General features: G+C 44.4%; 1 protein-coding gene across 1 annotated transcript; it reads right to left on the bottom strand.

The window, feature by feature from the left end:
- Window positions 1-37,923: 37,923 nt before the first annotated feature.
- LOC137353156 (serine/threonine-protein kinase MRCK alpha) lies at window positions 37,924-67,631 on the bottom strand. The gene is made up of 13 exons (XM_068019204.1): window positions 67,472-67,631; window positions 62,935-63,026; window positions 59,721-59,804; window positions 52,472-52,567; window positions 51,179-51,327; window positions 49,850-49,943; window positions 47,638-47,838; window positions 46,432-46,692; window positions 45,403-45,469; window positions 44,598-44,731; window positions 43,071-43,150; window positions 40,749-40,825; window positions 37,924-38,078 (listed from the first exon to the last, which is right to left on the bottom strand). The coding sequence occupies exons 1-13, from the start codon at window positions 67,629-67,631 to the stop codon at window positions 37,924-37,926; spliced, it is 1,650 nt and encodes a 549-aa protein (XP_067875305.1).
- Window positions 67,632-72,089: the final 4,458 nt, after the last annotated feature.

Below are 72,089 nucleotides of genomic sequence, written 5' to 3'. Positions count from 1 at the left end.
GGTTAGGGTATTTGGGGTACAGTTTATACTGGGTTTGGGTATTTGGGATACAGTTTATACTGGGTTAGGGTATTTGGGGTACAGTTTATACTGGGTCAGTGTATTTGGGGTACAGTATATACTGGGTTTGGGTATCTGGGATACAGTTTATACTGGGTTAGGGTATTTGGGGTACAGTTTATACTGGGTTATGGTATTTGGGATACAGTATATACTGGGTTTGGGTATTTGGGATACAGTTTATACTGGGTTAGGGTATTTGGGGTACAGTTTATACTGGGTTCGGGTATGTGGGATACAGTATATACTGGGTTTGGGTATTTGGGATACAGTTTATACTGGGTTAGGGTATTTGGGGTACCGTTTATACTGGGTTTGGGTATTTGGGATACAGTTTATACTGGGTCAGTGTATTTGGGGTACAGTATATACTGGGTTTGGGTATTTGGGATACAGTTAATACGGGGTTAGGGTATTTGGGGTACAGTATATACTGGGTTTGGGTATTTGGGATACAGTTTATACTGGGTTAGGGTATTTGGGGGACAGTGTATACTGGGTTTGGGTATTTGGGGTACAGTATATACTGGGTTTGGGTATTTGGGATACGGTTTATACTGGGTCAGTGTTTTTGGGGTACAGTATATACTGGGTTTGGGTATTTGGGATACAGTTTATACTAGGTTAGGGTATTTGGGGTACGGTTTATACTGGGTTAGGGTATTTGGGGTACAGTATATACTGGGTTTGGGTATTTGGGATACAAGTATACTGGGCTAGGGTATTTGGGGTACAGTATATACTGGGTTCAGCTATTTGGGGTACAGTATATACTGGGTTTGGGTATTTGGGATACAGTTTATACTGGGTTAGGGTATTTGGTATATAGTTTATACTGGGTTAGGGTATTTGGGGTACAGTATATACTGGGTTCAGGTATTTGGGGTACAGTATATACTGGGTTTGGGTATTTGGGATACAGTACATACTGGGTTTGGGTATTTGGGGTACAGTTTATACTGGGTCAGTGTATTTGGGGTACAGTATGTACTGGGTTTGGGTATTTGGGATACAGTTTATACTGGGTTAGGGTATTTGGGGTACGGTTTATACTGGGTTAGGGTATTTTTGATACAGTTTATACTGGGTTTGGGTATTTGGGATAGAAGTATACTGGGCTAGGGTATTTGGGGTACAGTATATACTGAGTTCAGCTATTTGGGGTACAGTGTATACTGGGTTTGGGTATTTGGGGTACAGTATATACTGGGTTTGGGTATTTGGGATACGGTTTTTACTGGGTCAGTGTATTTGGGGTGCAGTATATACTGGGTTTGGGTATTTGGGATACAGTTTATACTGGGTTAGGGTATTTGGGGTACGTTTTATACTGGGTTAGGGTATTTGGGGTACAGTATATACTGGGTTTGGGTATTTGGGATACAAGTATACTGGGCTAGCGTATTTGGGTACAGTATATACTGGGTTCAGCTATTTGGGGTACAGTATATACTGGGTTTGGGTATTTGGTATACAGTTTATACTGGGTTAGGGTATTTGGGGGACAGTTTATACTGGGTTTGGGTATTTGGGATACAGTTTATACTGGGTTAGGGTATTTGGGGTACAGTTTATACTGGGTCAGTGTATTTGGGGTACAGTATATACTGGGTTTGGGTATCTGGGATACAGTTTATACTGGGTTAGGGTATTTGGGGTACAGTTTATACTGGGTTATGGTATTTGGGATACAGTATATACTGGGTTTGGGTATTTGGGATACAGTTTATACTGGGTTAGGGTATTTGGGGTACAGTTTATACTGGGTTCGGGTATGTGGGATACAGTATATACTGGGTTTGGGTATTTGGGATACAGTATATACTGGGTTCAGGTATTTGGAGTACAGTATATACTGGGTTTGGGTATTTGGGGAACAGGTTATACTGGGTTAGGGTATTTGCGGTACAGTTTATACTGGGTCAGTGTATTTGGGGTACAGTATATACTGGGTTTGGGTATTTGGGAGACAGTTTATACTGGGTTAGGGTATTTGGGGTACAGTTTATACTGGGTTTGGGTATTTGGGATACAGTTTATACTGGGTTAGGGTATTTGGGGTACAGTTTATACTGGGTCAGTGTATTTGGGGTACAGTATATACTGGGTTTGGGTATCTGGGATACAAGTATACTGGGTTATGGTATTTGGGATACAGTATATACTGGGTTTGGGTATTTGGATACAGTTTATACTGCGTCAGGGTATTTGGGGTACAGTATATACTGGGTTTGGGTATTTGGGATACAGTTTATACTGGGTTAGGGTATTTGGGGTACAGTTTATACTGGGTTAGGGTATGTGGGATACAGTATATACTGGGTTTGTGTATTTGGGGTACAGTATATACTGGGTTTGGGTATTTGGGATACAGTTTATACGGGGTTAGGGTATTTGGGGTACAGTATATACTGGGTTTGGGTATTTGGGATACAGTTTATACTGGGTTAGGGTATTTGGGGTACAGTATATACTGGGTTAGGGTATTTGGGGTACAGTATATACTGGGTTTGGGTATTTGGGATACGGTTTATACTGGGTCAGTGTATTTGGGGTACAGTATGTACTGGGTTTGGGTATTTGGGATACAGTTTATACTGGGTTAGGGTATTTGGGGTACGGTTTATACTGGGTTAGGGTATTTGGGATACAGTTTATACTGGGTTTGGGTATTTGGGATACAAGTATACTGGGCTAGGGTATTTGGGGTACAGTATATACTGGGTTCAGCTATTTGGGGTACAGTATATACTGGGTTTGCGTATTTGGGATACAGTTTATACTGGGTTAGGGTATTTGGTATATAGTTTATACTGGGTTCAGGTATTTGGGGTACAGTATATACTGGGTCAGTGTATTTGGGGTACAGTATATACTGGGTTTGGGTATTTGGGATACAAGTATACTGGGCTAGGGTATTTGGGGTACAGTATATCCTGGGTTCAGCTATTTGGGGGACAGTATATATTGGGTTTGGGTATTTGGGATACAGTTTCTACTGGGTTAGGGTATTTGGGATACAGTTTATACTGGGTTAGGGTATTTGGGGGACAGTATATACTGGGTTCAGGTATTTGGAGTACAGTATATACTGGGTTTGGGTATTTGGGATACAGTATATACTGGGTTTGGGTATTTGGGGTACAGTTTATACTGGGTCAGTGTATTTGGGGTACAGTATATACTGGGTTTGGGTATTTGGGATACAGTTTATACTGGGTTAGGGTATTTGGGGTACAGTTTATATTGGGTTAGGGTATGTGGGATACAGTATATACTGGGTTTGTGTATTTGGGGTACAGTATATACTGGGTTTGGGTATTTGGAATACAGTTTATACGGGGTTAGGGTATTTGGGGTTCAGTATATACTGGGTTTGGGTATTTGGGATACAGTTTATCCTGGGTTAGGGTATTTGGGGTACAGTATATACTGGGTTAGGGTATTTGGGGTACAGTATATACTGGGTTTGGGTATTTGGGATACGGTTTATACTGGGTTAGGGTATTTGGGATACAGTTTATACTGGGTTTGGGTATTTGGGATAGAAGTATACTGGGCTAGGGTATTTGGGGTACAGTATATACTGAGTTCAGCTATTTGGGGTACAGTGTATACTGGGTTTGGGTATTTGGGGTACAGTATATACTGGGTTTGGGTATTTGGGATACGGTTTATACTGGGTCAGTGTATTTGGGGTGCAGTATATGCTGGGTTTGGGTATTTGGGATACAGTTTATACTGGGTTAGGGTATTTGGGGTACGGTTTATACTGGGTTAGGGTATTTGGGGTACAGTATATACTGGGTTTGGGTATTTGGGATACAAGTATACTGGGCTAGGGTATTTGGGGTACAGTATATACTGGGATCAGCTATTTGGGGTACAGTATATACTGGGTTTGGGCATTTGGTATACAGTTTATACTGGGTTAGGGTATTTGGGGTACAGTTTATACTGGGTTTGGGTATTTGGGATACAGTTTATACTGGGTTAGGGTATTTGGGGTACAGTTTATACTGGGTCAGTGTATTTGGGGTACAGTATATACTGGGTTTGGGTATCTGGGATACAGTTTATACTGGGTTAGGGTATTTGGGGTACAGTTTATACTGGGTTATGGTATTTGGGATACAGTATATACTGGGTTTGGGTATTTGGGATACAGTTTATACTGGGTTAGGGTATTTGGGGTACAGTTTATACTGGGTTCGGGTATGTGGGATACAGTATATACTGGGTTTGGGTATTTGGGATACAGTTTATACTGGGTTAGGGTATTTGGGGTACCGTTTATACTGGGATTGGGTATTTGGGATACAGTTTATACTGGGTCAGTGTATTTGGGGTACAGTATATACTGGGTTTGGGTATTTGGGATACAGTTAATACGGGGTTAGGGTATTTGGGGTACAGTATATACTGGGTTTGGGTATTTGGGATACAGTTTATACTGGGTTAGGGTATTTGGGGTACAGTGTATACTGGGTTTGGGTATTTGGGGTACAGTATATACTGGGTTTGGGTATTTGGGATACGGTTTATACTGGGTCAGTGTATTTGGGGTACAGTATATACTGGGTTTGGGTATTTGGGATACAGTTTATACTGGGTTAGGGTATTTGGGGTACGGTTTATACTGGGTTAGGGTATTTGGGGTACAGTATATACTGGGTTTGGGTATTTGGGATACAAGTATACTGGGCTAGGGTATTTGGGGTACAGTATATACTGGGTTCAGCTATTTGGGGTACAGTATATACTGGGTTTGGGTATTTGGGATACAGTTTATACTGGGTTAGGGTATTTGGTATATAGTTTATACTGGGTTAGGGTATTTGGGGGACAGTATATACTGGGTTCAGGTATTTGGGGTACAGTATATACTGGGTTTGGGTATTTGGGATACAGTACATACTGGGTTTGGGTATTTGGGGTACAGTTTATACTGGGTCAGTGTATTTGGGGTACAGTATGTACTGGGTTTGGGTATTTGGGATACAGTTTATACTGGGTTAGAGTATTTGGGGTACGGTTTATACTGGGTTAGGGTATTTTTGATACAGTTTATACTGGGTTTGGGTATTTGGGATAGAAGTATACTGGGCTAGGGTATTTGGGGTACAGTATATACTGAGTTCAGCTATTTGGGGTACAGTGTATACTGGGTTTGGGTATTTGGGGTACAGTATATACTGGGTTTGGGTATTTGGGATACGGTTTTTACTGGGTCAGTGTATTTGGGGTGCAGTATATACTGGGTTTGGGTATTTGGGATACAGTTTATACTGGGTTAGGGTATTTGGGGTACGTTTTATACTGGGTTAGGGTATTTGGGGTACAGTATATACTGGGTTTGGGTATTTGGGATACAAGTATACTGGGCTAGCGTATTTGGGTACAGTATATACTGGGTTCAGCTATTTGGGGTACAGTATATACTGGGTTTGGGTATTTGGTATACAGTTTATACTGGGTTAGGGTATTTGGGGGACAGTTTATACTGGGTTTGGGTATTTGGGATACAGTTTATACTGGGTTAGGGTATTTGGGGTACAGTTTATACTGGGTCAGTGTATTTGGGGTACAGTATATACTGGGTTTGGGTATCTGGGATACAGTTTATACTGGGTTAGGGTATTTGGGGTACAGTTTATACTGGGTTATGGTATTTGGGATACAGTATATACTGGGTTTGGGTATTTGGGATACAGTTTATACTGGGTTAGGGTATTTGGGGTACAGTTTATACTGGGTTCGGGTATGTGGGATACAGTATATACTGGGTTTGGGTATTTGGGATACAGTTTATACTGGGTTAGGGTATTTGGGGTACCGTTTATACTGGGTTTGGGTATTTGGGATACAGTTTATACTGGGTCAGTGTATTTGGGGTACAGTACATACTGGGTTTGGGTATTTGGGATACAGTTTATACGGGGTTAGGGTATTTGGGGTACAGTATCTACTGGGGTTGGGTATTTGGGATACAGTTTATACTGGGTTAGGGTATTTGGGGTACAGTGTATACTGGGTTTGGGTATTTGGGGTACAGTATATACTGGGTTTGGGTATTTGGTATACGGTTTATACTGGGTCAGTGTATTTGGGGTACAGTATATACTGGGTTTGGGTATTTGGGATACAGTTTATACTGGGTTAGGGTATTTGGGGTACGGTTTATACTGGGTTAGGGTATTTGGGGTACAGTATATACCGGGTTTGGGTATTTGGGATACAAGTATACTGGGCTAGGGTATTTGGGGTACAGTATATACTGGGTTCAGCTATTTGGGGTACAGTATATACTGGGTTTGGGTATTTGGGATACAGTTTATACTGGGTTAGGGTATTTGGTATATAGTTTATACTGGGTTAGGGTATTTGGGGGACAGTATATACTGGGTTCAGGTATTTGGGGTACAGTATATACTGGGTTTGGGTATTTGGGATACAGTACATACTGGGTTTGGGTATTTGGGGTACAGTTTATACTGGGTCAGTGTATTTGGGGTACAGTATGTACTGGGTTTGGGTATTTGGGATACAGTTTATACTGGGTTAGAGTATTTGGGGTACGGTTTATACTGGGTTAGGGTATTTTTGATACAGTTTATACTGGGTTTGGGTATTTGGGATAGAAGTATACTGGGCTAGGGTATTTGGGGTACAGTATATACTGAGTTCAGCTATTTGGGGTACAGTGTATACTGGGTTTGGGTATTTGGGGTACAGTATATACTGGGTTTGGGTATTTGGGATACGGTTTTTACTGGGTCAGTGTATTTGGGGTGCAGTATATACTGGGTTTGGGTATTTGGGATACAGTTTATACTGGGTTAGGGTATTTGGGGTACGTTTTATACTGGGTTAGGGTATTTGGGGTACAGTATATACTGGGTTTGGGTATTTGGGATACAAGTATACTGGGCTAGCGTATTTGGGTACAGTATATACTGGGTTCAGCTATTTGGGGTACAGTATATACTGGGTTTGGGTATTTGGTATACAGTTTATACTGGGTTAGGGTATTTGGGGGACAGTTTATACTGGGTTTGGGTATTTGGGATACAGTTTATACTGGGTTAGGGTATTTGGGGTACAGTTTATACTGGGTCAGTGTATTTGGGGTACAGTATATACTGGGTTTGGGTATCTGGGATACAGTTTATACTGGGTTAGGGTATTTGGGGTACAGTTTATACTGGGTTATGGTATTTGGGATACAGTATATACTGGGTTTGGGTATTTGGGATACAGTTTATACTGGGTTAGGGTATTTGGGGTACAGTTTATACTGGGTTCGGGTATGTGGGATACAGTATATACTGGGTTTGGGTATTTGGGATACAGTTTATACTGGGTTAGGGTATTTGGGGTACCGTTTATACTGGGTTTGGGTATTTGGGATACAGTTTATACTGGGTCAGTGTATTTGGGGTACAGTACATACTGGGTTTGGGTATTTGGGATACAGTTTATACGGGGTTAGGGTATTTGGGGTACAGTATCTACTGGGGTTGGGTATTTGGGATACAGTTTATACTGGGTTAGGGTATTTGGGGTACAGTGTATACTGGGTTTGGGTATTTGGGGTACAGTATATACTGGGTTTGGGTATTTGGTATACGGTTTATACTGGGTCAGTGTATTTGGGGTACAGTATATACTGGGTTTGGGTATTTGGGATACAGTTTATACTGGGTTAGGGTATTTGGGGTACGGTTTATACTGGGTTAGGGTATTTGGGGTACAGTATATACTGGGTTTGGGTATTTGGGATACAAGTATACTGGGCTAGGGTATTTGGGGTACAGTATATATTGGGTTCAGCTATTTGGGGTACAGTATATACTGGGTTTGGGTATTTGGGATACAGTTTATACTGGGTTAGGGTATTTGGTATATAGTTTATACTGGGTTAGGGTATTTGGGGGACAGTATATACTGGGTTCAGGTATTTGGGGTACAGTATATACTGGGTTTGGGTATTTGGGATACAGTACATACTGGGTTTGGGTATTTGGGGTACAGTTTATACTGGGTCAGTGTATTTGGGGTACAGTATATACTGGGTTTAGGTATTTGGGATACAGTTTATACTGGGTTAGGGTATTTGGGGTACAGTATATACTGGGCTTGGGTATTTGGGATACAGTATATACTGGGTTTTGGTATGTGGGGTACAGTTTATACTGGGTCAGTGTATTAGGGGTACAGTATCTACTGGGTTTGGGTATTTGGGATACAATTTATACTGGGTTAGGGTATTTGTGGTACAGTATATACTGGGTTACGGTATTTGGGGTACAGTATATACTGGGTTTGGGCATTTGGGATACAGTTTATACTGGGTTAGGGTATTTGGGGTACAGTTTATACTGGATCAGTGTATTTGGGGTACAGTACATACTGGGTTTGGGTATTTGGGATACAGTTTATACTGGGTTTGGGTATTTGGGGTACAGTATATACTGGTTTTGGGTATTTGGGATACAGTAAATACTGGGTTTGGGTATTTGGGGTACAGTATATACTGGGTTAGGGTATTTGGGATACAGTAAATACTGGGCTTGGGTATTTGGGGTACAGTATATACTGGTTTTGGGTATTTGGGGTACAGTATATACTGGGCTTGGGTATTTGGGATACAGTTTCTACTGGGTTAGGGTATTTGGGGTACAGTATATACTGGGTTTGGGTATTTGGGATACAGTTTATACTGGGTTAGGGTATTTGGGGTGCAGTTTATACTGGGTTAGGGTATGTGGGATACAGTATATACTGGGTTACGGTATGTGGGATACAGTATATACTGGGTTACGGTATTTGGGATACAGTTTATCCTGGGTTAGGGTATTTTGGGTACAGTATATACTGGGTTTGGGTATTTGGGATACAGTAAATACTGGGTTAGGGTATTTGGGGTACAGTTTATACTGGGTTACGGTATTTGGGATACAGTATATACTGGGTTTGGGTATTTGGGATACAGTTTATACTGGGTCAGTGTATTTGGGGTACAGTATATACTGGGTTTGGGTATTTGGGATACAGTCTATCCTGGGTTAGGGTATTTGGGGTACAGTTCATACTGGGTTAGGGTATGTGGGATACAGTATATACTGGGTTTGGGTATTTGGGATACAGTTTATACTGGGTTAGGGTATTTGGGGTACAGTTTATACTGGGTTTGGGTATTTGGGATACAGTTTATACTGGGTCAGTGTATTTGGGGTACAGTATATACTGGGTTTGGGTATTTGGGATACAGTTTATACTGGGTTAGCGTATTTGGGGTACAGTATATACTGGGTTTGGGTATTTGGGATACAGTTTATACTGGGTTAGGGTATTTGGGGTACAGTATATACTGGGTTTGGGTATCTGGGATACAGTTTATACTGGGTTAGGGTATTTGGGGTACAGCATATACTGGGTTTGGGTATTTGGGATACAGTTTATACTGGGTTAGGGTATTTGGGGTACAGTTTATACTGGGTTCGGGTATGTGGGACACAGTATATACTGGGTTTGGGTATTTGGGATACAGTTTATACTGGGTGAGGGTATTTGGGGTACCGTTTATACTGGGTTAGGGTATTTGGGGTACAGTATATACTGGGTTTGGGTATTTGAATACAAGTATACTGGGCTAGGGTATTTGGGGTACAGTATATACTGGGTTCAGCTATTTGGGGTACAGTATAGACTGGGTTTGGGTATTTGGGATACAGTTTATACTGGGTTAGGGTATTTGGTATATAGTTTATACTGGTTAGGGTATTTGGGGGACAGTATATACTGGGTTCAGGTATTTGGGGTACAGTATATACTGGGTTTGGGTATTTGGGATACAGTACATACTGGGTTTGGGTATTTGGGGTACAGTTTATACTGGGTCAGTGTATTTGGGGTACAGTATATACTGGGTTTGGGTATTTGGGATACAGTATATCCTGGGTTAGGGTATTTGGGGTACAGTATATACTGGGCTTGGGTATTTGGGATACAGTATATACTGGGTTTTGGTATGTGGGGTACAGTTTATACTGGGTCAGTGTATTTGGGGTACAGTATCTACTGGGTTTGGGTATTTGGGATACAATTTATACTGGGTTAGGGTATTTGTGGTACAGTATATACTGGGTTACGGTATTTGGGGTACAGTATATCCTGGGTTTGGGTATCTGGGATACAGTTTATACTGGGTTAGGGTATTTGGGGTACAGTTTATACTGGGTTATGGTATTTGGGATACAGTATATACTGGGTTGGGGTATTTGGAATACAGTTTATACTGGGTTAGGGTATTTGGGGTACAGTTTATACTGGGTTCGGGAATGTGGGATACAGTATATACTGGGTTTGGGTATTTGGGATACAGTTTATACTGGGTTAGGGTATTTGGGGTACCGTTTATACTGGGTTTGGGTATTTGGGATACAGTTTATACTGGGTCAGTGTATTTGGGGTACAGTATATACTGGGTTTGGGTATTTGGGATACAGCTTATACGGGGTTAGGGTATTTGGGGTACAGTATATACTGGGTTTGGGTATTTGGGATACAGTTTATACTGGGTTAGGGTATTTGGGGTACAGTGTATACTGGGTTTGCGTATTTGGGGTACAGTATATACTGGGTTTGGGTATTTGGGATACGGTTTATACTGGGTTAGGGTATTTGGGGTGCAGTATATACTGGGTCAGTGCATTTGGGGTACAGTATATACTGGATTTGGGTATTTGGGATACAGTTTATACTGGGTTAGGGTATTTGGGGTACAGTATATACTGGGTTTGGGTATTTGGGATACAGTCTATCCTGGGTTAGGGTATTTGGGGTACAGTTCATACTGGGTTAGGGTATGTGGGATACAGTATATACTGGGTTTGGGTATTTGGGATACAGTTTATACTGGGTTAGGGTATTTGGGGTACAGTTTATACTGGGTTTGGGTATTTGGGATACAGTTTATACTGGGTCAGTGTATTTGGGGTACAGTATATACTGGGTTTGGGTATTTGGGATACAGTTTATACTGGGTTAGCGTATTTGGGGTACAGTATATACTGGGTTTGGGTATTTGGGATACAGTTTATACTGGGTTAGGGTATTTGGGGTACAGTATATACTGGGTTTGGGTATCTGGGATACAGTTTATACTGGGTTAGGGTATTTGGGGTACAGTTTATACTGGGTTATGGTATTTGGGATACAGTATATACTGGGTTTGGGTTTTTGGGATACATAGAACATAGAACATAGAAAATACAGCACAGAACAGGCCCTTCGGCCCACGATGTTGTGCCGATCCTTTGTCCTCTGTCAAGGACAATTTAATCTATACCCCATCATTCTCCTTTATCCATATACCTATCTAAAAGCCGTTTGAAAGTCCCTAAAGTTTCTGACTCAACAACTTTGGGATACAGTTTGTACTGGGTCAGGGTATTTGGGGTACAGCATATACTGGGTTTGGGTATTTGGGATACAGTTTATACTGGGTTAGGGTATTTGGGGTACAGTTTATACTGGGTTCGGGTATGTGGGACACAGTATATACTGGGTTTGGGTATTTGGGATACAGTTTATACTGGGTGAGGGTATTTGGGGTACCGTTTATACTGGGTTAGGGTATTTGGGGTACAGTATATACTGGGTTTGGGTATTTGAATACAAGTATACTGGGCTAGGGTATTTGGGGTACAGTATATACTGGGTTCAGCTATTTGGGGTACAGTATAGACTGGGTTTGGGTATTTGGGATACAGTTTATACTGGGTTAGGGTATTTGGTATATAGTTTATACTGGTTAGGGTATTTGGGGGACAGTATATACTGGGTTCAGGTATTTGGGGTACAGTATATACTGGGTTTGGGTATTTGGGATACAGTACATACTGGGTTTGGGTATTTGGGGTACAGTTTATACTGGGTCAGTGTATTTGGGGTACAGTATATACTGGGCTTGGGTATTTGGGATACAGTATATACTGGGTTTTGGTATGTGGGGTACAGTTTATACTGGGTCAGTGTATTTGGGGTACAGTATCTACTGGGTTTGGGTATTTGGGATACAATTTATACTGGGTTAGGGTATTTGTGGTACAGTATATACTGGGTTACGGTATTTGGGGTACAGTATATCCTGGGTTTGGGTATCTGGGATACAGTTTATACTGGGTTAGGGTATTTGGGGTACAGTTTATACTGGGTTATGGTATTTGGGATACAGTATATACTGGGTTGGGGTATTTGGAATACAGTTTATACTGGGTTAGGGTATTTGGGGTACAGTTTATACTGGGTTCGGGAATGTGGGATACAGTATATACTGGGTTTGGGTATTTGGGATACAGTTTATACTGGGTTAGGGTATTTGGGGTACCGTTTATACTGGGTTTGGGTATTTGGGATACAGTTTATACTGGGTCAGTGTATTTGGGGTACAGTATATACTGGGTTTGGGTATTTGGGATACAGCTTATACGGGGTTAGGGTATTTGGGGTACAGTATATACTGGGTTTGGGTATTTGGGATACAGTTTATACTGGGTTAGGGTATTTGGGGTACAGTGTATACTGGGTTTGCGTATTTGGGGTACAGTATATACTGGGTTTGGGTATTTGGGATACGGTTTATACTGGGTTAGGGTATTTGGGGTGCAGTATATACTGGGTCAGTGCATTTGGGGTACAGTATATACTGGATTTGGGTATTTGGGATACAGTTTATACTGGGTTAGGGTATTTGGGGTACAGTATATACTGGGTTTGGGTATTTGGGATACAGTCTATCCTGGGTTAGGGTATTTGGGGTACAGTTCATACTGGGTTAGGGTATGTGGGATACAGTATATACTGGGTTTGGGTATTTGGGATACAGTTTATACTGGGTTAGGGTATTTGGGGTACAGTTTATACTGGGTTTGGGTATTTGGGATACAGTTTATACTGGGTCAGTGTATTTGGGGTACAGTATATACTGGGTTTGGGTATTTGGGATACAGTTTATACTGGGTTAGCGTATTTGGGGTACAGTATATACTGGGTTTGGGTATTTGGGATACAGTTTATACTGGGTTAGGGTATTTGGGGTACAGTATATACTGGGTTTGGGTATCTGGGATACAGTTTATACTGGGTTAGGGTATTTGGGGTACAGTTTATACTGGGTTATGGTATTTGGGATACAGTATATACTGGGTTTGGGTTTTTGGGATACATAGAACATAGAACATAGAAAATACAGCACAGAACAGGCCCTTCGGCCCACGATGTTGTGCCGATCCTTTGTCCTCTGTCAAGGACAATTTAATCTATACCCCATCATTCTCCTTTATCCATATACCTATCTAAAAGCCGTTTGAAAGTCCCTAAAGTTTCTGACTCAACAACTTTGGGATACAGTTTGTACTGGGTCAGGGTATTTGGGGTACAGCATATACTGGGTTTGGGTATTTGGGATACAGTTTATACTGGGTTAGGGTATTTGGGGTACAGTTTATACTGGGTTCGGGTATGTGGGACACAGTATATACTGGGTTTGGGTATTTGGGATACAGTTTATACTGGGTGAGGGTATTTGGGGTACCGTTTATACTGGGTTAGGGTATTTGGGGTACAGTATATACTGGGTTTGGGTATTTGAATACAAGTATACTGGGCTAGGGTATTTGGGGTACAGTATATACTGGGTTCAGCTATTTGGGGTACAGTATAGACTGGGTTTGGGTATTTGGGATACAGTTTATACTGGGTTAGGGTATTTGGTATATAGTTTATACTGGTTAGGGTATTTGGGGGACAGTATATACTGGGTTCAGGTATTTGGGGTACAGTATATACTGGGTTTGGGTATTTGGGATACAGTACATACTGGGTTTGGGTATTTGGGGTACAGTTTATACTGGGTCAGTGTATTTGGGGTACAGTATATACTGGGCTTGGGTATTTGGGATACAGTATATACTGGGTTTTGGTATGTGGGGTACAGTTTATACTGGGTCAGTGTATTTGGGGTACAGTATCTACTGGGTTTGGGTATTTGGGATACAATTTATACTGGGTTAGGGTATTTGTGGTACAGTATATACTGGGTTACGGTATTTGGGGTACAGTATATCCTGGGTTTGGGTATCTGGGATACAGTTTATACTGGGTTAGGGTATTTGGGGTACAGTTTATACTGGGTTATGGTATTTGGGATACAGTATATACTGGGTTGGGGTATTTGGAATACAGTTTATACTGGGTTAGGGTATTTGGGGTACAGTTTATACTGGGTTCGGGAATGTGGGATACAGTATATACTGGGTTTGGGTATTTGGGATACAGTTTATACTGGGTTAGGGTATTTGGGGTACCGTTTATACTGGGTTTGGGTATTTGGGATACAGTTTATACTGGGTCAGTGTATTTGGGGTACAGTATATACTGGGTTTGGGTATTTGGGATACAGCTTATACGGGGTTAGGGTATTTGGGGTACAGTATATACTGGGTTTGGGTATTTGGGATACAGTTTATACTGGGTTAGGGTATTTGGGGTACAGTGTATACTGGGTTTGCGTATTTGGGGTACAGTATATACTGGGTTTGGGTATTTGGGATACGGTTTATACTGGGTTAGGGTATTTGGGGTGCAGTATATACTGGGTCAGTGCATTTGGGGTACAGTATATACTGGATTTGGGTATTTGGGATACAGTTTATACTGGGTTAGGGTATTTGGGGTACAGTAGATACTGGGTTTGGGTATTTGGGATACAGTTTATACTGGGTTAGGGTATTTGGGGTACAGTATATACTGGGTTACGGTATTTGGGGTACAGTATATACTGGGTTTGGGTATTTGGGATACAGTTTATACTGGGTTAGGGTATTTGGGGTACAGTATATACTGGGTTTGGGTATTTGGGATACAGTCTATCCTGGGTTAGGGTATTTGGGGTACAGTTCATACTGGGTTAGGGTATGTGGGATACAGTATATACTGGGTTTGGGTATTTGGGATACAGTTTATACTGGGTTAGGGTATTTGGGGTACAGTTTATACTGGGTTTGGGTATTTGGGATACAGTTTATACTGGGTCAGTGTATTTGGGGTACAGTATATACTGGGTTTGGGTATTTGGGATACAGTTTATACTGGGTTAGCGTATTTGGGGTACAGTATATACTGGGTTTGGGTATTTGGGATACAGTTTATACTGGGTTAGGGTATTTGGGGTACAGTATATACTGGGTTTGGGTATCTGGGATACAGTTTATACTGCGTTAGGGTATTTGGGGTACAGTTTATACTGGGTTATGGTATTTGGGATACAGTATATACTGGGTTTGGGTTTTTGGGATACATAGAACATAGAACATAGAAAATACAGCACAGAACAGGCCCTTCGGCCCACGATGTTGTGCCGATCCTTTGTCCTCTGTCAAGGACAATTTAATCTATACCCCATCATTCTCCTTTATCCATATACCTATCTAAAAGCCGTTTGAAAGTCCCTAAAGTTTCTGACTCAACAACTTTGGGATACAGTTTGTACTGGGTCAGGGTATTTGGGGTACAGCATATACTGGGTTTGGGTATTTGGGATACAGTTTATACTGGGTTAGGGTATTTGGGGTACAGTTTATACTGGGTTCGGGTATGTGGGACACAGTATATACTGGGTTTGGGTATTTGGGATACAGTTTATACTGGGTGAGGGTATTTGGGGTACCGTTTATACTGGGTTAGGGTATTTGGGGTACAGTATATACTGGGTTTGGGTATTTGAATACAAGTATACTGGGCTAGGGTATTTGGGGTACAGTATATACTGGGTTCAGCTATTTGGGGTACAGTATAGACTGGGTTTGGGTATTTGGGATACAGTTTATACTGGGTTAGGGTATTTGGTATATAGTTTATACTGGTTAGGGTATTTGGGGGACAGTATATACTGGGTTCAGGTATTTGGGGTACAGTATATACTGGGTTTGGGTATTTGGGATACAGTACATACTGGGTTTGGGTATTTGGGGTACAGTTTATACTGGGTCAGTGTATTTGGGGTACAGTATATACTGGGTTTGGGTATTTGGGATACAGTTTATCCTGGGTTAGGGTATTTGGGGTACAGTATATACTGGGCTTGGGTATTTGGGATACAGTATATACTGGGTTTTGGTATGTGGGGTACAGTTTATACTGGGTCAGTGTATTTGGGGTACAGTATCTACTGGGTTTGGGTATTTGGGATACAATTTATACTGGGTTAGGGTATTTGTGGTACAGTATATACTGGGTTACGGTATTTGGGGTACAGTATATCCTGGGTTTGGGTATCTGGGATACAGTTTATACTGGGTTAGGGTATTTGGGGTACAGTTTATACTGGGTTATGGTATTTGGGATACAGTATATACTGGGTTGGGGTATTTGGAATACAGTTTATACTGGGTTAGGGTATTTGGGGTACAGTTTATACTGGGTTCGGGAATGTGGGATACAGTATATACTGGGTTTGGGTATTTGGGATACAGTTTATACTGGGTTAGGGTATTTGGGGTACCGTTTATACTGGGTTTGGGTATTTGGGATACAGTTTATACTGGGTCAGTGTATTTGGGGTACAGTATATACTGGGTTTGGGTATTTGGGATACAGCTTATACGGGGTTAGGGTATTTGGGGTACAGTATATACTGGGTTTGGGTATTTGGGATACAGTTTATACTGGGTTAGGGTATTTGGGGTACAGTGTATACTGGGTTTGCGTATTTGGGGTACAGTATATACTGGGTTTGGGTATTTGGGATACGGTTTATACTGGGTTAGGGTATTTGGGGTGCAGTATATACTGGGTCAGTGCATTTGGGGTACAGTATATACTGGATTTGGGTATTTGGGATACAGTTTATACTGGGTTAGGGTATTTGGGGTACAGTATATACTGGGTTTGGGTATTTGGGATACAGTTTATACTGGGTTAGGGTATTTGGGGTACAGTATATACTGGGTTACGGTATTTGGGGTACAGTATATACTGGGTTTGGGTATTTGGGATACAGTTTATACTGGGTTAGGGTATTTGGGGTACAGTATATACTGGGTTTGGGTATTTGGGATACAGTTTATACTGGGTTAGGGTATTTGGGGTACAGTATATACTGGGTTACGGTATTTGGGGTACAGTTTATATTGGGTCAGTGTATTTGGGGTACAGTATATACTGGGTTTGGGTATTTGGGGTACAGTTTATACTGGGTTAGGATATTTGGGGTACAGTATATACTGGGTTACGGTATTTGGGATACAGTATATACTGGGCTTGGGTATTTGGGATACAGTTTATACTGGGTTAGGGTATTTGGGGTGCAGTATATACTGGGTTACGGTATTTAGGATACAGTATATACTGGGTTTGGGTATTTGGGATACAGTTTATACTGGGTTAGGGTGTTTGGGGTACAGTTTATACTGGGTTAGGGTATTTGGGGTACAGTATATACTGGGTTTGGGTATTTGGGATACAGTTTATACTGGGTTAGGGTATTTGGGGTACTGTTTAAACTGGGTCAGTGTATTTGGGGTCCAGTATATACTGGGCTTGGGTATTTGGGATACAGTTTATACTGGGTTAGGGTATTTGGGGTACAATATATACTGGGTTCAGGTATTTGGGGTACAGTATATACTGGGTTTGGGTATTGGGGGTACAGTATATACTGGTTCAGGTATTTGGGGTACAGTATATACTGGGTTAGGGTATTTGGGGTACAATATATGCCGGGTTCTGATATTTGGTGTCCAGTATATACTGGGTACAGGTATTTGGGGTACCGTATATACTGGGTTTGGGTATTGGGGGTACAGTATATACTGTGTTAGGGTATTTGGGGTACAATATATGCCGGGTGCTGGTATTTGGGGTACAGTTTATACTGGGTTCAGGTATTGGGGTACAGTATATACTGGGTTTGGGTATTGGGGGTACAGTATATACTGGTTCAGGTATTTGGGGTACAGTATATCTGGGTTAAGGTATTTGGGGTACAATATATGCCGGGTTCTGGTATTTGGGGTGCAGTATATACTGGGTTATGGTATTTGGGGTACTGTATATACTGGGTTTGGGTATTTGGGGTGCATTATATACTGGGTACAGGTATTTGGGGTACCGTATATACTGGGTTTGGGTATTTGGGGTACAGTATATACTGGGTTAGGGTGTTTGGGGTACAGTTTATACTGGGTTAGGGTATTTGGGGTACAGTATATACTGGGTTTGGGTATTTGGGATACAGTTTATACTGGGTTAGGGTATTTGGGGTACAATATATACTGGGTTCAGGTATTTGGGGTACAGTATATACTGGGTTTGTGTATTGGGGGTACAGTATATACTGGTTCAGGTATTTGGGGTACAGTTTATACTGGGTTTGGGTATTTGGGATACAGTTTATACTGGGTCAGTGCATTTGGGGTACAGTATATACTGGGTTTGGGTATTTGGGATACAGTTTATACTGGGTTAGGGTATTTGGGGTACAGTATATACTGGGTTTGGGTATTTGGGATACAGTTTATACTGGGTTAGGGTATTTGGGGTACAGTATATACTGGGCTTGGGTATTTGAGAAACAGTATATACTGGGTTTGGGTATTTGGGGTACAGTATATACTGGGTTTGGGTATTTGGGATACGGTTTATACTGGGTCAGTGTATTTGGGGTACAGTATATACTGGGTTTGGGTATTTGTGAAACAGTTTATACTGGGTTAGGGTATTTGGGGTACAGTTTATACTGGGGTAGGGTATTTGGGGTACAGTATATACTGGGTTTGGGTATTTGGGATACAAGTATACTGGGTTAGGGTATTTGGGGTACAGTTTATACTGGGTTTGGGTATTTGGGATACAAGTATACTGGGCTAGGGTATTTGGGATACAGTATATACTGGGTTCAGCTATTTGGGGTACAGTATATACTGGGTTTGGGTATTTGGGATACAGTTTATACTGGGTTAGGGTATTTGGGATATAGTTTATCCTGGGTTAGGGTATCTGTGGTACAGTATATACTGGGTTCAGGTATTTGGGGTACAGTATATACTGGGTTTGGGTATTTGGGGTACAGTTTATACTGGGTCAGTGTATTTGGGGTACAGTATATACTGGGTTTGGGTATTTGGGATACAGTTTATACTGGGTTAGGGTATTTGGGGTACAGTATATACTGGGTTACGGTATTTGGGGTACAGTATCTCCTGGGCTTGTGTATTTGGGATACAGTATATACTAGGTTTGGGTATTTGGGGTACAGTTTATACTGGGTCAGTGTATTTGGGGTACAGTATATACTGGGTTAGGGTATTTGGTATATAGTTTATACTGGTTAGGGTATTTGGGGGACAGTATATACTGGGTTCAGGTATTTGGGGTACAGTATATACTGGGTTTGGGTATTTGGGATACAGTACATACTGGGTTTGGGTATTTGGGGTACAGTTTATACTGGGTCAGTGTATTTGGGGTACAGTATATACTGGGTTTGGGTATTTGGGATACAGTTTATACTGGGTTAGGGTATTTGGGGTACAGTATATACTGGGCTTGGGTATTTGGGATACAGTATATACTGGGTTTTGGTATGTGGGGTACAGTTTATACTGGGTCAGTGTATTTGGGGTACAGTATCTACTGGGTTTGGGTATTTGGGATACAATTTATACTGGGTTAGGGTATTTGTGGTACAGTATATACTGGGTTACGGTATTTGGGGTACAGTATATCCTGGGTTTGGGTATCTGGGATACTGTTTATACTGGGTTAGGGTATTTGGGGTACAGTTTATACTGGGTTATGGTATTTGGGATACAGTATATACTGGGTTGGGGTATTTGGAATACAGTTTATACTGGGTTAGGGTATTTGAGGTACAGTTTATACTGGGTTCGGGTATGTGGGATACAGTATATACTGGGTTTGGGTATTTGGGATACAGTTTATACTGGGTTAGGGTATTTGGGGTCCCGTTTATACTGGGTTTGGGTATTTGGGATACAGTTTATACTGGGTCAGTGTATTTGGGGTACAGTATATACTGGGTTTGGGTATTTGGGATACAGCTTATACGGGGTTAGGGTATTTGGGGTACAGTATATACTGGGTTTGGGTATTTGGGATACAGTTTATACTGGGTTAGGGTATTTGGGGTACAGTGTATACTGGGTTTGGGTATTTGGGGTACAGTATATACTGGGTTTGGGTATTTGGGATACGGTTTATACTGGGTTAGGGTATTTGGGGTGCAGTATATACTGGGTCAGTGCATTTGGGGTACAGTATATACTGGGTTTGGGTATTTGGGATACAGTTTATACTGGGTTAGGGTATTTGGGGTACAGTATATACTGGGTTTGGGTATTTGGGATACAGTTTATACTGGGTTAGGGTATTTGGGGTGCAGTATATACTGGGTTAGGGTATTTGGGATACAGTAAATACTGGGTTTGGGTATTTGGGGTACAGTATATACTGGGTTTGGGTATTTGGGATACAGTAAATACTGGGTTTGGGTATTTGGGGTACAGTATATATTGGGCTGGGGTATTTGTGGTACAGTATATACTGGGTTAGGGTATTTGGGATACAGTAAATACTGGGTTTGGGTATTTAGGGTACAGTATGTACTGGGTTAGGGCATTTGGGGTCCAGTATATACTGGGTTAGGGTATTTGAAGTACAGTATATACTGGGTTTGGGTATTTGGGACACAGTTTATACTGGGTTAGGGTATTTGGGATACAGTTTATACTGGGTTGGGGTATTTGGGGTACAGTATATACTGGGTTCAGGTATTTGGGGTACAGTATGTGCTGGGCTTGGGTATTTGGGATACAGTTTATACTGGGTTAGGGTATTTGGGGTACAGTTTATACTGGGTCAGTGTATTTGGGGTACAGTATATACTGGGCTTGGGTATTTGGGATACAATTTATATTGGGTTAGGGTATTTGCGGTACAGTTTATACTGGGTCAGTGTATTTGGGGTACAGTATATACTGGGTTTGGGTATTTGGGATACAGTTTATACTGGGTTAGGGTATTTGGGGTACAGTTTATACTGGGTTACGGTATTTGGGATACAGTATATACTGGGTTTGGTTATTTGGGATACAGTTTATACTGGGTCAGGGTATTTGGGGTGCAGTATATACTGGGTTTGGGTATTTGGGATACAGTATATACTGGGCTTGGGTATTTGGGGTACAGTATATACTGGGTTTGGGTATTTGGGATACGGTTTATACTGGGTCAGTGTATTTGGGGTACAGTATATACTGGGCTTGGGTATTTGGGATACAGTATATACTGGGCTTGGGTATTTGGGGTACAGTATATACTGGGTTTGGGTATTTGGGATACGGTTTATACTGGGTCAGTGTATTTGGGGTACAGTATATACTGGGTTTGGGTATTTGGGATACAGTTTATACTGGGTTAGGGTATTTGGGATATAGTTTATACTGGGTTAGGGTATTTGCGGTACAGTTTGTACTGGGTTAGGGTATTTGGGGTACAGTTTATACTGGGTCAGTGTATTTGGGGTACAGTATATACTGGGCTTGGGTATTTGGGATACAATTTATATTGGGTTAGGGTATTTGCGGTACAGTTTATACTGGGTCAGTGTATTTGGGGTCCAGTATATACTGGGCTTGGGTATTTGGGATACAGTATATACTGGGTTTGGGTATTTGGGGTACAGTTTATACTGGGTTAGGATATTTGGGGTACAGTATATACTGGGTTACGGTATTTGGGATACAGTATATACTGGGCTTGGGTATTTGGGATACAGTTTATACTGGGTTAGGGTATTTGGGGTGCAGTATATACTGGGTTACGGTATTTAGGATACAGTATATACTGGGTTTGGGTATTTGGGATACAGTTTATACTGGGTTAGGGTGTTTGGGGTACAGTTTATACTGGGTTAGGGTATTTGGGGTACAGTATATACTGGGTTTGGGTATTTGGGATACAGTTTATACTGGGTTAGGGTATTTGGGGTACAGTTTAAACTGGGTCAGTGTATTTGGGGTCCAGTATATACTGGGCTTGGGTATTTGGGATACAGTTTATACTGGGTTAGGGTATTTGGGGTACAATATATACTGGGTTCAGGTATTTGGGGTACAGTATATACTGGGTTTGGGTATTGGGGGTACAGTATATACTGGTTCAGGTATTTGGGGTACAGTATATACTGGGTTAGGGTATTTGGGGTACAATATATGCCGGGTTCTGATATTTGGTGTCCAGTATATACTGGGTACAGGTATTTGGGGTACCGTATATACTGGGTTTGGGTATTGGGGGTACAGTATATACTGTGTTAGGGTATTTGGGGTACAATATATGCCGGGTGCTGGTATTTGGGGTACAGTTTATACTGGGTTCAGGTATTGGGGTACAGTATATACTGGGTTTGGGTATTGGGGGTACAGTATATACTGGTTCAGGTATTTGGGGTACAGTATATCTGGGTTAAGGTATTTGGGGTACAATATATGCCGGGTTCTGGTATTTGGGGTGCAGTATATACTGGGTTATGGTATTTGGGGTACTGTATATACTGGGTTAGGGTGTTTGGGGTACAGTTTATACTGGGTTAGGGTATTTGGGGTACAGTATATACTGGGTTTGGGTATTTGGGATACAGTTTATACTGGGTTAGGGTATTTGGGGTACAATATATACTGGGTTCAGGTATTTGGGGTACAGTATATACTGGGTTTGTGTATTGGGGGTACAGTATATACTGGTTCAGGTATTTGGGGTACAGTTTATACTGGGTTTGGGTATTTGGGATACAGTTTATAATGGGTCAGTGCATTTGGGGTACAGTATATACTGGGTTTGGGTATTTGGGATACAGTTTATACTGGGTTAGGGTATTTGGGGTACAGTATATACTGGGTTTGGGTATTTGGGATACAGTTTATACTGGGTTAGGGTATTTGGGGTACAGTATATACTGGGCTTGGGTATTTGAGAAACAGTATATACTGGGTTTGGGTATTTGGGGTACAGTATATACTGGGTTTGGGTATTTGGGATACGGTTTATACTGGGTCAGTGTATTTGGGGTACAGTATATACTGGGTTTGGGTATTTGTGAAACAGTTTATACTGGGTTAGGGTATTTGGGGTACAGTTTATACTGGGGTAGGGTATTTGGGGTACAGTATATACTGGGTTTGGGTATTTGGGATACAAGTATACTGGGTTAGGGTATTTGGGGTACAGTTTATACTGGGTTTGGGTATTTGGGATACAAGTATACTGGGCTAGGGTATTTGGGGTACAGTATATACTGGGTTCAGCTATTTGGGGTACAGTATATACTGGGTTTGGGTATTTGGGATACAGTTTATACTGGGTTAGGGTATTTGTGGTACAGTATATACTGGGTTCAGGTATTTGGGGTACAGTATATACTGGGTTTGGGTATTTTGGGTACAGTTTATACTGGGTCAGTGTATTTGGGGTACAGTATATACTGGGTTTGGGTATTTGGGATACAGTTTATACTGGGTTAGGGTATTTGGGGTACAGTATATACTGGGTTACGGTATTTGGGGTACAGTATCTCCTGGGCTTGTGTATTTGGGATACAGTATATACTAGGTTTGGGTATTTGGGGTACAGTTTATACTGGGTCAGTGTATTTGGGGTACAGTATATACTGGGTTTGGGTATTTGGGATACAGTTTATACTGGGTTAGGGTATTTGGTATATAGTTTATACTGGTTAGGGTATTTGGGGGACAGTATATACTGGGTTCAGGTATTTGGGGTACAGTATATACTGGGTTTGGGTATTTGGGATACAGTACATACTGGGTTTGGGTATTTGGGGTACAGTTTATACTGGGTCAGTGTATTTGGGGTACAGTATATACTGGGTTTGGGTATTTGGGATACAGTTTATACTGGGTTAGGGTATTTGGGGTACAGTATATACTGGGCTTGGGTATTTGGGATACAGTATATACTGGGTTTTGGTATGTGGGGTACAGTTTATACTGGGTCAGTGTATTTGGGGTACAGTATCTACTGGGTTTGGGTATTTGGGATACAATTTATACTGGGTTAGGGTATTTGTGGTACAGTATATACTGGGTTACGGTATTTGGGGTACAGTATATCCTGGGTTTGGGTATCTGGGATACAGTTTATACTGGGTTAGGGTATTTGGGGTACAGTTTATACTGGGTTATGGTATTTGGGATACAGTATATACTGGGTTGGGGTATTTGGAATACAGTTTATACTGGGTTAGGGTATTTGAGGTACAGTTTATACTGGGTTCGGGAATGTGGGATACAGTATATACTGGGTTTGGGTATTTGGGATACAGTTTATACTGGGTTAGGGTATTTGGGGTCCCGTTTATACTGGGTTTGGGTATTTGGGATACAGTTTATACTGGGTCAGTGTATTTGGGGTACAGTATATACTGGGTTTGGGTATTTGTGAAACAGTTTATACTGGGTTAGGGTATTTGGGGTACAGTTTATACTGGGGTAGGGTATTTGGGGTACAGTATATACTGGGTTTGGGTATTTGGGATACAAGTATACTGGGTTAGGGTATTTGGGGTACAGTTTATACTGGGTTTGGGTATTTGGGATACAAGTATACTGGGCTAGGGTATTTGGGGTACAGTATATACTGGGTTCAGCTATTTGGGGTACAGTATATACTGGGTTTGGGTATTTGGGATATAGTTTATCCTGGGTTAGGGTATTTGTGGTACAGTATATACTGGGTTCAGGTATTTGGGATACAGTTTATACTGGGTTAGGGTATTTGGGGTCCCGTTTATACTGGGTTTGGGTATTTGGGATACAGTTTATACTGGGTTAGGGTATTTGGGGTCCCGTTTATACTGGGTTTGGGTATTTGGGATACAGTTTATACTGGGTCAGTGTATTTGGGGTACAGTATATACTGGGTTTGGGTATTTGTGAAACAGTTTATACTGGGTTAGGGTATTTGGGGTACAGTTTATACTGGGGTAGGGTATTTGGGGTACAGTATATACTGGGTTTGGGTATTTGGGATACAAGTATACTGGGTTAGGGTATTTGGGGTACAGTTTATACTGGGTTTGGGTATTTGGGATACAAGTATACTGGGCTAGGGTATTTGGGGTACAGTATATACTGGGTTCAGCTATTTGGGGTACAGTATATACTGGGTTTGGGTATTTGGGATATAGTTTATCCTGGGTTAGGGTATTTGTGGTACAGTATATACTGGGTTCAGGTATTTGGGGTACAGTATATACTGGGTTTGGGTATTTGGGGTACAGTTTATACTGGGTCAGTGTATTTGGGGTACAGTATATACTGGGTTTGGGTATTTGGGATACAGTTTATACTGGGTTAGGGTATTTGGGGTACAGTATATACTGGGTTACGGTATTTGGGGTACAGTATCTCCTGGGCTTGTGTATTTGGGATACAGTATATACTAGGTTTGGGTATTTGGGGTACAGTTTATACTGGGTCAGTGTATTTGGGGTACAGTATATACTGGGTTTGGGTATTTGGGATACAGTTTATACTGGGTTAGGGTATTTGGTATATAATTTATACTGGTTAGGGTATTTGGGGGACAGTATATACTGGGTTCAGGTATTTGGGGTACAGTATATACTGGGTTTGGGTATTTGGGATACAGTACATACTGGGTTTGGGTATTTGGGGTACAGTTTATACTGGGTCAGTGTATTTGGGGTACAGTATATACTGGGTTTGGGTATTTGGGATACAGTTTATACTGGGTTAGGGTATTTGGGGTACAGTATATACTGGGCTTGGGTATTTGGGATACAGTATATACTGGGTTTTGGTATGTGGGGTACAGTTTATACTGGGTCAGTGTATTTGGGGTACAGTATCTACTGGGTTTGGGTATTTGGGATACAATTTATACTGGGTTAGGGTATTTGTGGTACAGTATATACTGGGTTACGGTATTTGGGGTACAGTATATCCTGGGTTTGGGTATCTGGGATACAGTTTATACTGGGTTAGGGTATTTGGGGTACAGTTTATACTGGGTTATGGTATTTGGGATACAGTATATACTGGGTTGGGGTATTTGGAATACAGTTTATACTGGGTTAGGGTATTTGAGGTACAGTTTATACTGGGTTCGGGTATGTGGGATACAGTATATACTGGGTTTGGGTATTTGGGATACAGTTTATACTGGGTTAGGGTATTTGGGGTCCCGTTTATACTGGGTTTGGGTATTTGGGATACAGTTTATACTGGGTCAGTGTATTTGGGGTACAGTATATACTGGGTTTGGGTATTTGGGATACAGCTTATACGGGGTTAGGGTATTTGGGGTACAGTATATACTGGGTTTGGGTATTTGGGATACAGTTTATACTGGGTTAGGGTATTTGGGGTACAGTGTATACTGGGTTTGGGTATTTGGGGTACAGTATATACTGGGTTTGGGTATTTGGGATACGTTTTATACTGGGTTAGGGTATTTGGGGTGCAGTATATACTGGGTCAGTGCATTTGGGGTACAGTATATACTGGGTTTGGGTATTTGGGATACAGTTTATACTGGGTTAGGGTATTTGGGGTACAGTATATACTGGGTTTGGGTATTTGGGATACAGTTTATACTGGGTTAGGGTATTTGGGGTGCAGTATATACTGGGTTAGGGTATTTGGGATACAGTAAATACTGGGTTTGGGTATTTGGGGTACAGTATATACTGGGTTTGGGTATTTGGGATACAGTAAATACTGGGTTTGGGTATTTGGGGTACAGTATATATTGGGCTGGGGTATTTGTGGTACAGTATATACTGGGTTAGGGTATTTGGGATACAGTAAATACTGGGTTTGGGTATTTAGGGTACAGTATGTACTGGGTTAGGGCATTTGGGGTCCAGTATATACTGGGTTAGGGTATTTGAAGTACAGTATATACTGGGTTTGGGTATTTGGGACACAGTTTATACTGGGTTAGGGTATTTGGGATACAGTTTATACTGGGTTGGGGTATTTGGGGTACAGTATATACTGGGTTCAGGTATTTGGGGTACAGTATGTGCTGGGCTTGAGTATTTGGGATACAGTTTATACTGGGTTAGGGTATTTGGGGTACAGTTTATACTGGGTCAGTGTATTTGGGGTACAGTATATACTGGGCTTGGGTATTTGGGATACAATTTATATTGGGTTAGGGTATTTGCGGTACAGTTTATACTGGGTCAGTGTATTTGGGGTACAGTATATACTGGGTTTGGGTATTTGGGATACTGTTTATACTGGGTTAGGGTATTTGGGGTACAGTTTATACTGGGTTACGGTATTTGGGATACAGTATATACTGGGTTTGGTTATTTGGGATACAGTTTATACTGGGTCAGGGTATTTGGGGTGCAGTATATACTGGGTTTGGGTATTTGGGATACAGTATATACTGGGCTTGGGTATTTGGGGTACAGTATATACTGGGTTTGGGTATTTGGGATACGGTTTATACTGGGTCAGTGTATTTGGGGTACAGTACATACTGGGCTTGGGTATTTGGGATACAGTATATACTGGGCTTGGGTATTTGGGGTACAGTATATACTGGGTTTGGGTATTTGGGATACGGTTTATACTGGGTCAGTGTATTTGGGATACAGTTTATACTGGGTTAGGGTATTTGCGGTACAGTTTATACTGGGTCAGTGTATTTGGGGTACAATATATACTGGGTTTGGGTATTTGGTATACAGTTTATACTGGGTTAGGGTATTTGGGGTACAGTTTATACTGGGTTAGGGTATTTGGGGTACAGTTTATACTGGGTCAGTGTATTTGGGGTACAGTATATACTGGGCTTGGGTATTTGGGATACAATTTATATTGGGTTAGGGTATTTGCGGTACAGTTTATACTGGGTCAGTGTATTTGGGGTCCAGTATATACTGGGCTTGGGTATTTGGGATACAGTATATACTGGGTTTGGGTATTTGGGGTACAGTTTATACTGGGTTAGGATATTTGGGGTACAGTATATACTGGGTTACGGTATTTGGGATACAGTATATACTGGGCTTGGGTATTTGGGATACAGTTTATACTGGGTTAGGGTATTTGGGGTGCAGTATATACTGGGTTACGGTATTTAGGATACAGTATATACTGGGTTTGGGTATTTGGGATACAGTTTATACTGGGTTAGGGTGTTTGGGGTACAGTTTATACTGGGTTAGGGTATTTGGGGTACAGTATATACTGGGTTTGGGTATTTGGGATACAGTTTATACTGGGTTAGGGTATTTGGGGTACAGTTTAAACTGGGTCAGTGTATTTGGGGTCCAGTATATACTGGGCTTGGGTATTTGGGATACAGTTTATACTGGGTTAGGGTATTTGGGGTACAATATATACTGGGTTCAGGTATTTGGGGTACAGTATATACTGGGTTTGGGTATTGGGGGTACAGTATATACTGGTTCAGGTATTTGGGGTACAGTATATACTGGGTTAGGGTATTTGGGGTACAATATATGCCGGGTTCTGATATTTGGTGTCCAGTATATACTGGGTACAGGTATTTGGGGTACCGTATATACTGGGTTTGGGTATTGGGGGTACAATATATGCCGGGTGCTGGTATTTGGGGTACAGTTTATACTGGGTTCAGGTATTGGGGTACAGTATATACTGGGTTTGGGTATTGGGGGTACAGTATATACTGGTTCAGGTATTTGGGGTACAGTATATCTGGGTTAAGGTATTTGGGGTACAATATATGCCGGGTTCTGGTATTTGGGGTGCAGTATATACTGGGTTATGGTATTTGGGGTACTGTATATACTGGGTTTGGGTATTTGGGGTGCATTATATACTGGGTACAGGTATTTGGGGTACCGTATATACTGGGTTTGGGTATTTGGGGTACAGTATATACTGGGTTAGGGTGTTTGGGGTACAGTTTATACTGGGTTAGGGTATTTGGGGTACAGTATATACTGGGTTTGGGTATTTGGGATACAGTTTATACTGGGTTAGGGTATTTGGGGTACAATATATACTGGGTTCAGGTATTTGGGGTACAGTATATACTGGGTTTGTGTATTGGGGGTACAGTATATACTGGTTCAGGTATTTGGGGTACAGTTTATACTGGGTTTGGGTATTTGGGATACAGTTTATACTGGGTCAGTGCATTTGGGGTACAGTATATACTGGGTTTGGGTATTTGGGATACAGTTTATACTGGGTTAGGGTATTTGGGGTACAGTATATACTGGGCTTGGGTATTTGAGAAACAGTATATACTGGGTTTGGGTATTTGGGGTACAGTATATACTGGGTTTGGGTATTTGGGATACGGTTTATACTGGGTCAGTGTATTTGGGGTACAGTATATACTGGGTTTGGGTATTTGTGAAACAGTTTATACTGGGTTAGGGTATTTGGGGTACAGTTTATACTGGGGTAGGGTATTTGGGGTACAGTATATACTGGGTTTGGGTATTTGGGATACAAGTATACTGGGTTAGGGTATTTGGGGTACAGTTTATACTGGGTTTGGGTATTTGGGATACAAGTATACTGGGCTAGGGTATTTGGGGTACAGTATATACTGGGTTCAGCTATTTGGGGTACAGTATATACTGGGTTTGGGTATTTGGGATACAGTTTATACTGGGTTAGGGTATTTGGGATATAGTTTATCCTGGGTTAGGGTATTTGTGGTACAGTATATACTGGGTTTGGGTATTTGGGGTACAGTTTATACTGGGTCAGTGTATTTGGGGTACAGTATATACTGGGTTTGGGTATTTGGGATACAGTTTATACTGGGTTAGGGTATTTGGGGTACAGTATATACTGGGTTACGGTATTTGGGGTACAGTATCTCCTGGGCTTGTGTATTTGGGATACAGTATATACTAGGTTTGGGTATTTGGGGTACAGTTTATACTGGGTCAGTGTATTTGGGGTACAGTATATACTGGGTTTGGGTATTTGGGATACAGTTTATACTGGGTCAGTGTATTTGGGGTACAGTATATACTGGGTTTGGGTATTTGGGATACAGTTTATACTGGGTTCGGGTACTTGGCGTACAGTTTATACTGGGTCAGTGTATTTGGGGTCCAGTATATACTGGGTTTCGGTATTTGGGATACAGTTTATACTGGGTTAGGGTATTTGTGGTACAGTATATACTGGGCTTGGGTATTTGGGATACAGTATATACTGGGTTTGGGTATTTGGGGTACAGTTTATACTGGGTTAGGATATTTGGGGTACAGTATATACTGGGTTACGGTATTTGGGATACAGTATATACTGGGCTTGGGTATTTGGGATACAGTTTATACTGGGTTAGGGTATTTGGGGTGCAGTATATACTGGGTTACGGTATTTAGGATACAGTATATACTGGGTTTGGGTATTTGGGATACAGTTTATACTGGGTTAGGGTGTTTAGGGTACAGTTTATACTGGGTTAGGGTATTTGGGGTACAGTATATACTGGGTTTGGGTATTTGGGATACAGTTTATACTGGGTTAGGGTATTTGGGGTACAGTTTAAACTGGGTCAGTGTATTTGGGGTCCAGTATATACTGGGTTTGGGTATTTGGGATACAGTTTATACTGGGTTAGGGTATTTGGGGTACAATATATACTGGGTTCAGGTATTTGGGGTACAGTATATACTGGGTTTGGGTATTGGGGGTACAGTATATACTGGTTCAGGTATTTGGGGTACAGTATATACTGGGTTAGGGTATTTGGGGTACAATATATGCCGGGTTCTGATATTTGGTGTCCAGTATATACTGGGTACAGGTATTTGGGGTACCGTATATACTGGGTTTGGGTATTGGGGGTACAGTATATACTGTGTTAGGGTATTTGGGGTACAATATATGCCGGGTGCTGGTATTTGGGGTACAGTTTATACTGGGTTCAGGTATTGGGGTACAGTATATACTGGGTTTGGGTATTGGGGGTACAGTATATACTGGTTCAGGTATTTGGGGTACAGTATATCTGGTTAAGGTATTTGGGGTACAATATATGCCGGGTTCTGGTATTTGGGGTGCAGTATATACTGGGTTATGGTATTTGGGGTACTGTATATACTGGGTTTGGGTATTTGGGGTGCATTATATACTGGGTACAGGTATTTGGGGTACCGTATATACTGGGTTTGGGTATTTGGGGTACAGTATATACTGGGATCAGGTATTTGGGGTACAGTATATACTGGGCTTGGGTATTTGGGATACAGTATATACTGGGTTTGGGTATTTGGGGTACAGTTTATACTGGGTCAGTGTATTTGGGCTACAGTATATACTGGGTTTGGGTATTTGGGATACAGTTTATACTGGGTTAGGATATTTGGGGTACAGTATATACTGGGCTTGGGTATTTGGGATACAGTTTATACTGGGTTAGGGTGTTTGGGGTACAGTATATACTGGGTTACGGTATTTGGGATACAGTATATACTGGGTTTGGGTATTTGGGATACAGTTTATACTGGGCTTGGGTATTTGGGATACAGTTTATACTGGGTTAGGGTATTTGGGGTACAGTATATACTGGGTTAGGGTGTTTGGGGTACAGTTTATACTGGGTTAGGGTATTTGGGGTACAGTATATACTGGGTTTGGGTATTTGGGATACAGTTTATACTGGGTTAGGGTATTTGGGGTACAATATATACTGGGTTCAGGTATTTGGGGTACAGTATATACTGGGTTTGGGTATTGGGGGTACAGTATATACTGGTTCAGGTATTTGGGGTACAGTTTATACTGGGTTTGGGTATTTGGGATACAGTTTATACTGGGTCAGTGCATTTGGGGTACAGTATATACTGGGTTTGGGTATTTGGGATACAGTTTATACTGGGTTAGGGTATTTGGGGTACAGTATATACTGGGTTTGGGTATTTGGGATACAGTTTATACTGGGTTAGGGTATTTGGGGTACAGTATATACTGGGCTTGGGTATTTGAGAAACAGTATATACTGGGTTTGGGTATTTGGGGTACAGTATATACTGGGTTTGGGTATTTGGGATACGGTTTATACTGGGTCAGTGTATTTGGGGTACAGTATATACTGGGTTTGGGTATTTGGGATACAAGTATACTGGGTTAGGGTATTTGGGGTACAGTTTATACTGGGTTTGGGTATTTGGGATACAAGTATACTGGGCTAGGGTATTTGGGGTACAGTATATACTGGGTTCAGCTATTTGGGGTACAGTATATACTGGGTTTGGGTATTTGGGATGCAGTTTATACTGGGTTAGGGTATTTGGGATATAGTTTATCCTGGGTTAGGGTATTTGTGGTACAGTATATACTGGGTTCAGGTATTTGGGGTACAGTATATACTGGGTTTGGGTATTTGGGGTACAGTCTATCCTGGGTCAGTGTATTTGGGGTACAGTATATACTGGGTTTGGGTATTTGGGATACAGTTTATACTGGGTTAGGGTATTTGGGGTACAGTATATACTGGGTTACGCTATTTGGGGTACAGTATATACTGGGTTTGGGTATTTGTGGTACAGTATATACTGGGCTTGTGTATTTGGGATACAGTATATACTAGGTTTGGGTATTTGGGGTACAGTTTATACTGGGTCAGTGTATTTGGGGTACAGCATATACTGGGTTTGGGTATTTGGGATACAGTTTATACTGGGTCAGTGTATTTGGGGTACAGTATATACTGGGTTTGGGTATTTGGGATACAGTTTATACTGGGTTCGGGTACTTGGCGTACAGTTTATACTGGGTCAGTGTATTTGGGGTCCAGTATATACTGGGTTTGGGTATTTGGGATACAGTTTATACTGGGTTAGGGTATTTGTGGTACAGTATATACTGGGCTTGGGTATTTGGGATACAGTATATACTGGGTTTGGGTATTTGGGGTACAGTTTATACTGGGTTAGGATATTTGGGGTACAGTATATACTGGGTTACGGTATTTGGGATACAGTATATACTGGGCTTGGGTATTTGGGATACAGTTTATACTGGGTTAGGGTATTTGGGGTGCAGTATATACTGGGTTACGGTATTTAGGATACAGTATATACTGGGTTTCGGTATTTGGGATACAGTTTATACTGGGTTAGGGTGTTTGGGGTACAGTTTATACTGGGTTAGGGTATTTGGGGTACAGTATATACTGGGTTTGGGTATTTGGGATACAGTTTATACTGGGTTAGGGTATTTGGGGTACAGTTTAAACTGGGTCAGTGTATTTGGGGTCCAGTATATACTGGGTTTGGGTATTTGGGATACAGTTTATACTGGGTTAGGGTATTTGGGGTACAATATATACTGGGTTCAGGTATTTGGGGTACAGTATATACTGGGTTTGGGTATTGGGGGTACAGTATATACTGGTTCAGGTATTTGGGGTACAGTATATACTGGGTTAGGGTATTTGGGGTACAATATATGCCGGGTTCTGATATTTGGTGTCCAGTATATACTGGGTACAGGTATTTGGGGTACCGTATATACTGGGTTTGGGTATTGGGGGTACAGTATATACTGTGTTAGGGTATTTGGGGTACAATATATGCCGGGTGCTGGTATTTGGGGTACAGTTTATACTGGGTTCAGGTATTGGGGTACAGTATATACTGGGTTTGGGTATTGGGGGTACAGTATATACTGGTTCAGGTATTTGGGGTACAGTATATCTGGGTTAAGGTATTTGGGGTACAATATATGCCGGGTTCAGGTATTGGGGTACAGTATATACTGGGTTTGGGTATTGGGGGTACAGTATATACTGGTTCAGGTATTTGGGGTACAGTATATACTGGGTTATGGTATTTGGGGTACTGTATATACTGGGTTTGGGTATTTGGGGTGCATTATATACTGGGTACAGGTATTTGGGGTACCGTATATACTGGGTTTGGGTATTTGGGGTACAGTATATACTGGGATCAGGTATTTGGGGTACAGTATATACTGGGTTACTGTTTATACACTGTAATAAAAGGGTTTGGATAATTAACACAGTAAAAGGCATACCGTAATACCGTAATAGGAGAGCAAATGGAGTTACTGTAAATACTGTAACAGAAGGACATATCGTGTTACTGTATATACTTTAATAGGAGGACAGATGGAATTACTGTACACACTATAATAGGAGGGCACTTGGATTTACTATATATACTACAACAAGCCACATGGAGTTGCTGTACATACTGTAATAGGAGGACACATGGAATTCCTGGCATACTGTAATAGGAAGGCACTTAAGGTTTGATAATGGATGTGACTTTCCTACCTTGCAGTGTTCATGTTAGCAATCTTTGCTTTAAGAAGCTCATCTTCGACGGTCCCTCGCCCCTTCAGCTCCGCCTCCAATGCTGACTGCAACGTGGATAAGACTGACATGTCCAGTTTGGGTGCACCAGACAATTGCCAAAACAGATCCTAAAGGCACAGAAAGTGTTGGCTGTAACCGTCCTGACTGGAAAGGGTGCAGGCTGCTTCAATGCTGCACCTTGCAGACGTGAGTCTAGAGAACCCCCTCCTCGCCCACCTGCATCATACAATCTATCTAGCTATACTTTCTCTGTCCCTGCAAAATTCTGGAGCTGGTAAAGCTGTCATGGTTATATTCAGTCCCTCCACATGATGGCATGCTGTGTCTCAAAGCAAGATTGCAATTACTCCTGTCATCCTGCAGGCAGCGCTGCAACCTTATTACAACAACAACTGACCAACCATAGCCAACAACAGATTAGATTCACTGGGAATGTAGTCAAGGTCTTGTGTGCACTGTCACACACTTCCTGCTACACTCCTGCATCATTCTTAACAGTAAACAAATTCATTCTAACCTAAAGAAAATAAAGCTTTGCAATTATATAGCATCTGTCACAACCTCAGGACATTCTAATGCCCTTTTCAGCCAATGAAATGCAGGTACTGTTGTATTGTGGCAGTCAATTTGCACACAGCAAGCTCCCACAAACAGCAACGTGATAATGACCAGATCATCTGTTTTGTTGTGATGTTGATAAAGAGATAAATATTGGTCCCAGGACACCGGGGGGAACTCCCCTGCTCTTCTTTAAAACAGTATCACGGAATATTTTACACCCACTGAGAGGGCAAACAGACTCTCAGTTTAATGCTTCATCTGAAAGACAGCATCTCTGACAGTGCAGCACTCCCACAGTACTGCACTGGAGCGTTAGCCTAGATCTTTGTGCTCAAGTCCTGGAGCGGGACTTGAACCCACAACCTACTGACTCAATAACCAAGGTGCATTTGTCCTACTACACCTGATTGGGTCACAGGAACAGGAGGAGGCCAGTCAGCCCTTCGAGCCTGTTCTGTCACTCAGTTCGATTTTTTAAAATTCGTTTCATGGGATGTGGGTGTCACTGGCAAGGCCAGCATTTATTGCCCATCCCTAATTGCCCTTGAGAAGGTGGTGGTGAGCTGCCTTCTTGAACCACTGCAGTCCATCTAGTATAGCTACAGCCACAATGTTGTTAATAAGGGAGTTCCAGGATTTTGACCCAGCGACAGTGAAGGAATGGTGATATAGTTCCAAGTCAGGATGGTGTGTGACTTGGAGGGGAACCTGAAGGTGGTGGTGTTCCCATGCATTTGCTGCCCTCATACTTCTAGGTGGTAGAGGTCATGGGTTTGGAAGGTGCTGTCTCAGGAGCCTTGGTGAGTTGCTGCAGTGCATCTTGTAGATGGTACACACTGCTGCCACTGTGCGTCGGTGGTGGAGTGAATGTTTAAGGTGGTGGATGGGGTACCGATCAAGCGGGCTGCTTTGTCCTGGATGGTGTCAAGCTTCTTGAGTGTTGTTGGAGCTGCACTCATCCAGGCAAGTGGAGAGTATTCCAACAGACTCCTAACTTGTACCTTGTAGATGGTGGACAGGCTTTGGGGAGTCAGGAGGTGATTTACTCGCTGCAGAATTCCCAGCCTCTGACCTGCTCTTGTCGCCACGGTATTTATATGGCTACTCCAGTTCAGTTTCTGGTCAATGGTAACCTCCATGATGTTGATAGTGCGGGATTCAGCGATGGTAATGCCATTGAATGTCAAGGGGAAATGGTTAGATTCTTTCTTGTTTGAGATGGTCATTGCCTGGCACTTGTGTGGCGCAAATGTTACTTGACAATTCACAGCCCAAGATTCTGCCTGATCTGTATCTAAACTCTATTTACATGCCTTAGCTCCATGTTCCTTAGTAATCATCTTAAACACCTCAATTAGGCCATCCCTTAATCCTCGATACCTGAGGGACTGTAGTCTATTCAACCTGTCCTCATAATTTAAGCATTTTAACCCTACTATCATTCTGGTGAATCTGGGTTATTTTGCAGACAGGTGAATTTTCACCTAAGTGTAAAATTTGACATTACAGTATTCCCTCTATTATAGCAACCCCTCAAAATTTATTCCCATTGAAGTCAATGACCGTTCCATAACACTGGTTTTATAGTTGGTTTGGTAAGTTGAAAATCTAACCCAAAGATTTGATAGTGAGGGTTGTCTATCCTTTCAGCTCCCTTTCTTAAAAGTGCCAAGAAATATTCCGATATTGTATTGTCAAAGCCCCAGTTTCTGAATAGGAAAACCAAGATAGTTACCAAACGTTACCGAGAAAAGAGTTAAATTGTCGCTGTTGTACTTAATCAATTTCTGACGTATACTTATTGCAATAAAGCCAGGAAAATATCAATCAAACAATGCCCAGGTTCCCATTCACAGCTCTCCCATTCATGGAAAGATACGGCACAGAATGAGGACACTCTGCCCATCATGCCTGTGCTAGCTCTTTAAAACAGCTTTCCTATTCGACCAACTCCTCTGCTGTTTCCCCATAGCCCATTTCGAGTATTTAACCAATTCCCTTTTGAAAGTTCCTACTGAATCTGCTTCTACCGTCTTCTACTTTCAGGCAGCGTGTTCCAGATTGTAATTGCCTCAGACAATTCCCCTCAACTCCCCTCTGTGTCTTCCAGTTACTGACCCTCCCACTCCTTATTTGCTCTATCAAAAAAACCCTTCATAATTTTGGTTCTTCTATTAAATCTCCCCTTAACTCTCCCTGCTCTAAGGAAAACAATCCCAGCTTCTCCAGTCTCTCCAAATTTATTTCCGAATCCACAGCAGTTACATCTTTTAGGTTTAAAGGGATACACACACATATACACCACCTACATTCCATTTTGCATGATATAACCTACCTATCCTTGAATAATGGTACATCCTCTGATGGGGGGCATCAGTACAAGTGGGTCATTCATTGATAAATAGAAACAGCTGATTGGAATTTCCCCCCCCCCCCCCCCCCCACTCTCCTCACCAACTCTTCAAGCCATTGAGGGACGAATGAATGCTGACAGGCTATTCAACTGTGCAAGGCACAACTGCCAACCACACAACTGGGCAGCCTGGCAGAGGGAAACCTGACTGGCATTTCCCCCCCCACTTCCACCCACCCCTTACCACCACCCGCATCGGGTGGTGTCTTCATTCAATGGGTTCTTATGGGCGGTGGGGGGGAAGGGCACTGCCTGGATATAAAAAGGCGGTGCCAGGATTTTCCCTCACCACGTTACCTCTTCGTTTGAGACTGGCTGCCCGCTTAGGCACGATGGCTGCTCTGCTTCCGCGTTCCGTGTGGTCATGCCCCTCACAGCCTCTGCTGCTTCTCTCTGTCTGAGAAGAGGAATCTTTGTATTATTCTGAGGCTTAAGCTGAATTCTCAAGTGATTGATATGTTCCCCAGGAAGTAACACTGCGTCCTGTCCCCAGACCCCTCCCCTTTCTCTCGGTTTCCTGTGTCACACATCATTATGGCCCCAGTGCCACCCCGCACCCCATCCCCACAGGAACATACCCGCAGCGCCAAAACTTTGCCTGGTTATTAACTAAAACGGAGTGACAACTGTAGCTGAGTGAGTAGCACTCTTACTACTGGGTCAGACGGTTGTGGGTTCAAGTCCTACTCCAGAACTTGACCACAAAGTCAAGGTTGGTGGTCCATGCTTGAGGGGGTGCTGCACTGTCAGAGGTGCTGCTGCTTGGACACGATGTTAAATCCAAGGCCTGCCTCTATCTGCTGGACATAAAGGATCCCACTATTTCAAAGAGCAGCAGAGCCGTCTCCTGGGGTCAACATTTATCCTTCAATTGACATCATAAAACAGATGATCTGGTCATTATCACACTGCTGTTTGTGGGATCTTACTGTGTGTAAATTGGCTGTTCCTACCCTACAACAGTGACTACACTTCAAAAATACTTCACTAGCTGTAAAGTGCTTTGAGGTGGCTGCGAAGGATGCTTTATAAATGTAAGTCTTTTTAAACTGTGGTTACGCAGCCAATTCAGCTTTGCGCACAGCAAGATCCCACAAATAGCAGCAAGATGAACGAGCATTTAAACTAGTAGCGGTGATTGCGAGAGGCATGTTGGCCAGGACCCCAGGAGAACTTGCTGCTCATCTTCAGTGTTTTTTTTTAAATTATTTGTTCATGGGATTTGGGCATCGCTGGCTAGGCCAGCATTTATTGCCCATCCCTAAATGCCCTTGAGAAGGCGGCGAGCTGCCTTCTTGAACCGCCGCATGTGGGGTAGTTACACCCACAGTGCTAGCGGTTTGATACAACTGAGTGGCTTGCTAGGCCATTTCGAAGGCATGTAAGAGTCAACCACATTAATGTGGATTTGGAGTCACATGTAGGCCAGACCAGGTAAGGACAGCAGATTTCCTTCCCTAAAGGACATTAGTGAATCAGATGGGTTTTTACAACAATCGACAATGGTTTTTAATTCCAGATTTGTTAATTGAATTCAAATTCCACCTTCTGCTGGGATTTGAACCCATGCCCCCAGAGCAATACCCTGGGTCTCTGGGTTACTAGTTCAGTGACAATACCATTACGCCACCACCTCCCCAGCTCAATAGGCAGAGCGAGCCTTGGTTTAACATCTGCTCTGTTACGATGTGAGTCTCGTTTGCAGGGCTTGGGTTCTGTTTTCGCTATCAGGATGCGGACCCTCTGTTTGGACCGCTGATAGCGGGTTTGATGCAACTGAACGTGGCTTACGACTCCAATTCAGAGGGCAGTGAAGAGCCATCCATGTTGGCATGGGACTGGAGTCACATATAGGCCCAGGACAGCAGGTGGCCTTCCCTGAGGGGACCTTAGTGAACCAGTTGGTTTAGGACAATCCGACAGTGACTTATTTATTGCAGGCTGAATTCAAACTGGCTATTGCTGGATTTGAAGTCATATTTTCTGGATTACTACTACACTACTTGACCACCTTAGAATAAGAAGCCAAAACGTGTAGACTCAGAGGTGAACTAAACAGACAGGAATACGAACCTATTTTAATACCCGATTCCCGCACATGTAGATGATAAAGAAAATAAGAAATAGGAGCTGGAGTGGGTCATTCAGCTCCTTGAGCCTGCTCCACTGTTCAGTAAGATCGTGTCTGATCTTCTATTTCAACTCCACCTTCCCTCACTATCTCCATATCCCTTAATTCCCTTCTTATCCAAAAATCTATCGATTTGAATAGAGTCAACGACTGAGCATCCACAGCTCTCTGGGGTAGAGAATTCCAAAGATTCACAACCCTCTGGGCGAAGAAATTTCTCCTCATCTCCGTCCAAAATGGCCGATCCCATATCCTGAGAGCTTGACAACTTGTTCTAGAAACGTCATCTCAGGATCTACCCTGGCAGTCCCCTTAAGAATTTTATATGTTTCAACTGGAGCACTTCTCATTCTTCTAAACTCTAGAGAACATAGGCCTAGTCGACTCAATCATGGGACAATCCTCTCATTCCAGGAATCAATTCATTGCACTCCCTCTCGGGCAAGTGTGTCCTTCTTTAAGTAAGGAGACCAAAACTGTCCTCCAGGTGTGGTTTCACCAAGGCCCTATACAACTGTAGTAAGACTTCTTTACTCTTATACTCCAATCCTTTTTGATGATGGTTAGCCTGTGTTCAACATCCAAGAACTTTGAGCTATTTATCTCCCCTCTCATTCTCTTGGGCCGATCTAGCATCTGTGTTTGAGCAGGAAGAGGGGCCTGTAAGTGGGCTTCTGCCAGTGTTTCTCTTATATTGGCTAATAGGTGCTGCTGGAGTCACTTGGTTCCATGTTTTGATCCCTTCCTAACAAGGCACCAATTGATTTCTGTGCAGCACCGCCCAGACAATTAGAGTTGCCAACTCTGCTTGAATGTTTTCCTGGAGGTTTCATCACATGACCTCCACCCTCCAACTGTCCCGCCCCTATGCTCATACCATTGGTCGCCCAACATGTCCATCCTCATGTTCGGCCAATCAGAAAGCAAACAGATTCTTCAGTGCCCAATTGGATGATTCTTGACCATCTGTCAATCAGCCCCCTTTTTCTTCATCTCCAATATTTTTATAACTGACAGAGGTGTTCAAAAAAATAAATAATTCTTCTTCAATCTTCCAATGCTTTTTATTTTCTCCTGGATTGCTCGGAGCTGGGTTCGGGAGCCTCCAGGCCAATCCTGGAGGGTTGGCAACCTTACAAATGGTACAGTTGAGATTGAGAGTCTGGTGGCTGAGGATTGCATACTTGCAATTCAATAGCTCCTCAGCGCTGCCCCTGATGAATTAGGTCCATATTAAAAAGAATACATGCATCTATATAATATTAAAGATCTGGTGTATGGGTGCATTTCCTGTCCAGAACTGTCATTTCCTGTTGTAATAAATTTGGACAAGAGTTTTTGATGTCAACATTTAACGGTGAAATTGCCTATCAGTTATAATGACAATTCCTCATGTAAACAGATGCTGGTCACACTGTAGTTGCAGACAACAACCACAAGACAGCACTGTAGTTCCAGTGTATCCTCTGAGCAGTACCACAGAAGTCTTCTAGTGAGCATTGAGAAATACCAATGGGAAAAGACTATCAGGCCCATCACTGCTTCTCCCATCCGCCAGACTCAACCCCGTCAACCATCTACCCCAAACACCTGTGATGGTGGAAGACGCTGAAATCATTATCCCTTCTGCAGATATTTCTACATTTCCCGCGCAAGAATGCAAGACGTTTTTTTGTGTGGTTCTTGTGAAATCTGAGCCCTGGGTTAGTGCTCAGGGATCAAGTTCCGCTAATTTTGCACCCAGAGCAGCCAAAACCATTTAATGCCCGTGTTTTCCACGATTCAGTTCTCCTGGATCAGGCCCTGTCCACAAAAACTAGTCTCACACTCCGGTCAACAGTGCAAGATTCTGCCAGTTTCTTTGGTTCGGGAAGGCTCTTCAAACTGCGTTCAGTTTGGGAATCCTTTTCAAAAGAAAGTAAAGGAATGATTGCATTTTGTTACCCTGCCCGATTTTTTCATTCGTTTATGAGATGTGGCAAAAACTTGGCAAATGGTGTTCAGTGTGGGAAAGTGAGAGGTCATCTACTTTGGTAGGAAGAATAAACAGGCAGATTATTATTTAGATGGAGAAAGACTACAAAATACTGCAGTACAGAGGGATCTGGATGTTCTTGTGCATGAAACACAAAAGGTTAGCATGCAGGTGCAGCAAGTAATTAGGAAGACAAATGGAATTTTGGCCTTTATTGCCAAGTTTAAAAATAGGGAAGTCTTGTTACAACTGTACAGGGTGTTGGTGAGGCCACACCTGGAGTACTGCGCACAGTTTTGGTCCCCGTATGTAAGGAAGGATATACTAGCATTGGAGGCAGTTCAGAAAAGATTCACTAGGCTGATTCCTGGGATGAAGGGGTTGTCTTATCAAGAACGGCTAAACAGGTTAGGCCTTTATTCATTGGAGTTTAGAAGAATGAGGGGTGATCTTATAGAAACATATAAGATTTTAAGGGGGCTTGACAGGGTAGATGTTGAGAAGATGTTTCCACGAGCGGGGGAATCTCGAACTAGGGGACATAGTTACGGAATAAGGGGGCACACATTTAAAACTGAGATGCGAAGGAATTTCTTCTCTCAGAGGGTGGTGAATCTCTGGAATTCTCTGCTTCAGAGAGTTGTGGAGGCCAGGTCACTAAATGTATTTAAGGAGGAGGTAGATAGATTTTTGAAATCTCGGGGAGTCGAGGGTTAGGCGGAGCAGGCCTGAAAGAGGAGTTGAGGCCTCGGACACATCAGCCATGATCTTATTGAATGGCGGGGCAGGCTTGAGGGGCTGAATGGCCTATCCTGCTCCTATTTCTTATGTGAGCAGCGTTGGCAGGAAGAAAATTAATTGCCCATCCCTATTTGCCCTTGAGAAGGTGGTGGTGAGCTCCCTTCTTGAACCGCTGCAGTCCATGTGGGGTAGGTACACCCACAGTGCTGTTAGGGAGGGAGTTCCAGGATGTTGACCCAGCAGTGAAGGAATGGCGATATAGTTCCAAGTCAGGATGGTGTGTGACTTGGAGGGGAACTTGCAGGTGGTGGTGTTCCCATGCATCTGCTGCCTTTGTCCTTCTAGATGGCAATGGTCACTAGAAGGTGCTGTTGAAGGAGCCTTGGTGCATTGCTGCAGTGCATCTTGTAGATGGTACACACTGCTGCCACTGTGCATCGCTGGTGGAGGGAGTGAATGTTTGTAGATGGGGTGCCGATCAAGCGGGCTGCTTTTTCCTGGATGGTGTCGAACTTCTTGAGTGTGGTTGGAGCCGCACCCATCCAGGCAAGTGGAGAGTCATCACACTCCTGACTTGTGCCTTGTAGATGGTGGACAGGCTGTGGGGAGTCAGGAGGTGAGTTAAGATTGACTGGTTCATGGAAGATTTTACATTTGTGACTATGTAGGGGAAACTTGACCAGCCAGTGCAAATTCAATCCCATTTCCCGATTGTGTCTAAACTCTACCCAAGAATCTCTTACCTGACAGTGGAGAATGCAAATCCTGCAAATGGAAGGTGAGTCCCAGGGAGAGCACAGTGGGAAACGGGCCGTGAGGTCTCCTAGGGGAGTAAACCAAGAGGTAAAACCAATACAGTTATAGGGTAGGTAGAGAGAAGATGTTTCCAATTGCCGGGGGACACCAGACGAAGGGGCCATAAGTATAAGATGGCCACTGATAAATCCGATAGGGAATTCAGGAGAAACTTCTTCACCTAGACAATGGTGGGAATGTAGAACTCGCTACCACAGGGAGTGGTTGAGGTGAATTGTGTCGATGCATTCAAGGGGAAGCTGGATAAACACATGAGGGAGAAAGGAATAGAAGGATATGTTGAAAGGGTGAAAAAGGAGGGGTGGGAGTAGGTTCGTGTAGAGCATGGATCAGTGCGGAATGGTCTGTTACTGTATAATTTGTAATTTGAAGACCGCTTAAACACACCTGAAGGCCGAATGATCAGATTCCACAGAATAAATGGTTCTTAACATTGGATGCTGAAAACCAAGAACTCGTAATGCAATACCTTTGCTGTAATGAAAGCTTTCCTCTTCCTAAATGACAGAGGGAGTGCAGATTTTATTTCTCCGGGAATGCCATTGACTGCAAGCTGCTAAGGATGCCAGGAGATCAGTGTCTCTCGGGATCACTCACTGCTACCAAGTTCGAGCGCCATTCCAGGTATGTGAGCGCAAAAAGCTAGACTGACACTCTAAGTGCAGCACTGGGGGAGTGCCGCACTGTCGGACACGCCGTCTTTTCGACGAGACGTTAAACGGAGGCCCCGCCTGCCCTCTCGGCTGGGCGTTAAAAGATGCCAGGGCCACTATTTAAAAAAAAGCAGGAGAGTTCCCCCCTGATCAATGTCTATCCCTCAATCAACATCACAGAAACAGATTATCTGGTCATTATCACAGTGATGGTTGTGGGATCTTGCTGTGCACACGTTGGCTGCCACTTTTCCAACATTGGTTGCACGTCGAAAAGTACTTCGTTGGCTGTAAGGCACTTTGGGACGTCCTGAGGTGGTGAAAGGGGCTATATAAATGCAAGACTTTCGTTCTTTATTCCTGCAGCACACTAAGACACCTGAAAGACCAGGGCATTTTACTCCGCTTGATGAGGTTCACAGCCTGCAGATTGCTAAGGATGTCTAGAGGCCAGGGTCTGCTGGGCCTCTTGATTTAATTCCTAACCTGCAGATGGTTTAAGGTACCTGGAGTCAGAAGCCTCTTGCTGGTAATGAAGATCATTAGCTGCTGCACTCTAAGGGACTTTGGAGACCAGGCCCCTCTCTTCTCCGATGACGCGGCTTATTAGTCGCAGGTTGCTAGGAGTCCAGGGAGCGTGAGTCTCTTGTGCTCATTGCTAGCTGTCACTGGTTGCTAAGGGTTCTTGAAGGTTACTAGCCTTTTAACTTTAATTGATAAGATTCAGTGGTTGATGGTCGCTAAAGGTTCACGGCCGCAGGTTGCTTGTGTTCTTATGTAACTCAACACCCACACGCTTACCGACGGAATTGCTTTTCCGTTTGTCTCTTTGGGAATCTGCAGAAATCGCTCACTAATCAACTTTTTGCCTCCCAGTACAGTGGCCCTAACATTAAAAGGGGTATTTCCATGTCCTGAGAAGGCTCGAGACTGCACTATTTCCGACACATGTTGTCTGTTAGTTCACTTTCCACTGGGAATGTGGAATTCCAGAGAATTTACAGCACAGGAACAGGCCATTCGGCCCAACTGATCCATGCTGGTGTTAATGCTCTACATGAGTCTCCTCCCACCCTACTTCATCTCACCCTATCAACATATCCTTCTATTCCTTTCTCCCTCATGTGTTTATCCAGCTTCCACTTAAATGTATCTATGCTGTTCATCTCAACCACTCCATATGGTAGCGAGTTCCACATTCTCACCACTCTCTGGGCAAAGGAGTTTCTTCTGAATTCCCTATCGGATTTATTTGTGACTACTTTCAGGGTCCTTTCGAATGCTTCAGCCAATTGAACCTCGTCTTCTTGTGCGTTACAAAATAAGTTTTTTTAAATTATTAATAGTCATTTGTTAGTACAGAACTTGAGTATTGCTGAGAATAGAGACATGTCGAAGTTTTTCATCTTGCACTCATCAGGACAATCTACAAGAATACCAATGTGAGGGAAAACAACAACTTTATACTGTATGAGAAGAGAGTGCTGATTGGTTGGCAAGTGAACTCTGAGTGGTAGAGGAGTTGGGACGTCCTGAGGTGGTGAAAGGTGCTATATAAATGCAAGATTTTCGTTCTTTATTCCTGAAGCTTTCTAAGGCACCTTACTCCTCTTGATGAGGTTCACGGCCTGCAGATTCTGAAGGATGTATGGAGGCCAGAGTCTCCTGGGCCTCTTGATTTGACAACCAATTTAAGATCATCAATAGGGCTCACAGTGCGGTGCATTTGCGTGTACTGGAAGCTACATATATTAATACACAGGCCCTGTTCTTGGCAGACAGAAAGAACATATACACACATTGCGCCTGTTTCAGCTCAACAAAATAAGTGGCAGCCATTCACTGGTTCATTCCTCGGGGCAATGCCTTGGCCAATCAGAGTCAAGCTGCCTGGCTTAAATTTCAAACAAAGCTTGGCAGTTAACTGTCGGTCACCATAAACTGGTGCATTCTCCATGGCAACGCCTCTACCAACCAGAGTTCACTTTCCAACCAATCAGCACTCTCTTCTCAGGCAGTATAAAGCTGTTGTTTTCCCTCACATTGGTATTCTTGTGGATTGTCCTGATGAGTGCAAGATGAAAAGCTTTGACAAGATGTCTCTATTTTCAGCAATACCCAAGTTTTTATGATATAAGTTTATTATATTTACTTTGCATCAAACCCATGCAGTCTCTGGTTTCAAATGGGACGATCAAAAGTATTAACTTTTTCATTTGCGTTGTCCTCAACTTGAGTTTTTTATTAGTTCATTCACAGGATGGGGGCAGTGCTGGTAAGTCCAGAGTCTATGGCCTTGAGGAACCATCTTAAGACAGCAAAGAGGCAACTACATTACAACAGAGCTGGAGGCACATGCAAATACCTCTTCAGGCCTGAAGACTATTAATGAACCAGAGGGGTTTTTAAACAACAATCCAGAAGTTTTATCGTCATTACTGATAATAGCTTTTAAACTCTAAGTTGTATTTCATTAATTGAATTTAAATTCGCCAACTGTCACAGTCAGATTTGAACTTATGTCCCTGGAATTATTAGCCAGTAACATAACTGCTATGCTACTGTATCCCAGCTTGAAACCATCACTGAAAGTAAAGATTAAGTCAACAAAAGGTTTTTGGAGACTAGAATTTGCCTGAATACGCACGGGGTAGCTGAAGTTTTCATTCTCCACATCAAAGTTTGAGGTGTCCATAGGATTGGTCACTATTGGGAGGAAGGGAGGCTCACACTGATCGATAATGTCCCACTCGATGCCGGCGAAGAATGGGTGCTTCTTCAAGTCCTCCACTCCGTTCCGCCCTAGCCGTTCCTCCCTGTGGCAAACCAAGTTCTGGATGAAACCCCTCGCCTCACCCGTCACATCAGACACTGAGTCCGGGAACCGTAAGTTCTCCTGAGGGGGAGGGAGGGGAGTGAAATGAGAAAGTTACTCTCCCCTGACTGGCCCAGAGGCTCATCACCAATCTTTGTGTTGGGCTATGGCTGAGACTGGTTGCGACAGCCCGAAACACTTGGATTGGCAACTTCAGTTCAGCCAATTCCTGGAGGTTTTGTCAAATGACCTCCTGCCTCCAGCACCCTGTCTCCACGCTCCCGCCATTGATAGCCCAACCCTTCCGTCTTCATGGGGCCCCACCTTCTCACAGCCAATTGGAAAGCAAAAAGGCTCTTCGTTGCCCAGCTGGGTGACTTCTGACTGCCAGTCAACAGCCGTCTTTCTCAACGTCAATATATTTACAACCGCGAAACTGAAACATTCAAGCAAAATGGAAGCAAAATTTCATGCCCCAATAATTATTCTCCTGGGTTACTCGTAGCAGTGTCCTGGAGGCTACAGACCAATTCTGGAAGGTTGGCAACCCTTCGAAATACCCCCAGCCCCAGCGCAGGGAGATGCAGAAGGATTTAGATCAGAACTGGGCTAACAGGTGGCAGCTGATGTTTAATGTGGAAATGCAGAAAAATAATTACCACGGGGCATAATAACTAAAAAGGGAGAGCTGGTATTAAACAGTTATCAAGTATTCTTATTCGCAAAAGGAAGAGTTATTGTGGATAAACATAGAAACCTGTCTGCAAACTGTTTAGTTGTAGTATAACAGGCAAATAAAATACTGGGCTAATTTAGTAGAAGGAGTGAATAATATCTGAGGCAGTTGTATTGTTAAGGATATCAGTTAATAACATTGTTCCTGTTATACATGCCACCCTCAGTATAAGGCTCTCAGTTATAACGCTCCCTCTGTTGTACACCCTGCTCCCATTAAAAGGCTCTCTCTGCTCTGGGCTCTGATGTAAATACATTCTGTTGCTCAAAAGTCTGTTCCTTGTCACTAACCCTGTAATTGATAATTTTCCCAAATGTTTCTGCCAGGGTGTCAGCGTAGAAGGGCGTCTGTCCAAAAAGCATCTCATAAGAACAGATCCCAAGTGACCACCAATCACACTCTGTGCCGTACGTTGCTGAGGTGTCTTCCACTGCTTGTAGGATCTCTGGTGAGATGTAGTCGGGGGTGCCCACTGCCACCGCTGACTGTACCTGGAAGGAAATGGCACAGGGTCAGAGATATGCAACGCCAACCCTCCAGATTGCCCTGGAATCTCCAAATATTCAAGATTAACCTCCTGCAAGCAAATCACCCTCAGAGAATCTATTGAGGCGTTAACAAAAAACTCTTTCCATTTATCAGTTATAATAATAGTGGAGGTGGAAAAAAGGCTGTTTGACTGGCGATCACGAATTATCCAATCAAGGCAGTGCCTAGTTATGATGGACGTGATGAGTGGCCAATGGCTGGAGCGTGGGGGCGGGGGCGGTTGGAGGTGGGAAGGCCATGGGACAACACTTCGAGGAATACGTTGAACCAAAGTGGCAACCCTAGTCAGGGAGCAAAGTCATCCAGGGGGAGAAAAGTCTGTTCTCTTGAGCTCTTACGGTCAAAGTCCTAGATTGAGGACGTTGGCTGTGTGGTTAACACAGTGCCCAGACTGTCCTGGAGGTTCACAGCTTCGATCGCTGTATGGGCTGAGTTATCTGTTTGTATCTGGGCGGTAGAAGAATTGTTACCATTAGGGGTACAGTAGCATCTTGCTTATCTTACTGAACTAGTAATCCAGAGGCCTGGACGACTGATCTGGAGACATGAGTCCAAATCCCACCATGGCAGGTGAGGAATTTTAACTCAATTAATTAAATAAATCTGGAATAAAAAGCTAGCATCAGTAATGGTGGCCATGAAACTACTGGATTGTTGCAAAAACACAACCTGTTCACTAACGCCCTTTAGGGAAGCAAATCTGCCGTCCTTACCTGGTCTGGCCCACACGTGACTCCAGACCCAAAGCAATGTGGTTGACTCTTAACTGCCCTCTGAGAAAGTCCGGCAAACCACTCAGTTGTATTCAGGAAGATGGCTCACCACTGCCTTCCCAGGGGCATTTAAGGATGGGCATTAAATGCTGCTCTTGCCAGCGATGCCCACATCCTGGGAATGAATCATAAAAAAGCTTGGCCTCAGCATTCATTGGGTAGGTAGGCCTTGTGCATTGAGCCATTTGGTTGGCGGTATGAGGGGGCTTAGCAGTGGTTGTGGAAATGGTTTCTAACAGGGATCTGTTCCTTAAGGAGAAAACTGGGGGTAAGATTGGGCATTGATAGCTTGGGTGGTCCTTATGTCTTGGGTGGTCTTCCATGAGGATATTGGACCCTACCAAGCAGGTCAACTTCAATCCTACTCTCAATTAAAATTTCCTATCAGTTTTCTCCCAGCCAGAGGAAGAAAACAAACTCTTCATTGTTTCTAAAGGAGGATGGATGCGGGAGTGATCAATCTAATGCCGAGACCTCACTTCTTCACTACACCCTTAAAATCTCGACCCCCTGAATCCAGCAGCCACCTACTTTACATTACAACAGTGAAGACAGGTTAAAAATACTTCAAGCACGTTTTGTTTCACACAAAAGAACGCTAGAACTCCTCCCCCTTCGGGCTATGGATTCTGGGACAAATGGAGCTTGTCAGAGAGAAAGAAAACAATTGCGCACAGCAAGATCCCATAAACAGCAATGTGATAATGACCAGAGTTTTAGTGATTGTTGTTTTTTTAGGGGTAAATATTGGCCAGGACCTCCTGCTCTCCCTCGCACAGTGGCTGTGGGTTCGTTAACATCCACCTGAGGGGGAAGTCACAGCCTTGGTTTAACGTCTTATTCTGAAAGACAGCACACTCCCTCAGTACTGCATTGCTGGAGGGTCAGCCTAGATTTTTGTTCTCAAGTCTCTGGAGTGGGACTTGAACCCACAACTTGCGGACTCAGGCGACTTAGGTAGAACTATCAAGGGATGTGGAGCAAAGGTTGGTAGAGGTGTGGATCACCCTTGATTTAATTGAATAGCAGAGTAGGCCCGAGGGGCTGAATAGCTTCCTCCTGTTCTATTGTGCGTGAAATGCTTTGGAACATCCTGTGAAGTTGAAAGGAAAATTTGTTCTTTCTTTCCTTTTAACATTCAGCCTAATTTGTCCCTGACGGTCACAAGAACTGTACTCACATGGCCCTCAACATTCAACCGAAGACAGGAACCAAAGTCAGCCAACTTGATGTGGCCACTCACATCCAGGAGAACATTATCTGGTTTCACGTCCCTGAAAAAAAGAGAGCATAATGCATGTGACAGCCAAAGTTTCAAACACAAACAATTTTTTTTTCATAATGTGGCATTGCTTGAAGCTGCTGCCCAGAACAGAATTCCAACCAATGAGGCATGTCTTGTATATATTTCAGTTTTATCATCTTTCCCTTGTGTTTCTGGGTTAATCCTCGCAAGTCCATGGGGTTAACAGTATTGGAGGGTTAAACACCAACTGTTACTGTTGTCTTATTGCCTTAATCAGGAATAAGATACCAGATAATCTTGAGTTGAAAGGTAATCAAGGAGTGGGTTCTTTATAATGAAGTAACAGGTTTACAATAGAGCTCAATAATACACATATGACTGTGTGACTAACATAACTCCAACTGAACTGTCACGTGTTGGTTGACATCACTTCTTGCGATGATGTGTGAGGCTGTCACTGTTAAAGTGATACCTCCCGAAATTGGGGTCAAACCCTACAAGAACTGCCAATGCCAGTACATAGCAGGTTAGCAAGCCCTCATTGCCACTTGCCCTAGTCAACGCAGAGAGCAGACATCCTTACTTTCTCCCTATCTGTCTCTCTTCCTCCCATCTTTCTTTCTTTCTCCCTGACACTGTCTTCTTCACACATGAAGAATGGGTGTTTGGCTGAGGTGCCACAGAGCAGCTGGCAGCCCCCTCCCCCACTCCCGCTCCCCGCCAGGGTCCCCTACTCAAGCATGGCTCAATGCCATCAAGAGATAAATATTGAACTGGTCATATTCCATGTCACACTGTGAGTACGATCCACTCTCGGCCAGGAAAGAAAAGGAGAAACAAATCAGTCATTCATTTTACGAGGTCAGTGGCAGGGAGGTATGTAGTATCTAGTGTTTAAATCAGCTGTGCATTACACCCTGGTTCAGCTGCCAGCACTAGTCAGTACTGTACCTGTCACCAAGTGAGCTGTAACTGCCACACAGACCTTAGGGTAGACCAATCCATCAGTAACCCTGCACCTCATGCTGCCAGTACCAATAACAACTGAAGGGTGTGCAAATCGGCCATCCCCATTTCCTACATTCCAACAGCAACTTCACTTCAAGAAGTATTTCATTTCTTTAAAATATTCATTCATGGGATGTGGGCAAGCACGCTGGGATGATCTGAGGTGATGAAAGGCGCTATATAAATGCAAGTCTTTGTAATGAGGGAATGGGCAGGGCAGTCCAAGTCATGTAATGAGGGCTGAGCGTTACTCACCTGTGCACGTAGCCAAGGTCATGTACAGCGTTGATAGCCAGCGCTAGTTCCGCGAGGTAGAACTGGGCCATATCTTCTGGCAAGCGGTCGCCAAACCTGCTCAACAAGGTCAGAAAATCTCCACCCGCATAATAATCCATGATGAAATACTGCAAAGGGGAGGATGTAATCCAGAACTTCATAAGCTTTTCTTAAAGAGCAGACATCAAGAAATCCTTCACCACATTCACACTGGTCTCAAGGAAGCTGCCAAAGTGATATGTATTCAGACAACAGTAAAATGTGGGCAGTAAGAAGACCCCAATCAGCTGGCATAGATATTCTTCCCCGGCAGTGGCTCAGTGGGCAGCACTCTCACCTCTGAGTTAGAACTCGTGAGCATAAAATCCAAGCTGATGCTCCCAGTGCAGTACTGAGGGAGTGCTGCACTGCCAGAGGTACTCTCTTTCAGATTGAGATGCTTAAACCAAAGACTTGTCTGATCCCATGGTGCCAGCTTGAAGGACAGGGTAGTTCACCCTGGTGTCCTGCCCAATAATTATCCCTCAACCAAAATCACAAAAAAAAAAATGGTCTGGTCATTATCACATTGCTGTTTGTAGGAGCTTGCTTTGTGCAAATTGGCATTTCCCAACATTATAACAGTGACTGCACTTCAAAAGGTATTTCATTGACTGTAAGACGCTTTGGGATGTCCTGAGGTTGTGGTTGTGAAAGGCGCTATAGAAATGAAAGTTTGCTCTTTCCTTCAAAGTTCCTCCTCACTCACCCTAAAGGCACCAACTCTCTCTGGGTCATGGTTCCCACAGTCCCTCCATTACTTCCCCATTCCTCTTGTCTAGGCAGTGAGTTACATTACAACCCAGCCCAGTCTCCAGAAACTCACACCCACGTGCTTTCCAGCAGGATTCACCATAGCCACCTGGATTAGGAGGAACCTTAGCTCATTTTGTCACCGTCTTGAGGTTGACGGCCGGTGATACTTGACCTAACATCTCAGGCTAATCACACTCCTCATTTCCGCTTTCTCTTTGTAATAATACAAACCCTTTAAAAGAGGACAATTCTCCCGTCAGTACAATTACCAATAAGTGTTTATGTGATTCAATCATATAACAGGAGAAATTCTGTGGGTCAGTATGGGTCAATGTTGGACAGGAGGGCCTCTGTGGGTCAGCGATGGATCAGGTTGTGTGGGTGAGTAATTATTGATGATACGGCAGGGACTCTATCTGTGACAGTATGAACTATCAATTACTTGTCAGCCAAGATTACTCTGCCTGAAGAACACACCAAATGATCCGTATCTTGAAAGGCAAAGTGCAGTTTCGTGATCCAACGACTGTTCCCATTCACAAGGACATCATGCTCCTCCCGGAAACGAGCAGTCTGGGGAAATAATTTGTGATAACTTGTTTTCTGTTTGAAGGTTTAACATTAAAAAGCCAACACATGACAGCCCGGACAACGCAGTGGGACAGACACTGGCCACTCACTTCCAGGACTGGGTTCAATTCTGGCCAAAACTGCTGGTCCCATGTGAATGACTTCAAGCAATTTCAAACTAATCCCTCATAGATGTGGCCTCACATCACAACCCTACCCCAACTCAACAGCATTTGGATATCTCACTAAGGACAGCCAGTGCGGACAACAGAAATTGGCTCTCATGTCCAACAATGCATTCCTTTTCTATGTTTGGGGACTGGGGTATATTGATGGAACACTGTAGAGGGAGCTTTACTCTGTATCTAACCCTGTTTTTTTAATATAAGGTGGCATTTATACCCCAGCCCCTTTTATGTATTTTATGTTGAGGGGGGCCTTTATTCCTCAGGCCCCCCCTTATATACATTTCATAAAATAACTTTATTAAAATCGAATAAATCAAACAAAAACTCAAATTAAAATGCCATTCTCGGCATCAATGATGCACTCCAGCCCCTGCGGTGCCCACTGGTCAGGGAAGGCCTCAAGCGTACCGGCGGACACCGCATGCTCCTTCTCCAAGGACACCCAGACGCGAACGTAACCTCAGAAGAGGGGCAGGCAATCAGGATGGACAGACCCCCCCCCAACAGCCCGCAGCCTAGACCTGTGAATTGCTTAATGTGGGGTGCCAACTGAAGTGCTTTATGACTTTAACCCCTGGTAGGGACTAAAGCAAATCAGGAGTACATCCCTATGAATCTCCTTTAATTAAGTTCAAACCAGACAAACTCTTATAGACACTTATTTTGGGTCCAAAGAATTGAACTAGCTTTCCCTCAAAGAAAGAAAACTCATAGAGAATATTACTATATTTCGGATAGCCTATTTTAAAAAATAAGTCATAAATATCCCAGATATTATAAGGGTCTGGGAAGCTCTCTTCAATACATATCTCTCCACTTGAAGAGACACAGAGAGGGGGTTCTTGTAGTTGTATACAGAATGCTACATGAGACGATTTATTAAATGTTACATATTTATTAAAGAATTTAACAAGTGGATAAGTATATGACAATATCAAAGATTACTAAGAGATGTAAACCATAATCGTATTTCTAAAATAAACTCCAAAATTTCAATTTTGACAATGTTGCAGCAAAATACCTTAGAATAACCATCAAAATTCGAAGTCAACTGTTACCTTAAATTCCCCGAGTAAGTCTCCTGCCTAACAAGACAGAACGCTCTTAGTTAAGAGCAGGATTCTCTTGTCATGCAGTCAGCCGTTCTTACCACAGGGTGAGTAGCATTGATGAGGAATTTTAATACCAATGATTTCTTGACTTTCACATTTATACTGTTTCTAATCTATTAACTTGTCTTTTGGAATGTAGGTGTTATCTTTTTGTGCGTGTTTTTCCCGCTTTCGTTATCCATATATGGTAATATCATTATTACTCCCAATTATGGTAATATCATTAGCTACTTTATTGCCAATTAATTATCTGCTGGGAATTCCCTTATCATGAAGTTGTGAGCTTTTATCTGGTCAAAATGTCTGTTGTGTTTTATAATAACACTAAGACTTAACTTTATAAATGTGTTTTATACTTAAAAGATTTTTAATTAAATTTGTGCAGTAACTGTTTTTGCCTTTTTGGATTAAATTGGATTTACGTGGCATCTGTGTTTTTGTGGGTAACATTCCAAATTGTGATTGATCATCTGTGATGGTTCTTTGATGGTACCTTGTACCATCTCCTTAAGTCGGTCTGTCTATATCATTAATATTATCAACTAATTCGGATTATAGTTATCAGTAGGGAACATGTGTAGCCTCTCCCATTTACCTTAAAAGGCGTATCTGGTACACATTCCATTGTAACAGAGATGTTCATGGATTTTTTAACTTTGCCCTTAAAGGGAATTTCAGTGAGTCTTGAAAACTGACCATTTATTCAATCTTTAATTCTAAAAGGTATAATGTATTAATTATATCTAAATTCTACCTAATTAAGCCTATTATACCTATATTTCATTACAGGCCAGGCCCAGGAGCAGACTGATGAGGAGATCCTCTTTCCGGCCCACCCTCCTCCGCACCGGGTGCCCAAAGATCAGGGGTGTGGGGCTGAAGTGCAGCCAAACCTTGAGGAGCAGCCCCTATAAATATTCAAAGAGGGGCTGCAACCTCGCACACTTCATGGAACACGGACTCATCCAGGCCGCAGAAATTACAGGTGTCCTGGGAGTCCGTGAACCTATTTAAAAGTCGATTGCATGGGACTGCCCTTTGCAGCACACTCCACCCCGATGTAAAAGGGGAGGACTCCCGCATGGAGAGAGCTCCACTGGGATTTCCCCTCGCCGCCAGATGGCAACACGAACCGCCACGTCTGTCCGAGCGGCAGATGAGGGCGAGGAAGTGGAGAGTGTGCAAGAGCAGCCTGTAAGGAAACCCCTCCACACCGTGTGGAATGGCATGAAGGGCATTTCCTAGAGGTGGCTCGGGTTGTGTGGGACCAGCTCCCAAGGAGGGTTTCGGGGCCTGGGTCTGATGTGCAGTTCCAGCCGAGTGGGGGCCGTCTAGCCCTGGGGATTTGCCCCTCGAGAGCTGGTGGAGGGCGCCAGTCGGCTCCGCCAACGTGAGCGGAGCCTCCAATCCTTCGGCGCCCTCCGGGCTGACCTTCAGCAGGTCCTTTCACAAAACTTTGCGCGCATCCTCACCAGACGAATCCAGAGAGAACAACGTGCCGTAGTAGGTACGGATCAAAGGGCCCATTCCCTCCAGATCCGTGATGGAGGATCTGTCGTTGGCCAGCAGCTCAACGAGCTGCTTACGGACCCCCCACTACTTTTCCAGCGAGTAGAAGAAGGGTGAGACGCGGTCCAAATCTTCCAGGATCTGGATCCGCGACCTCATGTACACGCCTTGGGACCCTATGAGTTGCAGGTCCCTCAGTGCGCCCTTCTCTTTGTACACCTGCTACAGGGCTAGGTCCATGACGAAATGACCGATGCGGGACTCCAAGTCGAGCACCTCCCTCTCCAGGCGCCCGATCTCGGCTTCCCGCCTCTTGGTCGACCCCCTCGCGTGCTCCTGACAGAAGACGCGGATGTGAGTCTTGCCCACATCCCACCATAGCCTCAAGGAGGGGAAGCCCCCCTGCTTCCTTCTCCAGTCGGCCCAGAATCAACGGAACAAGTCCCAGAATCGCACGCCCTCCAGCAGCCAGTTGTTAAAGTGCCAGTACGCAGACTCTGCCCGTGTGTGGAGCGGAGTGAACTTCGTCCACACCAGGGATGGTCCGAGCACAGCACCAGCCACATGGAGGCTACCAAGACGCGGAAGACATACGCCTGTGAAATGTAGAGGCGGTCGATTCAAGACCCTCCTCCTCCAGACCTCCAGGTTAAGGCACTGGAGTCAGGATGGAGATTCCGCCAGACGTCCACCAAGTCAAGGGAGCTAATCAGTTCCCTCAACGTCTCCACTGGCGCTTGGCTGCGCTGGGGACCGGAGCGATCCGTCACCTCGAGGGTACAGTTAAAATCCCCCCTGAAGATGATGCACTCGCTGCCATCGATAGAGCTCAAGAGAGCGGACACTTCTTTAAAGAAGCACACTTGCAACGCGCCGGGCCTGGGTGCGTACACGTTCACAAAGTGGAGCGGCACGCTACCCTGGCGAACGGCGAGGTAAAGCAAACGGCCTGGCACAAGCTCCTTGACCCCAAGATCTCCAGCTGAAAAGTCGGGGCCAACAAGATATCCACCCCACTAGAAATAGGGGTGAGTTGACTCATGTAGACCCCACCCTCCCACTCCAGGAGCCAGGTGGCTTTGTCTCCCGGAACGGTGTGGGTTTCCTGCAGAAAGCTCACTGCATATCTCCCTTCCCTGAGTACTACGAGATTGTGAAATCTGCAGGGAGATCCCCTGCTGCCGTTGATGTTGAGGCTGGCTATGGTTATCTTCATGTCAAAAGTACTTTGATTGTCACCATCACCTCACTGTGAGGAGAGAGCGGAAGTCCACCTCACCTTGCACTCCCCCAGCAACCCATTGAGGAACGTTTTAAACTCTCAACCAGTTTCACGCCCGCACTTCCCCACCTTTTTGAAGGCGGCACGGATGGACTGGATGATCAGCGCCAGATTCGACCACCGGCCAAGAGCCAGCTGAACATTATTGCGGCAACCCCTTCATGCAGCGAGGAAGTCCCGGAGTTCTGCGGGGATGAGAGGAGACTCAGTGGGAGGCACGAGGGAGTCCACCGCCTCACTGGTGATGGATTCAAGGTCATCCTCCATGCCCCACACCAAGTCCCCATCCTCCTCCGGGTCGTCACCACCAGCCGCTGACACACCCAGCACACACTGCAGGGCGGACGTCCCGGCCGCGCCAGCTGGTCCCACCTCCATCACGATCCCACCCCCTGGATCGATGGCGGAGGAGCCCTCTCTGGGTTCATCCATTTGGCTGGAGCCTATGGGCACCAGCGGTTCAGGACCCCCCTCCACCTCCAGCCCCAGGCCAGTGAGTAGCCCAGGGGAGATGGAAGTTCCCGACTCCGGAAATCTAGCCGGAGCCGAGAACGGAGGCGGAGAGAGGAGGCCATCTCCTGCGCCGCCAGCGCCCACAGACCCAGCAGATGGGGAATTATGCAAATTGGCCTCAGGATCGGGTACATCCCAGGCGGCAGTGTCGGGCTGCTGGGAGGGGTGATCCTCACAGGTCCCGCCCCCACCCAGAACACCCAAGGCATTGGACAAAGGAGAAACCTCTCCCCTGGGGTCCACAGGCTCCCCCACCACAGGCGAGCCCTCTCCCTCCTCATTCGGAGTTCCAAATTTACAAGGGCTTTCCCCACTCCATCCTGAGGGACAGAGGCCTGCTGCTTAGGGCTAAAGGCCCCGATGGTGTTGGTGGTGGGGGAAATCAGAGGACCCGCGCCAGGCGATGGACCCGGCAACTCCTAGTCCTCTTCAGAGGAGGGGTGCCTCCTCCTCTTATTCCAGGAGGGGCGCATAGGCTCACAGACCTCCATCTCAATAGAGGCCTTTGCTTCTGCCCTCGCAACCTCCTGCTCAGATTCCTTGAGCCCGAGCTCGGCCGCGGGGCAGGTGGGCTCCCCCGGATTGGGCCTAGGGCTAAGCCCAGACTCAGGTTGCCCTGTTACATCCAGGGGGCGCGGCTTTGGGTGTTTTGCTTTGCGCCATGCCTTCCTTCCACCCAGACGGGTCTCCCCCTTCCCACTGGAGGCCTTGGAAACCACGGCCTCCTGAACCGTTTGAGCAGCAGTTGCTACAGGTGACGGGGGAGCAGGGGGAGGTGCGGCAGCGCCACCCTGGGCCACCGAGGTAGAGTTGGCGGCCAGGAGGTTGGGGCAGTTCTTACGAACATGGCCCACCCATTGCAGGCATGGTAGGCCGCCCCCTGGAACTCCACATTGAAGTGGCCCTCCAAGGCCACGTCCTGCACTAGTTGCATAAAGAGTTGGCGGCGGAAGAAGTACACATACCAGAGGCTGTTCTCCTGAAGACCGAGCGGGACACGGGTGATCCCCGACGTTACCTCCCCCAGATGGTGCAGATGGGGGAGGAGGAGCTCACTGGGAATGAAAGGTGGGATGTTTGATAGCTTGATCCCCTGCGCAGTTGCCCCCAGCAGGTCCACCGGAAGGAAGGTCTCCCCCACAGTGAGTCCCTTACTCAGGGCCAGGGAACCGCCCACTCAGTCTTCGGGAAGAACACAGCCTTCCCGTACATCTTTGAGGCCGCAACAATGGCCGAGGGGCCAACAACCTCAGCCATTGCCTTTACGCAGGCCTCAATGGACATGTTGGGGTGGGGATAGCTCTTCACCCCATAGCTGGATGTTATCAATTTAAAAGGTGACGGAACCACATGGGGAGCCACAGAGGCTGCAGCTGCATAGGTAGTAGAGGGTTCCGCCACCGGTGATGAAGGGGTTGCCATGGGTCCAAGAGCTAAACCCACCCTGAATTGTAGGCTTGCAAATCGAACAAAATGAAAGGTTTACAAAAGATACTGGAAAAAAAAACAACAGGTTAGGGGAGAGGCTGAGGGTATAAAGGAGAGGGAAAGACAGGCTGTCAGGGATGACTTGCTTTCTGGAGGTGGTGCACACAGCACACTTAAAACAGTCTTTGCCAACATTCTTGGCCTTCTGGTCGGGGGAGGCGTCTTCACCTGGGTCAGCTGAAGCTGCCCAGGCACAAGCTATCCCCTTCTGTCTCTTTAGCCAGGCAGCTTCAGTTGACCCAGGCTGGGCAATTGAGGTGGGGAGGGAGCTTCCCTGTGTGCTTATTACAGTAGCACCCCTTGTTGTTTCAGCCACTTGTTCCTCCCCCAACAGTCCAAAGAAAAAAAAACTTCCGGTGTTCGGCACCCACCTCCAAACAAAGCCTTGTTTCAAAAAAAGTCTCTTTCTTCACTGTAAAGGTGATTGTTGTTCAAGCTTTCCTTCTGCTTGGTTGTAACTGCTCTCCGTCTGCTCAGTGTAGCTCCTCTCTCCACCTCAGCAACCTCCAACTGCCATCAGCAGTGTCAGCTGAGGCTCGTTGCCGCAATCAGCACTCAGCACCTCCAATCAAGCAACAGCCAACCCCGTGCTGTACCTGTCCTGGGAGTGTTCAATGGGGACAGTGTCGAGGGAGCTTTACTCTGTATCTAACCCTGTGCTGTAGCTGTCCTGGGAGTGTTTGATGGGGACAGTGCAGAGGGAGCTTTACTCTGTATCTGATCTGGGTTTTTTTCTGTATCTAACCCCGTTTTCTTTTCTAACCCTGTTTTTTTTTTTCTAACCCCGTTTTTTTTTTATAAGGTGGCCTTTATTCCTCAGGCCCCCTTTATATATTTTTTATGTGTCGAGGGGGCCTTGTGCTGTACTTGCCCTGGCAGTGTTTGATGGGACAGTGAGCAGGGAATGTTTTTACTCAATCTTAGTGGATGCAGTGAGTCTCACTGTTAAATCTCGCTCCATGACTCCTTAATCCAGTGACCCTTTCAAATTGGGGTTTCTGACAGGGTGTTACATTTGCTGATCTGAAAGTCAGTGGTGTCCATGTGGACCCGAACCCTCCTACCTCCTCTCGGTTTAACATGTCCCACTTGTTCATCCTCTTCATCGCATACACTTGGTCCGTGTGTTTCAGTCTCACCACCGCAATCTAGCAGAAAGAACACACAGGAGGCTTTCAATGCTCTACTACCTGCCAGCAATCCTCCCAGTTTCTGGGTTATTATATCTGACAGCCAGGGGCAGAGCCCCCAAACCCAGTTAACTCACTGAATTTGCGAACTACATTTCAGACACTGAAGCAAAACCCGTTCGACTGTTTTGTCAGAGGATTCGAACACTTCACGATTATCCAGGGGATTATAGATTCTTGTGGCTTAACAAGACTTTAAAGTCTGTCAGTGTCGAAATGGACTGGATGTTTGGCGGTTCCTGTATCCCCAGACAGTAGTCGGCCTCTGAAGTGTGTTTCTGGCTGGTTTGGCAGCTGCTGACTCTCTGCCTTCAAGAGGGAGCTGCTCCCCGGTTCTTGACTGGGTCAGAGATCGCATCATATAGAAGGTTAGTGTCTTCATTGATAATACTCGGTCTGTGTGGCGTGGATCAGTTTTCATTGCCTGACAGCATCGGGGCGGAATTTTTCCGAGCATTTTCCCCATTATTGTCCTTGGGTTTTTCTTGGTTTTATGGCTCTCCCTGGAGATTGATTACATGAGTAATGGGGTAGGAGGGGATTAGAGGGGCGAATGGAAGAAGAGGAGAGAGGAGAGGGAGTTGGGGGAAGGGAGGAGTGGAGAGAGGGGGAGGAGCAGATGGAGGAAGTGTTTTGTCACAAAGTTGCAGCCAACATGAGTGTGGAGCAGGCTTGCTGGATCAGATAGTCATTTCCTAGCCGTCAATTTCATATCCTATGTCTTAATAAATTGCAAGTGACACAAAATTATTGGTGACTTCGATTTCTCTTTCCAATTGTTATTCTCCTCTTCTCCTGAATGTGGGACCTTTACCAGAGTCCAGCTCCACTGGGCCGGGGCAGCCCTCAGCTGTGTGTCGCGGTGGGGCGAGGGAGAGAAGTGGCGGAGTGGGGAGTCACTGCCGAGATTGGTCCTGCCCCACCTCGATATCCAGTAGCAGGTCACTCAATCAAGAGATGACAGACTGATACAGCACAGTAGGAGGCCATTCAGCCCATTAGACCAGTGTTGGCTCTTTGAAAGAGCTATCCAATTAGTCCCACTACCCCCACCACCCCCCCCATGACCCCCCGCCCCCGTTCTTTCCCCATAGCCCTGCAAATGTTTCCTTTCCAAGTATTTATCCAATTCCCTTTTGAAAGTTACTATTGAATCTGCTTCCACCGCCCTTTCACGCAGCGCGTTCCACATCACAACAACTCACTGGTTCTTTTGCCAATCATTTTAAATCTATGTCCTTTGGTCATTGATTCTCCTACCACTGCAAAAAGTTTCTCCTTATTTACTCTGTCAAAATCCTTCATAATTTTGAGCACCTTTATTAAATGCCCCCTTAACCTTCTCTGCTCTAAGGAGAACAATCCCTGTTTCTCTCATCTCTCCCACGCAACTGCTGCCCTTGTCCTTCTGGTTGGTAGAGGTCATGGGTTTGGAAGGTGCTGTCGAAGGAGCCTTGGTGAGTTGCTGCAGTGCATCGTGTAGATGGTACACACTGCTGCCACTGTGGGTCATTGGTGAAGGGAGTGAGTGTTTAACATGGTGGATGGGGTGTTGATCAAGTGGGCTGCTTTGTCCTGGATGGTGTCGAGCTTCTTGAGTGTTGTTGGAGCTGCACCCATCCAGGCAAGTGGAGAGTATTCCATCACACTCCTGACTTGTGCCTAGTAGATGGTGGACAGGCTTTGGGGAGTCAGGAGGTGAGTTACTCACTGCTTTTGTAGCCATGGTATTTATGTGGCTGGTTCAGTTACGTTTCTGGTCAATGGTAACCCCCAGGATGTTGATAGTGGGGGATTCAGTGATGGTAATGCCATTGACTGTCATGGGGAGATGGTTAGATTCTCTCGTATTGGAGATGGTCATTACCTGGCACTTGTGTGGCACAAATGTTATTTGTTAATGAGGAGTTCTTGTTGGTGAGTCTCTCTTTAATGCCTCTGTCTCCACCTCAATTTAATTGGCTATCTGGTCCTCCTTTTTCTAGAAAGGAAAAGGTTAAGGGGTCTAATAGAGGATCTGATAGACTTCTTCAAAATTATGAAAAGGTTTCATAGGGTAGACACCGAGGAGATGTTTCCACTTGTGCTGAAGTCCAAAATTAGGGGCCATAATAGTCACTAATAAATCTAATATGGAATTGGGGACAAACATCTTTATCCAGAGTGTGGTTCGATTGCACAGGAGAGGGTACAGAGGAAATTTACAAGGATGTTGCCAGGATTGGAGAATTTTAGCTATGAGGAAAAATTGGACAGGCTGGGGCTGTTTTCTTTGGCGCTGAGGGGAGATTTAATTGAGGTGTATAAAATTATGGGGGGCCTAGATAGAGTGGATAGGAAGGACCTATTTCCCTTAGCACAGAGGTCATAACCTGGAGGGTATAGATTTAAAGTAATTGGTAGATGGATTAGAGGGGAGTTGAGAAATGTTTTCACCCAGAGAGTGATAGGGATCTGGAATGTGCTGTCTGAAAGGGTGGTAGAGGCAGAAACCCTCATCACAGTTAAAAAACACTTGGATAAGCACCTGAAATGCTGTAACCTACCGGGCTACAGACCAACAGCTGGAAAGTGGGATTAAGCTGGATAGTTCTTTTTGATATGGTACAGACAGGATGGGCTGAATGGCCTGTTTCTGTGACGTAAATGACTCTATGACTCTGTTCTAAATTTCTAAAACGTTATGAATGAGGAACTCGCCACCACAGGGACTGGCTGAGGAGAACAGCGCAGATACATTTAAGGGGAAGTTAGATAAACACATGAGGGTGAAAGGAGTAGAAGGTGAGGCTGATAGGCTGAGATGAAGAAGGGTGAGAGCATAAACACCATCATGGAGCAGATGGGCCAAATGGCCTGGTTTCTGTGCTGTACATTCATTGTAATGCTATGTGATATTAGTCTTATGATCCTGACTTTATAGTTTTGTCAACTGGACTATTCCTTTGGCCTTGGCGGTGTGCGGAGACTACATGTGGACCTATCCACTAATCCACCTGACATTTGGAGAAGAAACATCATCACACACAATAGCAGGTGCTCAGGGTGACAGTTCTATAAAAGCAGAGCTTGGCACAGGCCAGCCTACCTCACTAAAAGCTCCTCGGCCGATGACTTTCAGGATTTCAAAGTCGTCGCTGTGCAGCTGCATAGCCGACACCTTCCTCACGATCGGATGAGCTGGCAAAATATGAAAAAAAAAAACACAACAGGACATGAGCAGCCCCTGCTCTTGGCCCCACCGTTCGGGTTCCATCCGGCAATGCGGGACCTCCTGCAGTGGGTTGCTGCTATTCTCCGGTGTAGGAGGGAGGGAGAGGGGGAAGAGGTGGAGGGCGGAAGGGAGGAAAATTTAAATGAAATGCCTTTCGCGGTGGTGGGAGGTTCCAAAGCCCTTTACAGCCAATGAGGCACTTTTTGAAGCGGAGTCACTGTTGTAATGTAGGAGACGTGGCAGCCAATATGTGCACAGCAAGATCCCACAAACAACAATAATTACCAACTAATCAGCTTTTTAGCCCCATTGGTTGAGGTGTCAATATTGACCAGAACATCAGGAAGAACTCCCCTGCTCTCCTTCATCATAGTGGCCATGAGATCTTTTAGTCCCAACTGAGAGGGCAGGCGAAGCCTCAGTTTGATGTCTCGTCTGAGATAAGGCACCTTCAGCAGTGCAGCACTCCCTCAGTACTGCACTAGGAGCGTCAATTTGGACTATGGAGTGGGGATTGAACCCACAACTGCCTGACTCTGAGATGGTAGCTACCCTCCGAGCAACGACTAAATTCAGAGACTTGTGCTCTTGACTGTAATCTAGTGCTTCCTATTGGATATCAGTGGGAGCAGGGCTGAATTCGGGTGTGATGTCCCACCCTCATGGTTGATTTGGTTGTCAATACTTGCAGTCTATACCCCCCCACCCCCCATGTTGTGGACACAAGCTGCCATTTCTTCTACTTTTTCCTCACAGCACACAGTCCCTGACATTTGGGGAAGGCGGAGAGCAGTGGGAACTCACAGTGCTGTATGTCTGGTGGGGGGAGAGGGTATGGAGCAGCCAGCTCCTGCACTCGGTCTGCCAATGGGTAAAGAAATAAGACCAGAGTTTGCCTGCCCCCTCTTGGCATGATGAGTCCTACTGAGGTTAGCCTGCCGCAGAGTCTAGTGGGAAAGAGCTAAGGCCTGTTAAATGCAAATGAGCTGGCAAGGAAGGAGCGATTTAGTAGAGGTGTTCAAAAATATGAGGGGTTTTGATAGAGTAAATCGGAAGACTGCTACTGTTGGGCAGTGCAGGTTTGGACTCAACTGTGATGCCTTACACAGTCAAATAGACCACTGGCAGCAAGTGTCCAGGTCACATATGAAGAGTTTTGCTGAACACTTCCATTCAGTCTGCAAACATGACCCGGTTGTCTGTCATTTTAATTCTCCGTCTCGCTCGACCTCTCTGTCCTCAGCCTCCTATAGAAGCTCAAGTAAGCTTGAGGGACAGCACCTCATCTTTCAGTTAGTTACTCTACAGCCTGCCGAACTCAACATCGAGTTCAACCATTTCAGATCATCGCCACTGTCCCCATTTTTCCCAACAGAAGCTGCTGGCGACGATTCTGCTTTTTCCCATTTTCACCTCCACTAAACCCATCTTTTGTTTCTTTACGTGTCCCATTACCTTTGCTTTGCATCTTCAGCCCCTTTTATCATTTCACCTCTCCTGCCTTCTGCCCTATCGTAGACTTTCACTTTTGTTCTATCCTACGCTCCCCCCACTTTCCCTGCCTCATACTTGTTTAAGAACTGTTAACTCTCTAACCTTTGCCAGTTCTGTGGAAAGTTCACCGACCTGAAACATTGACTCTGTTTCTCTCACCACAGATGCCTCCAGACCTGCTGAGGATTTCCAGCATTCTCTGCTTTTATCACATATGAACGATAGCTACATGAGTCAGAAAGCAGATGGAGCCTGGGGAGCGTCAGTGCCTTCCAAAAGGGAAGGGGTGGGTCAGAGGTGTTGGACAAGGGGGAAGAGAGAAGCAAAAAGGACTGGAAAGTGACAGAATTTCTCTTGATTGCTTTTTTCGTTTCAACCATTGCAAACTGCAGCCCTAGCCAGAGTGGAACGCAAGTGATAAAATGTGACCTGTACTCCAGGAGAGTCACTTCTGCTGACAGGCAAGGACAGCTGCTGAGGACAGAGTGAAGTCATCCTCTGTTAATTACGTTCAGCGCTAATCCTGGCATCTTCAATACTTGGCCGTGTTCCAGCTCTGCAATGCTCAGTCAGCGAGAGAGAGTGACCCAAGTTTTGCTTTATGGATTTAAGCATGTCCCTCCAAAACCAATCTTTCGCAACAACGCCCCTGAGCCCAACTGGCAGCCCTGCAACTCAATTGGCCATTCTTTAATGTGTGAGCTTAGGCCAGCTATTTAACCATGGCGTGCATCACGGCCAAACCCCCATCCTATCCTCACCTGGCAATCGGCTATCTATCTTTTCCAGTAGAGCCTGCCAGATTGTGATCCGGTGAAGAAATGTTGAACTTTCTCTCTCATTAATTGGCCACAGTTGGTATATTGCGCCCAATTCTGGGCAGCACACTTTAGGAAGGATGTGAAGGCATTAGAGAGGGTGCAGAAAAGATTCACGAGAATGGTTCCAGGGACACGAGACTTCAGTTATGTGGATAGATTGCAGAAGCTTCTCAGAGAAGAGGAGATTGAGAGGAGATTTGATAGAGGTGTTCAAAATTATGAGTGGTCTGTTCAGAGTAGAGAGGGAGAAACGGTTCCCATTGGCGGAAGGTCAAGAACCAGAGGACACCGATTTAAGGTGAATGGCAAAAGAACCAGAGGTGACAAGAGGAGAAACTTTTTTACGCAGTGAGTGAGGCCCTGGAATGCACTGCCTGAGAGTGTGGTGGAGGCAGATTCAACTGTGGCTTTCAGAAGGTAATCAGATAAGTATCTGAAGGGAAAAAGTTGGCAGGGCCATGGGAAACACAGCCGGGGAGTGGGGCTAGCTAAATTGCTCGTGCAGAGACCTGGCACAGACATAATGGGCTGAATGGCCTCCTTCTGTGCTGTAATCATTCTATGATTCAATGATTCTATCTGCAGGTTCTGAAGGAATTTATAGCAAATATATTGCTGAACCGACTCAGAGCAAGAGCAATATCAACTTGCATTTATATAGCACCTTTATCATAGTTAAACATCCCAAGGTGCCTCACAGGAGCATTAACAGACAAACATTTGACACCAAGACACATAAGGAGATATTAGGACTGGTGACCAAAAGCTTAGTCAAAAAGGTAGGTTTTAAAGAGAGTCTTAAAGGTGGAAGGAGAGGTGGAGAGGTTTAGGGAGGGAATTCCAGAGCTTAGGGCCCCAGGCAGCTGAAGGCACGGCCGCCAATGGTGGAGCGATTAAAATCAGGAATGCTCACGAGGCTGGAATTAGAGGACTGCAGAGACTTCGGAGGGTTGTGGGGCTGGAGGAGGCTACAGAGATAGGGAGGGGCGAGGCCATGAAGGGATTTGAAAACAAGGACGAGAATTTTAAAATCAAGATATTGCTGGACTGCAAGCCAATGTAGGTCAGCGAGCAAAGTGGGAGTGATGGGTGAATGGGACTTGGTGAAAGTTATCTCAGCACAGGCTTGGAGTTGAGCATGGAACCCTTTGGTTGGTAGAGCTGACTATGATGGATGGGTTATTTTGATCTATTTGGCTATCAGGGTCCCTGTCGAAAGATTGAGCCACATTTCATATTGGACAGGAGTTGCCATCTTTACTTTTGATGGAGGACATGAACTGAGTTTTATAGAGGACTAATGATGGGAACAGTTGATATATAAAGGTAGAGGAATGGGGAGCCATGCAACATATAGAGGATACACTCTGGGAACAGTGTGATATATAGACGGAACTCCATGGGGTTCAGTGAGAAATATATGGACACATCCGCAAAATGTACAGCAGGGAGGGGACGACAGTAAAAACACAGAATTGCTACAAACACAGAAGGAGGCCATTCAGCCCGTCATGTCTGTGCCAGCTCTCTGAAGGAGCAGTTTACCTTGTGCCGCTCCCCCACCTTCTCCCCCTAGCCCTGCACATTCTTCCTTTTCAGACGGAGCTCATTCTAATAGTCAGAAGGAAAAGCTTGAATTTATACAGTGTTTTCACAATCGCGGGATGTCCCAAAGTGCTTTACAGCCAATGAAATGTAGTCGCTGTTGTAATGTAGGAAATGCAGCAGCCTATTTTTGCACAGCAAGACCCCACAAACAGCAATGTGATAATGACCGGACAATCCGTGACATTGATTGAGGGACGTATATTGGTCGGGACGCTGGGGAGAATTCCCCCACTTTTCTTCAAATTGTGTCAATGGGAACTTTTACATCCACCCGAGAGGGCAGATGGGGGCTCGGTTAAATGTCTCATCTGAAAGACGGCACATCCGACAGTGTAGCACTCCCTCCGTACTGAACGAAGTTTATGTGCTTAAGTGTCTGGAGTGGGGGGGTCGAGCTCACAACGTTGTGACTCAGACTTGCGAGAGTTTTCCACTGACGGCTTCAATAAAGGGGAATAGATTTTTTCCCCCCCCTGAAAGGTACTTACCCCACATTAGGAAATCCCGGACGTGTTTCTCGCCTGTCAAAGCCGAACCCCTCAGCTCCTCGAACGCACAAACGAAAACGTCCAGCAGCCCCTCGACACTGAGTAACCTTCCTGATAAAATCAGCAACTTCAATTCTCTCAGTCGGACTTCTGCTGACATTGTTGCCTTAAAGTCACTCTGTTTCCACCAGACCAGATTAATTCAAAAATTTTATACTTTTCCCCTGTGTTTTTTTTTAAGTTGGACAAATATTTTGTCACGTACTTCCTGGCAATGTGTTCTTGCTCTCTCTCCTGTTCCCCTTGCTGACCTCTGCTACTGGCTGACCAACTGGTTGCCTCTTTTAAACTGCTCACAACCACAATATGAGCATGCCTCTTAAAGCAAGAATTATCATTGTACACTTAATATTTTGTGTTGTGCTTTTCTTTTAATTACATACTTCAATCGCAAAACTTCCTGTTTGTTGGTCTAATGGATGTCAGTGCTGGGTAATGGAATAAAATTTTTGCACTTATTGCACTCAATGTCATTGTCAAGTAGGTGCAGAGCAACCACAATATTGGTTAGATACAGAGTAAAGCTCCCTCTACACTGTCCCCATCAAACACTCCCAGGGCAGGTACAGCACAGGGTTAGATACAGAGTAAAGCTCCCTCTACACTGTCCCCATCAAACACTCCCAGGGCAGGTACAGCACAGGGTTAGATACAGAGTAAAGCTCCCTCTACACTGTCCCCATCAAACACTCAAAAAAAATGGGGTGCATTACAGAGTAAAGCTCCCTCTACACTGTCCCCATCAAAAAAAAACGGGGTTAGATACAGAGTAAAGCTCCCTCTACACTGTCCCCATCAGACACTCCCAGGACAGGTACAGCACGGGGTTAGATAGAGAGTAAAGCTCCCTCTACAGTATTCCACTGCTTCCTTACGTAGAGCAAATACGAAAGAAATTTACTTGTACTAAGAGGGAAAAATCTTTTCTAATGTTCCTTCGGAAGATCATTGACCTGAAATGTTAATTCTGCTTCTCTCTCCACAGATACTGTCTGACCTGCTGAGCATTTCCAGCATTTTCTGTTTTTATTTCAGCATCTACAGTATTTTGGTTTTGTTAGGCAATCTTTTCTGTCAGGAGTCCGAGTTTTTTTTGATTCTTTCATGGGATGTGGGCATCGCTGGCCAGGCCAGCATTTATTGCCCAACCCTAATTGCCCTTGAGAAGGTGGTGGTGAGCTGCCTTCTTGAACTGCTGCAGTCCATGTGGGGTAGGTACACCCACAGTGCTGTTAGGAAGGGAGTTCCAGGATTTTGACCCAGCGACTTGCCACTTATCAGCCCAAGCCTGGATGTTGTCCAGGTCTTGCTGCATATGGATGTGGGCTGCTTCAGTATCTGAGGAGTCGCGAATGGTGCTGAACATTGTGCAATCATCAACGAACATCCCCACTGCTGACCTTATGTTGTCCGAAAGGTCAGTGATGAAGCAGTTGAAGATGGTTGGGCCTAGGACACTACCCTGAGGAACTCCTGCAGTGATTTCCTGGAGCTCAGATGATTGACCTCTAACAACCACAACCATCTTCCTTTGCGCTAGGTGTGACTCCAACCAGCGGAAGGTTTTCCCCCTGATTCCCATTGACCTCAGTTTTGCTAGGGCTCCTTGATGCCACACTCGGTCAAATACTGCCTCGATGTCAAGGGCAATCACTCTCACCTTACCTCTGGAGTTTCGTTCTTTTATGCACGTTTGGACCAAGGCTGTAATGAGGTGAGGAGCTGAGTGGCCCTGGTGGAACCCAAACTGAGCGTCAGTGAGCAGGTTATTGCTGAGCCAGTGCCGCTTGATAGCACTGTCAATGATGCCTTCCATCACTTTACTGATGATCAAGTGTAGACTGATGGGGACCAAGATCCATGGTGCAGAACACAGGAAAGTTTGATGCAAATTAGAAGAATGGGCGAGGCATCTCAGGAAGGAATGAATAGGTGCATCAATATTGAGGTTTGAAAGCCTATCAATTTTCTAAGGGAAGTTTGAGGAAGTTGAGGAATTCCACAAATTTGATATCCTGGGAAAAGAACTAGTGGAGCAAGGGACGTAATGGGGGTGGGGCGGGGCAGGGAAAAGTGCAGTGGGAAGACTGGAATCTGGAGAGATTATGGAAAGGGAGGGAAATCAGAGGAGGTAGAAGCAGCAGAATGCACAGCCTTTACTTGGGACATGAAACAGTTCTTGAGGTCCTTCCAAGGTTTGAAGGTTGCTTTTTGAGTTGAATGAACCTTGCACAGTTCAGTCTATGTTGAGACAGACCTTAATTCCATTTAGAGTCACAAGTCATAACGGTACAGAAGGAGGCCATTCAGCCCATCGAGTCCATGCTGGCTCTCTGTAGATCAATCCAATTCGTCTCATTCCCCGGTTCTGTCTCCATAGCCCTGCAAGTTTGTTTCCTTCAAGTGCCCATCCAATTTCCTTTTGGAATCATTCATTGTCTCCACTCCCTGCACCCGTATTTCTAGCGAGTTCCAGGTCATTACCACCCGCTGTGTAAAAATGTTCTTCCTCATATCCCCTCTGTATCTTTTGCCCAAAACCTTCAATCTGTGTCCCCCAGTCCCTGTATCATCAGCTAATGGGAACAGCTTTTCTTTGTCCACCTGATCCAAACTTGTCGTAATCTTGTACGCCTCTCTCAAATCTCCCCTCAAACTCCTTTGCTCCAAGGAGAACAACCCCAGCTTCTCCAATCTAACTTTGTAGCTAGATTTCCCCATCCCTGGAACCATTCTGGTAAATCTCCTCTGCACCCTCTCAAGGACTCTCTCATCCTTCTGAAAGAGTGACCACCAGAACTAGACACAAAATTCAAGTTGTGGCCTAGGATTGCTCATATCTATTGAATAGTTACATCAATCCATTTTTCACCAGACTGTCAATTTCTTTTAGGTATAGACTATGATATGAAAGTTTACTCTTCTTGAGGTTTGGCAGGTTTCACAGTGGCAGTGCCATCTTAATGACATCTGTCCAATCAGCCATCTTTCTGACTAACTCGATTGAATTTTTTGAGGAGGTGATTAGATGTGTAGATGAGAGTAAAGCAGTTGATGTAGTCTACATGGACTTCAGTAAGGCTTTTGATAAGGTCCCGCATGGGAGATCGGTCAAGAAGGTAAGAGCCCATGAGATCCAGGGCAATTTGGCAAAATGGATCCAGAATTGGCTTAGTGGCAGGGAACAGAGGGTGATGGTCGAGTTGAAGCCTGTGACCAGTGGTGTACCACAGGGCTCGGTGCTGGGATCCTCGCTGTTTGTAGTATACATTAATAACTTAGACGTGAATATAGGAGGTATGATCAGTAAGTTCGCAGATGGCACGAAAATTGGTGGTGTCGTAAATAGTGAGGAGGAAAGCCTTAGATTACAGGACGATATAGATGGGCTGGTAAGATGGACGGAGCAGTGGCAAATGGAATTTAATCCTGAGAAGTATGAGGTGATGCATTTTGGGAGGCCTAACAAAGCAAGGGAATATACAATGGATGGTAGGACCCTAGGAAGTACAGAGGGTCAGAGGGGCCTTGGTGTACTTGTCCATTGATCACTGAAGGCAGCAGCACAGGAAGCTAAGGAGGATAGGAAGGCATACAGAATACTTGCCTTTATTGGCCGAGGCATAGAATATAAGAGCAGGGAGGTTATGATGGAGCTGTATAAAACGCTAGTTCGGCCACAGCTGGAGTACTGTGTACGGTTCTGGGCACCACACCATAGGAAGGATGTGATTGCACTGGAGAGGGTGCAGAGCAGATTCACCAGGATGTTGCCTGGGCTGGAGCATTTCAGCTATGAAGAGAAAGTGAAAAGGCTAGGGTTGTTTTCCTTAGAGCAGAGTGGGCTGAGGGGAGATATGATTGAGGTATACAAAAGTCTGTCACTCTAGAATTGGCCTTTATAGCCACTCCAGGCGCTGCTTCACAAACCACTGACCACCTCCAGGAGCTTACCCAGTGTCTCTCGAGACAAGGAGGCCAAAGAAGAAGAAGATACAAAATAATGAGGGGCATTGATAGATTAGATAGGAAGAAACTTTTTCCCTTAGCGGAGGTGTCAATAACCAGGAGGCATAGATTTAAGGTAAGGGGCAGGAGGTTTAGAGTGGATTTGAGGAAAATAATTTTCACCCATAGGATGGTCGTAATCTGGAATGCACTGCCTGAAGGGGTGGTTGAGGCAGGAACCCTCACAACATTTAAGTATTTAGATGAGCACTTGAAACGCCATAGCATACAAGGCTACGGGCCAAGTGCTGGAAAATGGGATTAGAATAGGTAGGTGCTTGATGGCCAGCACAGACACGATGGGCCGAAGGGCCTGTTTCCGTGCTGTATAACTCTATGACTAAGGCTTCAGTTACATTGAAACTTATAAGATTCTTACAAGGGTAGATGCTGAGAGGCTGTGTCCCAGGCTGGAGAGTCCAGAACTAGGCACAATCTCAGGATAAGGACATCAATCATTTAAGACTGGGAGGAGTAAATTCTTTGCTCGGAGGGTTGTGAATCTTTGGAATTCCCTAACCCAGAGAGCTGTGGATGCTCAGTCGTTGAG

The sequence above is a fragment of the Heterodontus francisci genome, chromosome 40 (assembly GCF_036365525.1).
Source record: "Heterodontus francisci isolate sHetFra1 chromosome 40, sHetFra1.hap1, whole genome shotgun sequence".
NCBI classification, from domain to species: domain Eukaryota; kingdom Metazoa; phylum Chordata; class Chondrichthyes; order Heterodontiformes; family Heterodontidae; genus Heterodontus; species Heterodontus francisci.
Note: the sequence above shows the minus strand (reverse complement) of the source record. Positions and strands in the feature narration are given on the sequence as shown.

What these genes read in the sequence shown, in the direction of transcription:
- LOC137353156 (XM_068019204.1), bottom strand. Translation starts at nt 67,631, where the DNA reads ATGTCAGCAGAAGTCCGACTGAGAGAATTGAAGTTGCTGATTTTATCA. An exon ending in GCTACCCCGTGCGTATTCAG is followed by an intron (nt 45,470 to 46,431) that starts GCAAATTCTAGT and finishes TGTCAAATCAAG; the next exon opens with AGGCCCAGGAGACTCTGGCC. An exon ending in CGTGAACCTCATCAAGAGGA is followed by an intron (nt 44,732 to 45,402) that starts GTAAGGTGCCTT and finishes TGTCGGAAATAG; the next exon opens with TGCAGTCTCGAGCCTTCTCA.